The sequence below is a fragment of the Nansenia antarctica genome, assembly GCF_963989245.1.
Source record: "Nansenia antarctica genome assembly, chromosome: 15".
Taxonomy (NCBI): Eukaryota; Metazoa; Chordata; class Actinopteri; order Argentiniformes; family Microstomatidae; genus Nansenia; species Nansenia antarctica.
The window spans coordinates 11698010-11750041 of NC_137685.1; the positions used below are offsets into that span (position 1 = coordinate 11698010).

The 52032-nt window shown below is 44.5% G+C and overlaps 4 protein-coding genes across 5 annotated transcripts; 1 reads left to right on the top strand and 3 right to left on the bottom strand.

The window, feature by feature from the left end:
- Positions 1-3301: 3301 nt before the first annotated feature.
- Positions 3302-13737, bottom strand: LOC308170785 (serine/threonine-protein kinase 35-like). Of its 2 annotated transcripts, XM_080545625.1 has the most exons (3): positions 13137-13737; positions 10225-10980; positions 3302-3712 (listed from the first exon to the last, which is right to left on the bottom strand). In XM_080545625.1, exons 1-2 carry the CDS (start codon positions 13630-13632, stop codon positions 10259-10261), a joined length of 1218 nt encoding a protein of 405 aa, XP_080401751.1. In that variant the 5' UTR covers positions 13633-13737; the 3' UTR covers positions 3302-3712; positions 10225-10258. The 2 variants fall into 2 exon arrangements, with proteins under 2 accessions (XP_080401751.1, XP_080401750.1); XM_080545624.1 differs by lacking the exon at positions 3302-3712 and having other exon boundaries at positions 10020-10980.
- Positions 13738-27384: 13647 nt separating this feature from the next.
- LOC308171117 (tripartite motif-containing protein 16-like) lies at positions 27385-30309 on the bottom strand (the record flags this gene model as incomplete). The annotated part of the gene is made up of 6 exons (XM_080545988.1): positions 27385-27908; positions 28079-28132; positions 28303-28462; positions 28650-28883; positions 29083-29178; positions 29734-30309. The coding sequence occupies 6 exons, from the start codon at positions 30307-30309 to the stop codon at positions 27385-27387; spliced, it is 1644 nt and encodes a 547-aa protein (XP_080402114.1).
- A 3633-nt stretch (positions 30310-33942) lies between these two features.
- Positions 33943-34824, top strand: LOC308171118 (fibronectin type III domain-containing protein 11-like; the record flags this gene model as incomplete). The annotated part of the gene is made up of 1 exon (XM_080545989.1): positions 33943-34824. The coding sequence occupies one exon, from the start codon at positions 33943-33945 to the stop codon at positions 34822-34824; it is 882 nt and encodes a 293-aa protein (XP_080402115.1).
- A 770-nt stretch (positions 34825-35594) lies between these two features.
- LOC308171119 (3'-5' exoribonuclease HELZ2-like) lies at positions 35595-50475 on the bottom strand (the record flags this gene model as incomplete). The annotated part of the gene is given in 20 exon segments (XM_080545990.1): positions 35595-35761; positions 36135-36302; positions 36484-36640; positions 36741-36953; positions 37114-37248; positions 37470-37659; positions 37802-37918; positions 38135-38279; positions 38607-38768; positions 39240-39386; positions 39850-39929; positions 40051-43636; positions 43742-43817; positions 43985-44813; positions 45000-45644; positions 46666-47180; positions 48761-48858; positions 48861-48867; positions 48998-49181; positions 49463-50475. Coding segments are annotated over 20 exon segments (8634 nt in total).
- Positions 50476-52032: the final 1557 nt, after the last annotated feature.

A 52032-nucleotide genomic window follows, 5' to 3' on the forward strand; every position in this document is an offset into this window, starting at 1 on the left:
CTATTATGCACCGTCTTTGCCCGTGAATAACACCGGCTGTGGAGGTGGTACAAACACAATACTCCTTTGCTAACTTCACCATCGGTATACGGTCATTTTGAGCCCTTAACCACCGCGCTGACACCCCGAGAAGTTATGCTTTTAACCGTAAACTCAATGAACCGGGAGTTCACCCGCTGCTGCCTGCAGCACCGCGCCTGCTGGTTGAAACTCCTGTTGACAGCGGGGGGAGAGAAACGTTTTACCAGGGAATTCGCTCCGCGCTGTGTCGGCCGTGATAGGAGTGTAGGATCGACACCATTCAAATGGTTTTGGATTCCCTGTCCTCTCCCCTATCCGGACACGTTTGAATTGTTATCCTAACCCACGGTAAACCGAAGTTATTAACCCGCAAAGGGTGCCTCCGGGCACCGTGTTTGTCCGTGAATAACACGGCACACAATGATACTACAGTTCATAAAGCAGACAAGTGAAGGCAGTGGTTTTAAGGGTTCAAAAAACATGACTTTATTATGTGTACATAGCTTCCTCTCTCTCTTTCTCTTTCTCTCCAAAAAAACACGGTTAATAATATACCACATGCCGAGGGAAAGGCATACGACAGCTTCAAGTTCCTCCATGTCGCTGTTGTTGTGGCTGTGTTGTGTCTCGTGAAAATATACGTCACCACCATGGCGCGCTTTTATGACGCGTAACTCCGCCTACTAACGCCTACTCCTCCTACTAGTTCCTGGTCTGTTGTGTATAGTGGAAAACCAGAACTGTTCAAAAGCGTGCCGAAGCGAACCGAAGCGACCCGACGCGACCCGGGCCGATAATGGAAAAGCGCCATAAGTGGGCTTGACGGCTCTACTGATACTTTACAACATCTCTTTGAAATCCACAGATCTTATCCACCACTTTTGCAATGATTGGCTTCCCTCATGAGTGAGCTTTGAGCATAAATGTGAGCTCCTGAAAGCTCTTACAGTGTGCATTAAAACTACAATAGTGCAACGCGAGAGGTGCCAATGCATGACTCTTCACTGTGAGAGAGCTATTGACTCAACTTGGATGTTGTGTTTTGATAACTGTTTGGCCATTTCACATACCAGTTTTATAAAAGTAACTGTAACAAAACATGTTGTTCAATTTAAAACAATGAACCCTGAAGCAGAAGGCTTCTCTTTGTAACACAAAGGCATGGTGAGACAAGCACAGAACACAGCCAACAGTCATAAAAGCCAATGCCAACATGCTTTGGGAAGAACAGTGAGTTGGTTTATTGCATTCTCCCTCCAGACCCACTACACACTTCCTAATCTCCTGAAGAAAGAATCGGTGAAAGAAGGCCCAAAGCAACGTTTCTTTTTTTTGGGTTTCCATACTTTATTTAAAGAGAAAGCAAAGATGTACGATGTCAACAACACCAACACATTTCTTTACTGAAGTTAACAGCTCTAGTAAGCTAAGACCATGACAGTGACTTCCTTTTGAAAAAAAATAGGAAAAACAATTCCAACATCACAACAAGATTGAGTTTCCTCCTATAATCCCTTTGAGAATGATAAGAAGCAGAGAGGAGAAGACACTGCCCTAACCTGCTTCATTGCACAGTGTTACAGAGTGAGGGATGGTTGCATAGAAGATAGTGTTGTGTGTGAATGATCGAGGGAACTACAAAGACCTGACAGGGCTGCATCACCAGTGTTATCCACTGGAACATGGCATGATTGCAGAAGTAAAGGAACGTGAGATGAAAAGTGTGTCACTAAACCACAAGTTAACCATAACATTACTAAGATCAGATAACATCTGTGAGAAACCAAAGTCCAGCAGCAAGGAGGAGTCAGTTCTACTATACCAAACACAACTGAGACCAGTGGGATGTCTGGAGGCATTTACAATGTAACCCTGCCCACAGCACTTCTCCATGGTCCACTACAAGACTTTAGATAGTCTAATGATTGCATTTCAAATTGTTGTTTTTAAGGAACTGTTAGAATAAACTATTCTAAAAAAAAAATACTAAAACAAAATGGTAAATGATGTCAACATTGTCAAAACAAAGGACTTAAGGCCAGACATAAGTTGAACAGATGCTGCCCTCGCCTAAAACATCTGGCCATTTTACACAATGACTTTACTTTACCTCATTGACAGTTTGGTTTAGCGTGGTCCCTTTCCTTAGCTCAAACGATACAATTGGAACTTGAGCTAGCTTCCTTCCCTCACACCCCGCAAAAAGACCGGAAGAAGAAACACGAGGTATATTTCTGACTAACGCAAAACAGATAAACCATAGAAACCGATGACTACTGTATTAGAAAGAGTTGACTTTAATGTGCTGTAAGCTTAAGCCAAATGTAAACATAACTAGATGACAGGAACAAACAGCAAAAACACAAAATAAAATCCAGTTATTCTTTCATAATTTAGATTAATAATTAGAGGTGAGATTGACCCTTTCAAACTAATCTTCGCTAAAAGAAAAATGAAAAAAACAAACTCAAATACTGTTTGAATGGAACTCTTTTCAACAGCAACAAGATTAATAAGCTTCTATTCCAACCAGGGAACATCTGCAATACAACCTCTTGCCTTCACAAATAATCAGAAAATCAAAACATACACAATGGCTGAATTGATGGAAGTCTGCAGATGTGCAGGAAAACATGAGGTAGTAATACAAGGGATGACCAGGATCAAGTCCTTAGGCCAACTAGTGACTGTAAACCACAAGAGGGACTAGGGTAAGAAACCCTGAAGATGAGATTTGGAGATAAAGAGGATAAAAATGACCATGCTTTGCAAAGTTACAACTTTGGTTACAGATGTTAGTTTGTTCAATTGTAGCCATTTTGCATTTCAACTTCCCATAATGATGGTGTTCCAATTACATTAAAAGGAGCAACATTCCCAAAAATATTGGTATGCAACAATTAATATTGAGGCATATAAAACTAGTCATTATAGGGGCAACTTTAAAAAATAAAATTTAAAAATTTAAAATAAAATAAAATAAAGTAAAATACGAACAATTCCCCATAACATCTTTAAAACCCCCCAAAAATAAACACCCAACAATAGTACTGCAGTGTGATGAAAAAAAACATTTCACAAAATACATGAAAAAGTTGAAGTTTTTCTTCACTTTCCTTTATACTCTTACACATTATATTTCCACCAAATAATTACTGTCAACTCACTCTTTGAACCATTGGAGCAGTTGAAGGATAACTGATTTCCATTTCTCTTCACAATCCTCATAAATTCAGGAAGAAAAAAAATCATCAATACTCAGAATGGGTGATATCGTCGTATTCACTCCTCAGCATCAATCTTATCACATTTCAAAAGGGCACCCAATGGCTTTAAATGCACACATTTTCCAAGGCAAAACTAAATTAAAAAGGACAATCTGAACTGAATTGAAAAATTAAAGGGCAAAATTAAAGAGAATGAATAATCTCAATCACACTTTCAGCTGATTAGCAATTGTAAGGCACAGGGGCGTGACGAAAGAAAACTTTCTCAAATTGTAGCCTTTTCATTCGTATTCATATCGGTTGAAACCCATACTGTGAAGAAAAAAATACAAAACGCTTCCATTTGTGGTGAATTGCAGTTGAGCTGAATGCCTGTCCATTTATCATGATGCACGTTTCACAGTCTTCAGATGCTCTCGTCCTTTTCACCGATTCACTGAGTCCAGGAGAATTGAACGAGGTATCTGTAGAAATGAATAAATAAATAATTCAAGTCAAGAGTTCAGAGAATAAACTTTTTTTTTTTTAAAGTTTGTCATTGGTCTTAACTCAACCCCTACATCACCAGTTGTGGTGGTATTACAAATATTCTGTACGCATATGACAGCTTGACTGTGTGATCACTAGATGGTCTCTTGCCTTCTCTACCACAGCACAGCAAAACAATATATTGTGAAATATGTGTAAAGTTAAGCAATACAGTAAAGTAAAACATGTTTGAATAGGCTATACAGTATATATAATTATTTTTTGAGAGAGAGAGAGAGAGAGAGAGAGAGAGAGAGAGAGAGAGAGAGAGAGAGAGAGAGAGAGAGAGAGGGAATTCAAGCACCCATGTCTATCTTCTAAAACTTTTAAGACCTTGATTTTTCTCCCCCTCAAATTCACAAACTTTCAAGAATTTCAAGGACCCGTGGGAACTGGGAACCCTGTAATATGCTCTAGAAACCTAACTGGCATGGCTGCTTTTAGAAGGTCTAAATAGGCCTGGATGATTGAGATCCTGAGGCTCTCCCTCCCATGAGAACTGCTGAGTCAATGCAGCAAACGCTACATTCTGCTGCAGTCCATTAAGGAGGCTACGTAAAGTCAGAGTCATCTGCAGTAACCGCTGCAGGGGGGTGCCTGAGCCCAACCACCAGCTGACTGAACTCACTGACGTATTCCATATCAGCAATACTAATATAATCAGACACACTGTTCATCATCCTGTCATCCTCCCTCTTAGCATGGATATGACTTTAAACCAGGGATAAAGAGGGGGGATTGACTTTCCTGATATAACGGTATAGATTAAGGTAGTAGCAGCAGCACGTTATTGTGCACACAGACAATAATCCTGCTTCTTTGTGACTGTCCTTATATAGGAATTATCTATACAAGGAACAAGGGACTGGGAAAACCAGGACTGGACTTGGGCTTTGTAGAGACAGTAGCTTCATTGGGTCCCATTCAGAGGTTTCTACTGGGGGTCACAGACAGTCTTGGCTTCAATCAAACTGGGCAGACACAGTGGCTGAGACTAGGGTGTGACAGACAGAGAGCTCGGGGGTCCTGGAGTCCAATACACACAGGTCTAGTAGACTGACTCACATCCTCCTTTGTTGAGGATAAACGATGTTGCTTCGCAAACCATTGAGGCAACTGAGCAGATAATATGTTCTGTTATAGACTACCATGTTTCCTTTTTGGAATGTACTGCTGTCAACATTGGACTGTGTGAAGATGGCTGCTAGGCTGGTTGTGAGTTAAAAATCCCGCCCGAAAACACCACCACCACTAGTGTGCCCTTGAGTAAGGCCCTCGGTTACTCCGGGAGGAATGTCCCTGAAATTCGTAATTGTAAATCGCTTTGGATTAAAAGCCGCCTGCTAAATGGCAAATTCTAAGGCTGCCAAGGGGAGATATGTGCCTAGTAATGCTGTCATTATTTCCCACAAACCTGTTATGTAACTGGTTTAACAGAGGATTTGGGGGAGGCTGGGTTTATAAGCTCAACTCCCTGTTCATCAGGTTGACATGTTGTGATAGTCATCACTGTGTCACCATTGTTGAGACAGTGGGGAGTTTGTATTTAGGATCTTTCGTCTACCACATCAGTCTAGGCCCATTTCTTGCTACTGATAACAAGGCTCTTGTCCAGTAACAAACACAGCCGTTCATAGAGGATATAGCCTAGGTCTAGTTACACACTGTTGTACCAGTCAATGCCTTTCACAAGAGAAATGTTATCTCGCCTGCAGTTTACGCGTCTGTCCAAAAGTAAGTTCAGATAAGACTTTTCCAGACACAGCACTGTTAAACAGCAATGATGGTGCCTCTGGTTAGAACTAGCCCTACATGCATGTTGCAAGACGTGTGCTTTCATCATATAAAACATGTTATTAAATGATGTATTCATATTAGGGCTGTACAGTTCAATTGAAAAGAATCACACTTTAGTTGACTAATCCGGAGGAAAAACACTATCAGATTACTATATGAGATTTCTATAACTTCAGACCAAGGACAAGCTAGAGTACTAGCTCTAGATTAAGTGACACATAGCCAAGAAGAATAATAGTGTTGTTCTAAGGAAGCTCAGTTCAAGCAATTGGCACCCTGTGTCCTAATCTATGGGAATGGCAATTCGCACCGTTGATTTGGAGGCCATCAATCATTGTTTAGGCACCACTTCGGGTTTCTTGTGTCAAAAAACCCTCTGACCACAAGGCCCCCAGGTGAAAAATAAGGCGAGAACATTTCACATTTCCACATCAGATTATTCAACTACTAATAGGAAGAAAAAACAAAAAAAAACTCAATTGTTTAATTGACTGACAGGCCTGATTAATATCTATTGGCCGACTGGCACTACCGCCTCTACGTGGCGTCGCAGTCACGACTCTTCACCGTCCCTTTGCTGTAGCTCATGATGTATAATCGCCACACATCTCTACTGCAAGGTTTGAGTTAATATAAAAATCAATTTATACCACTGTAAAGACTGCTCAAAATCACACATTCATATTGGCTCAGTTCAGTGGCCTAATGGCCATTGCCATCACCTCTAATACCTTCGTTAAAGTCAACCACATGGGGATCATCAGCAGCGACAATGCTGTACATAGGCATGTTAAGCTCATTGTCGTTATTAGAAAGAGAGTGATTAATCCCTCACTAAGCCAATGTGTTTAAGTGCAGCAAGAGCAGCAGCCCACCATGGCAGACGTGCAGGGAGCGGAGCAGAGGACAGAGTTGTGAGGGTCGGGGCAGAGAGACTGGCTGCTACCAGAGGATGAAAGGAGAGGGTCACAAGGGGACTCTTATTGGGAGAAGCTCAACCAACTCTGGAGCTTTACCAGCATGGCGGCCCACCTAAGGCTTTTTTCGCCCTGCCCTTAGGGTTAATTTGTATGGACTGGAGCCCCTTACAGGACATAGGCAACGTTACCTTTCCAGTTTATTGGCCTCGAACCGTAGTTGGGAGTGCACTGGGTACTTTAGACTAATTTAGCCAGACTCGTAGCTGGTAACTAGGCTGTAGCAGTCGGGACCGCTCTGCTGCTGAAGGATGCTAGCATGCTGTGGTGACGTTCATAAACAGGCGCTTTATTTCCTCCGCAGCAACGAACATAATTCACAGCCTCATAACACTTATGCTGTAATCCTGAGCTTATCTGGACACTTTTACATTGACTGTCATCACTCAATATCTGTTGCATGAAACATGCAGCCAACTCTTCACTCACGCAAATGGCTGTGCCGGTAACAGTAAGGTAAAACATATTTATGGGAGATTTATGCAATTTGCCTCACCCACGCCCTCACAGTAACTGTGTGGAGAAACAAAACTTGCATTAACAACAAAAAAATACCACTCAGGTTTTTTTGAGAGATAACGCATTACACATTATTATCCTATGAAGGGAAAAAGATTCTCCCATCATTTTTTCTCCTCACCCATGTCCCCTAAGGGTCTCCGTACATTTGTACTGTACCTCCAGTTGTTCTTCCAAACAAGGCCATAAGACAACATTTTAACCCAAAAATCTGACGCCTTAACCCGGCGTTCGGTTAATCACATAGTGCCAGTTCTGCTTAGCTTGCTTCTTCATTTAAAGTTCGGGAATAGGTTGAGATCATTCGTCATTCGCTTTACTAGATAAAACTGCGAGACTTCCGAGTGCCAGCTTGGGAAACATTGGCGGGAACCAGCTACTAGATGGTTTAATTGGTCTTTCGCCCATACGCCCAGGTCGGACGACCGATTTGTATGTCAGGACCGCTACGGACCTGCTCCAGAGTTTCTGCCTCGGCATGGTTCACCATCTTTCGGGTCCAATCGCACACACTCCTCCTCCCCGACAGAGCTGCCACTTTAGTTGTTTATGAATCCTTCAATAAATATTTTATCATGCATTATTTCATGTTTTTATACATCTCAATAATGTCAGCACAATGACAAGCACCGGGTTTGTTTTGATTTTCTCAAAAAGAGAAATCACCTCTACTTCTACCACCTAAGCCATAAGCCATTTTTCACACATAGTTCCCTGTAATTTACATTGCTTTTGGACTGGTATAGCAGTCCAAAGCGAGGGAGTGACTGGAAATGCCGCTGGAGTTAAAACTGGCTATTTTTAAAAGTGCAGAAAATACCACACATATAACATTTAAGGGCTAAACAAAGAGAGCCTGTGATCATCCACCCGACTTCTTCTAAACACAGGCATTTGACGGATGATGGACTCTACCCTCAGGGCAAGGAAAGGGGAGGGCTTAGTTGCATAAGAGGTATCCCAGCATGCCTGGTGAGAAAAAAAGACAGCCCTCCACAGATTCAAACAGACAGCATGGGAGCAGCTGCAGCTGGAGAAAAGCTGGGGTCAGCCCCTGCGCGCCAGTTAAACGTGTGCCATTGACAGAGGGAGAAAAGGGTAGACACTACCTGAGAATGACCCCCAATTTGGCATCGGCAAATTGATTTCTAGAGCCTTAAACCTCACCATAGTGTTTCAAAGGCTAGTGAGACAAAATAATTGACAATGACCTGGCAGTCCAAAGTCTCCTTTTCTGTCATGTGTTATGTTTCTCTTGAACAGAACACAAAAATGCAAGCCTAATCAAAGCAATGCAGGCTGCCATGTCCTTTTTCTAGGGGAAGAAAAATGGGAAGAACTAGGGCTGGGTTCAAAAAACCGATTTCCCGATTCTGAATCGATCTTCATTGAATGAGCGATTATCGATTCATAAATCCCGAGATCGATCTTTCATGCATTTTCCTGCTTGCAGCTTCAACCCGCAACGAGATCTCGTGGCCAGATCTCGCGCTACAAGAATGTATCATATCTCATATCTCACGCAACGAGAGGTCTCAACACTAAAATCTAAAAACATGGCGATGGCAGGGACACTCCACCAGGCTTAAAGGCAGATGTCTGGGTGCATTTTGGATGTAAAAATTATGATGATAGAGATGAGCAGGACAAAAGCAAAGCCATATGCAAGCTGTGCGCACTGCGCAGTGGAGGTTACATTTTGTGGAAACACCACAAATCTACGGAACCACTTATTGATCACCCTGACGTGAAACATGGAAAAGCGGATCCGAAATAAGCCTCGCTGATAAAGACGTTTGGTTGCAAATTACAATCAAATTCTCCGCGTGCCCAACAAATTACAGAGGCTGTAGCAAATTTTATTTGCAAGGATATACGCCCGTACAGCGTTGTCGAAAATGCTGGCTTTTGAAGCCTCGTCAGTGTACTAGAACCACGCTACGTGTTACCGACACGCAAACAGTTGAGTGAAGTGATAGTCCCAGACATGTCCGCGCAACTTCACTTCAGCCAGCAGAGAGAGTTGCCATAACGTGTGACAGCTGGACATCCAGAGCAATGGACTCGTACCTGACAATCACTTGCCACTTTATCAGCGAGGCTTGTTTCGGATCCTCTTTTCCATGTTTCACGTCAGGGTGATGCCTTAATAAGTGGTTCCGTAGATTTGTGGTGTTTCCATGAACTTATTGTTACTGTATACTACAGTACTTTAATAATCATTGATTTTCCAATTATGTTTATTCCTGAATAAAATTTTCCAATCTCCAAAAAGTGAGAAAGCAGTAATGAAGGGCTTTAGTTTCATGGACATTATGGTTTACAATGTGTGTTTTTGTTCCCCAAAATACCCTAATCTATTGCACTATTTTCGTTTGAGTTTTGCACATTTTTATTTAGTGTATATATATATATATAGCCTATATTATGCAAATAAGCTATTTGAGACAGTCCTGAGGGATATGTGATGTCTTGTTTACCGATAGGCTATGTTTGTAGCCCCTTTATTTACACTGGCTGCAGTAAAGCACGTTAAAAAGCACTTTTTGTAGTGTCTGATTTATCAAAATGTTGGTCAATGATGTTCATTTATGTTCCAATAAGAAGTACCGTACATTCTGCTTTGGAGTCAATTCTTAATGTAAACATTGATATGTTTAACAATGCTACATGTTATAGGGTTCCTTGAACCATTTATAGCATTCGTTCTGAGAATCTCTCCATATTCAAGGAAAATTGATATTGTAACTAAATCGAATCGGAATCGAATCGAATCGTGAATCGAAAGCTGTGAATCGGAATCGAATCGTTTTGGGAAATCAGTGGCGATACCCAGCCCTAGGAAGAACACTGTCTACTGCTCAAAAAACACAGCTACAAATGCTGAAGATGGTGATTTAATTGGAAAGCAACTGAAGAGCAACATTTGGAATGCTATCTATGAGCCGGTGCTCGGATCAGAACATTCTGTCACCACCAATTCTGTGGTCTGATAAAGGTCAATCCCACGTGCCTCTACTGAGCCATTGAATGAATGCCTTGAATAATAAACAAAGTACATGCAGACAAAACAACAGTCATCATAACTCCTGACCAACTCAAACAGACCCACACATGGGAAAATAACATCAAAAAAGGTGAACAGAATAAAGCACCTGGAAAAAAAGGTCTGATTTCCACTCCCGAGGGTCAAGCAGCGCAGGTGACCTGGTCCATCCTGGTCTGCAGCTCCAAGGCGTCGGGCCGGTCCTGAGGGTTGACCGCCAGCATGTCCTGCAAAAGCTTCTTCACCCCGTCCGACATGGCGGACCTGCGCTTCTGAGGGATGTCCAGTACCATCTTTGGGTTCTCTAGCAGCGCCTCGCCGACGGGCACGATGTCCGTGCCTTGCCTCACGTACGTGCCGAGCAGCTCGCGCTTGGACTCGGCGTCGATGAAAGTTATCCTCTCCAGCATGGCCCATATGATGATGCCCAGAGCAAAGATGTCTGCCTTGGCCGTGTAGTGGCCCTCCCACACCTCCGGCGCCATGAAGAAATCTGAGCCGCAAGCCGACGACAGCCAGAACTTGTTGACGTTGACGGCGGTTTTGTTACGGTCTTGCCCGTCCTTGTCCTTCCCGGTGCCTCCCAAGCCGGCACAGACCTTACTGAGACCGAAGTCGGCCACTTTGAGAACGGGCGTGCCCGACTTTTCAGAGATGAGGATGTTGTCTGGCTTGAGGTCACGGTGGACAATGTTGTTTTCGTGCAGGAACGCAACAGCACTGGTGAGCTGGACCATGAAGCTGTTGTTGGTCTGGGGGTCGGGTCTTCGCGAGAGGATGAACTGGTTGAGGTCGCCGCCTTCACAGAACTCCATGACGAACCAGAGGTAACAGGGCTCCTCGGGGTGACTCAGCACTCTCTCACCTGCAACAGAAAGTGCACAGTGGTAAACACAATAAACACACCAGAGGCAAAACTATTTGAACAGAATCATTGACGTCATTAAAACATCTACTAGGGCCTATAAGCGATGGATCAAAATCCATTGTGAGGTTTAGGGTTGGACAGTTTTACGGATAAACCGAGAACCGTGGTTTGTAAAAATAGCAAAGATTTTTATCAAAGATTTTTTATCAAAACCTTAAGTGTTAGAATGTTTAGGTCAACACCAGATAAAAGGACAAACACCACTGTTACAATCAACTAAGTTTTGTAAAAAGCATTTAAGCCACTGCACCCTTGAATATTAGGGATAGGCCTACTTCAATCTAATCTTCATTCTAGTCTACGTCAATTACTAACATACTGGAGTAGCACAAAGCAAGCCATAGTAGATGCCGTAAGTTGTCAGTAAATTCCTGCAACATATCAATCTCCTGACTCATCTACAATCAAACTCAGTTTGTTTCCACTCTTAAAAACACTGGGATCGGAGCCATTATGCATCATGTGACGAGCTCTAACTATCTGGATTGCCAGAGGCAAGAACCAGTTTGAAGCAGCTTGAATGTTCCCTTACTTTGTATAGGCTAGTCATAGCAACACCTGCTGATTACAGGGCGAGAGGACTTGTTTGACTACAGTCAGTGATACACCAACCCCCCCAGGGACGCAGTGGTAAAGGGTATAGGCAAAAACATGTTCCAAAATATGACAAGGAGAACCTTGAGGGCATTCAAAGTTTAGTGTACAGCTTTTTGTACCTTGAATTGTAGTAACAGCACATCCAAGATGGAGATCAATAAATGTGTAAATCTGGTAATCGTACATTTCTAAGTAGGTTAAAAATGTTAGAGGCAATCATGTATGATTACATCACAGGTAGCCTACCCTTAGTAATCAGTTGAGACAATCAGTGACTCCTTCAAATGACTTGGTGGAATGTCAGAGCGTTTCCTAAAGTAGGCTATACCGCTATCTATCACAGGGCCAACTCAAGATTTGTAAACTCAAAAGCTCAAATAAATAACATTACATGGAACTGTTTGCAGTGCTGTTTACCATCATGACCGGAATCGGTCAAGGGCTATATTCTAATGCAACTCAGAATTGGGACCTCCTTGGACATACATTAATTATCCATAATGTGTTAGAAAACATTTAAAGAGAAACAAGCACCCAACGACTCAACTCAATTTATGGCATGAGACAAAACTAGGCCTACAACATGCAGATTACACGAGGACAACAGATCTTTGTTATTTTGAGGCATGATATGGCTTACATAACTGCTAAGGGCCAGCAATTGTGACAGGGCAATTAGGCAGTTTGGAGAAAAGAAATAGCCTAACCAGTAGAGGGGTCGATGAAACTGGGATCGATCCAATGAAGCATAGTTGCAACAATCAATATGTTCCAACGCATTCAGTAGACCTAAGGCCTCAATTCAGTTCCCAAACCCAACGTGAATGATCACGCCATCATGTCAGATAGCTGAACCACATTCATCAACATTGACTTGAGATCATGACAAAGGAGTCCTGCTTATACCTGATTACGTCATCCATATGTGTAACCACTGAAACTGAAAGCAACATTGTTTCAACTGCAAACACACCGTCACTTACTGACTTTCATTGCATGACCAACATCTTAAATAGGGGCTGTTATGACAATTCGTGATCTTAGCATGATAGGTTCTATCTCCGTTTAGGGCAGTTCAGAGATATTGAGCGTCAAGGTGACATTCCATTATGTTTTGTGAGATCATGAAACATTTGTTATTTTATGAATTACTAACTCAAAAATGTCAACATTTTAAAAATAACACCACACAGGCATTAATAAACACCTAATGGATCAGATTATGTAAAAAAAACTCAATTGTGACAAAAATGGAGATAGAACCTTATCATTCTAGTCACGATATGCAACCACCGAAAGCAACATTGTTTCAACTGCAAACACATTCACTTACTGACTTTCTTTCATTGCATGACCAACATCTTAAACAGGGGCTGTTATGACAATTGCATTGGTCTATAGATAAAGGGGTCAGAAACTGTGTTTTTTGCACTAGGTCATAGACCTGAATACCTCTTTTACTAAAATAACATAGGTCGTAAGAACTAACCATATACCTTTGAGTGAAGTCTCCACCAATCGCAGATACTGTTTGGATCGTTTGTTTCCATGACTCATTTTCTGAGCCATGCCGTTTCTCTGCAACACACACTCCTCCAACTGCACCACATTCTCATGGCGTTTCTCCAGGCTGGCCAGGGCCCAGAACTCAGCCAGGGCCAGCTCGATGTTCTCCGGCGCGTCGCAGCGGAGCTTCTTCACGGCCACTCTCAGACCCGACCTCCGGGCGTACGCCTCGTAGACCACCCCATAGCTGCCCCGACCCACCTCCCGGAGCAAACTGTACCGGGGAGCCATGACCCGTTTCTCCAAGCTCCCATTTTTTAGGAAATCACAGTCGTCATCCTCCATGACATCGTTGTCATCCGTGTTCCCCACACTCAGCGATCTCAGGACGTTTGTTGCATTGTCCCTTTTCACCGCAGCAACTCTCCTGCATGAAGCCCGGGCGCTCCTGGTGCGTCTCCGCCGGGGGTCGTCGCCTGTCTCCATGAGTGTCTTCACGTTAGGAACGGACGCTCGAGGAAATGGCAACTTATAACGTTCATAACTCACGACAACTCTGGTGTTCTTAGCTAACGTATTCGTAACGTATGTATGTATACGGAAACACACTTGGCGAACACACGACGAATTAGATAAGAACTGACCACCAACTGAACTGAAGAATTCAAGAGGGGAGGGCGGGACAGACTGTTCCATTTATTATATGCAGGGGTTCCACTCTGAAGAACCCGGTTGAAATTCCCCTGTGAAAGTCTTGTGAATATAATACAATGATATATATTATTATTATGTAAACAGTAGCCAATACAAATTATATAGCCTACGTTCCGTGTTAAAAAATAAATAAAATAAAACTACATTTAACAAACGGTCCCTGAAGTAGGAGTGAGTGGCCTAGAAACACTTAACCACTTAAGTGTTGATTTTGACATTTCGCTTAATATGCAATAAACAATACAAAAAGCAAATCTGACTGCCATCATATCAATATGTTTTCCAATTACAAATGTATTGAATTTGGATGGTCCCCCTTATGTTTCCCCAGAATGGTTTCTCCCGTCCAGCATGGTCCTTCACGTGCGCGCGATCCAACGCTGAGAACACGTGTGGAGGCACGCGCGAGGGGGGGGGGCAGCTGCACAGTGACGTCACTGTGTCCGGGACTGGATGAGGACAAGGGGAGAAGAGCGACAGACTGTTATGTTATGTAAAAAAAAAAATATAAAAAAAAAAAAAATACTATTATTACTGCTGTACTTATTTCACATAGTCTGCTCCCTCTTAAACGTTTTGGGACTGGGACTCCAAATAGCTTTTTAACACCTAACTTTCATATCACCACTATAAAAATCAACATTATTTGTACTCAAATCAATTATTTCAATTCCATGTGTAAAAGGATTGCATTGTTGCTGGTTGGTTAATATACATTTAAATGTGTTGTCTCTTGCTGTTCAATGACGACATTCCATTGGAACCGTACATCCACTATTCTGGTCAAATTAAATTCATTATCTACACTTGCTTATAACTGGAGAAGAGGGTAAGCTGTATTATCATCAGTAGATGTAAGTTAGAAATCACATATTAATTCCTGTTTCACAGCAAAAAGCAGAACTTACATGATATGAGTAAACTCATTTCCTTATTTACCATTGGTTGACTGGATTGCTTTATGTAAGGGGTCTCCTATGGTTGTCTAGTGGTGATGTTAGGATTGACTGTGTGTACCCTTGTCTAAATGTAAGGGGTCTCCTATGGTTGTCTAGTGGTGATGTTAGGATTGACTGTGTGTACCCTTGTCTAAATGTAAGGGGTATGGTTTGTGGACGGTGGGGGGGGGGGGGGGGGGATATCCCTTATTTTCCCTTATTTTGGGGGAAATATCCCTTATTTTCAAATCCCAATGTTGACAAGTATGACTAGGGGATATATTTTTGGACTACTCCATTCATAAGATTCATTATTTCCCATATGAACAACAAACAAAGGTTGACGGTTCAATATATGATTTCATTTAATGTTTAGTTTTTTTTACATTTAACCGAAGCCTTCACGCAAATCGATTTACAATATATACATCTGTCTAAGTAAGTGAATCATCTATCCATCAGTAATCATAAGAAAAAATTATCTATGCCAAATCCAGGGTCCAGTTAGAAGAACATAATTTACTAGTCAGAAAGGCTTCAAACACCATTGTAATCGTGTCAGTTCTCATAGATTAGCCTAACCCATCATTTTATACATACATTTTAAAATTAGATTCAACTTTATTGTTATAGAGTACAAGCATCAGACAACGAAATGCAGTAAAAAGTGTGTCAGAAAATGGATTTGAACCCCCGTCTCAAAACAACGATTTGATACTATGGCAGTGGTTAATACCACTATGCCATCATAATGATCTGACCATGTATAGCCTGCTGCTGATATCACCACAGTAGTGAATATTCATTTATTAAGATATGAACATAAAACAATAAGTAGGGTCTAGTATGACCTACGCATTTAATCGCTCAGCAATTTCTTGCCAAACCATTTCCCTCGCCTTGTTAATTGCAGCACTATTGCACTACTAATCACTTCACTGGCTCCCCGTCTCCCTCAGAATCGAATTCAAGGTCTCCCTCCTCACCCACCAGTGCATCCATGGAACTGCCCCCCCCCCCCTACCTCAAGGAACTCCTCCATACCCCTCAGACCTCCTCACGCACCCTCCGTTCTACTGCCACCAACCTCCTCAAGACCCCCAGGACCAAGCTCCGCACCATGGGAGAATGGGCCTTCTGCTCGGCTGCTCCCAGGCTGTGGAATGCTCTCCCTGACCACCTAAGGGCACCACAGTCTGTAGATGCTTTTAAACGAGGCCTTAAAACCCACCTTTTTAATAGAGCCTTTTTTTTGCCTTTTAATTGAAAATGTTTATTGTTTTATCTTGTTTTTAATTGTAGCACTCTGAGATTTTCTTATGTAAAGTGTTTTTATAAATAAAATTTATTATTATTATTATTATTATTATTATTATTTTACATCTTATTTTTCGTCTTCATAAAGATCAATAAGTAGGACCGTTGCGCTGTCACTTTCCAGTCTAGTATCTTCTTTAGTTCCAGTCTAGTATCTTCTTTTCGACAATCGGCTCTCCTGCGCTCCTTCTGCCTGTGAGCACGCACCCAAATAGAGAATTTCCAGTTCGGCCTTGTGTGAACATTGATGACACAAGCCTGATTCTCATTCGAGGAATCACTTGAGGCTTGAATCCCAATCAGGAGTTGCCTGAACGAGGCTTTCCTTTTAATCGCGAATATACTAATCCAACATACGTGGAATACCGCCCAGGTCTATTCCCGCAGGGGCACCAGAGTGGTTAGATCATTCACATGTAGTCCTCAGTCCTCCCACTCTTCTCAGCTGGGGGGCTCTGATGGAGGCTCTTATACTGGAGCAATCAAAACCAGGTGTTCCAACTGATGGTGATGTATGTACTGGATGAACATAAAAGACTAGACACACTGTAGGCCTACAGTAAGCCACTGACAAACAAGCCAAAACAAAAACGCACAGTACTGTAGCCTATACAGCACTGGGGCGGTGGGACACTTACCAGGAAGAGAATGTCTATGGTATGTGTTCCTCAGTGTGGGGGAGGGGTAGTGGCTGTGAAAATGAGAGGGTGAGGGGAGAAAGGCTATGTTGGGAAGGAGGGTTGTGACATCTTCTGCCCCTCAGCTCTACGTCTCCTAAAGACGTCCGCTTTCCCCTCTACTGTGTCCCTAATAACTTATATTGCCCCCCTTGTACTGTTTCTCTGTTCCTCCAGTATTTAAAACAATAAAATAACGTATTGATTGTAAGTCGCTTTGGAATAAGGGGTCTGCTAAATGCCAAAAAAGTAAATGTAAATGTTGTGAGTGTGTGTGTCTGTGTGTGTCTGTGTGTGTGTCTGCATGCACTCAAAGACCGGGTGGAGGTGGCATCTAGGTAATGGGGGATGGAGGAGGGGTTAACAGGCCTGTTTGAGGTCTGTTGGAGCGCTCAGTCAGAGAGGGTCACTGATACAACAAGGGCCCAAAGTTGAGTTTGGTCAAGAAAAAAGAACTCCTGGGCCTAAATATGGCTGGTTGCAGCGTTAGCGTTAAATGGCTCTTATTTAAGTGTACTGCATTGAACTGTATAATTTATTGTAGACACAAAAATACTGTATGTGAGAACACACACTCACATTTCTCTGTGAGTATAATACTTAACACCAACCTCCCAACATTCACACTTGAATGCTGCTTACCTTACACAAAAGGTATTTGATGCAACCAACGTGTATTATTGTGTAACCAAGTTAAGGCCACTTAAGAAATGCTCGAGTTAATCCCCATTTAAACTGTACTACTACCGACCTCCTGTGGATTTTCTCTTTCTGTGACGCAAACACAGCTGTGTTGCCTGAGCAAAAGGGTCATAGATAACATTAGATAACATTCTGTCAACCAAGGAAGAGAAGTGTGAATGGTCAATGCTGAAGGGGCACAAATACAAGTAAGCAAGTCTGAACTCTGCCTGTGAAACTAGTATTGAGGCCTAGGAAGTGTACGCTAATGTATATACTCAGATTCATGCCTTTGACAATATTTTTTAAAGGTATTTTTTAGGTTACAGTGGTCAGACGACAGCAAGCAAAAACAAGCTGTCCAATTCCATTCAGATGTTGAATTCCCACAGTCATTACCTATTAGGTCAGAGATGGAGAGTTTGTGATGGAGATGGAGAGTTTGCGCGTCAGACACAAAAAGGTCAGAGTTCATTTTCAATGATTTCAACATTATTCATTTATTAACAAGTAATGGAAAACAACTCCGCCTATGTCCAAGACAGTTGACCCCAGCTTAAACTTTATGACACATTCCTAAGGACGATATGATTGCCGTTTTGTTTTCTCATTAAAACAGAGGAAAGAAAGTTTAAGGAGGGATGGCATGAGTGATCTGGACTGTATGGGGCTATATGGGGCTGTATTCTATATGAATATAGAAAGCGGTTATGGATATATCCCATGTTTCCCTGCTTGTTGGTATTGATTCTAGTACTGTGATACTACTCACTTTCATTGAACGGCTGTGCAATGTTAGATAGGTTACCCGACAGAACACTTGCTTTGAATAATGTTTCACCATGACAATGAGGGACCATAACCTGACTTGAGGTTCACACTCTTCCCCGAGGGAGTATACCACCCCCCCTGTAAAGCTGTAACTTTTCTGGACATTTAATCTGACACTAGCCTGTTTTTGCAACCCAATGTTTCTGTTCATTATCACAGGCTAACAGCTAATGCTAACAGCTAATGCTAACAGCATCCACCGCTGGTCCCTCTGGCCACCTTCCCAGCATCCCTGCCTCCAGTTTAAAACTCCTAACAACCAAAACGCAAAAGTGCAATTTCTGCATTACAGAATGCGAATACAGAAATCGCGCTTCACTGAAAATTAGAACCTACATTTTGATCAGCTGCGAGCGTCAAACAAACTAGATTCATGATTTGGGCAGTTGTTTCAAGTCTTCACCCTCTGAATCAGAGAGACAGAGAGAGAGAGAGAGAGAGAGAGAGAGAGAGAGAGAGAGAGAGAGAGAGAGAGAGAGAGAGAGAGAGAGAGAGAGAGAGAGAGAGAGAGAGAGAGAGAGAGAGAGAGAGAGAGAGAGAGAGAGAGAGAGAGAGAGAGAGAGAGAGAGAGACAGAGAGAGAGAGAGAGACAGAGAGAGGGAGAGAGAGAGAGAGGAGGGGATTTTTTTTTAACCAATTTATTCTTTGTTCTAAAAAATGGGGGTGTCACCCAACGCCAACCAAGTTTGCACCAACATGGTTTAAATGAGCCTGATCCTGGTTTAGACTTAATCCAGGTTTAAAATAGGTTTAAACTTAACCAGAGACGTGTTGCACATCATCATTTTAATCCTGGATTAGTTCAACCTAGTTTAAACCAGGATTAAAGTAGAATTCATTTATTTTCAGTGTCCGCCATCTTGGATTCAGACAAAATGTAAACAAAACCATTAACAGTAATAAGTGACAACAGATTATGATTTGTTTGTTTATTTAATCATTTATTTTGGCTCCGTTAACAAAAAATAGTTCGGCAACTGGACTGTTGCCTTGTAACCTGAACACAAACATCTGCAGGCTAGCTACTTTGTATTAACGGTCATTTCGGAGTGATACCTATAGTTAAAAGTCCCAGTGCTGTTATACTGTGTATCAGCACTCACGGAATGCCTCTCATCCAATCAAATTACTTGGTCGGAACTAACTGTTGTATAATTCCAAATATAACATTTGAGTTAAATTATGAATGGTCATCAGAAGAGGACGAATGTGTTTTGCAGGTCTGAAAGCTAATAAGTTACTGGAGACCATCAGACCACCGAGAACAGGAAACGATGGAGCAATGTACTATCTGATGTCAACTCGTCTGAATCGCATTCACACATTCACCACCAAAGCGACTGTCAACAGAGTCTAAATGGAAACGTACAGATAAATGTACACAATACAAAGTAGCTAGGCTGCGGATGTTTGTGTTCAGATTACTAGGCAACAGTCCAGTTGTAGTTCACTTGCGGAACTATTTTTTTATAAATGATTAAATAAACAAACAAATCATAACCTGTTTAACCGCTTATTACTGTTAACGGCTGTGATTGTCTTCTGATATTCAGTATAACAGCACTCCCTCTCCCTAATTAAAACAGATGCTAGCATGCTAATTTCACGGTACACTAATGTTATGGCGTCGGCTAGTTAACTAGCCAAACAAGGTCACATCATCACATCAGCCGAAGTGGAGATAAATTCCACAACTGCATACTAATTCATTTTCTATCTAGCTTATCGTACTTATCAAATGTCAATGTCATCAAAAGACCTCTGCAGCTCCTCCAGGATGCTACCGACCTGGTGTTCAACCTCCCCTCTCCTGGTGTTCAACCTCCCCTCTCCTGGTGTTCAACCTCCCCTCTCCTGGTGTTCAACCTCCCCTCTCCTGGTGTTCAACCTCCTCTCTCCTGGTGTTCAACCTCCCCTCTCCTGGTGTTCAACCTCCTCTCTCCTGGTGTTCAACCTCCTCTCTCCTGGTGTTCAACCTCCTCTCTCCTGGTGTTCAACCTCCTCTCTCCTGGTGTTCAACCTCCCCTCTCCTGGTGTTCAACCTCCTCTCTCCTGGTGTTCAACCTCCTCTCTCCTGGTGTTCAACCTCCTCTCTCCTGGTGTTCAACCTCCTCTCTCCTGGTGTTCAACCTCCCCTCTCCTGGTGTTCAACCTCCCCTCTCCTGGTGTTCAACCTCCTCTCTCCTGGTGTTCAACCTCCCCTCTCCTGGTGTTCAACCTCCCCTCTCCTGGTGTTCAACCTCCCCTCTCCTGGTGTTCAACCTCCCCTCTCCTGGTATTCAACCTCCCCTCTCCTGGTGTTCAACCTCCCCTCTCCTGGTGTTCAACCTCCCCTCTCCTGGTGTTCAACCTCCTCTCTCCTGGTGTTCAACCTCCTCTCTCCTGGTGTTCAACCTCCTCTCTCCTCCGCGCCCTTCACCGGCAGGGTTGCCAGATGCGATTGACAATTTCCAGCCTAACCACAGTCTAAAAACCGCTAAATCCACCAAAAACCACCAGCCCAAAACCTATATTGTCAGAAAACCGCTAACTACTATTGGGCAGGTGCCCATCTCCTGCCGCTAAACGTCATGGCTGTTGCCAATGATGTTTGTAAAATAAAAAAAATAAAAAAATTAACTGCACATTGTATGGAGCTAATAGGGTGTGTGTTTTAACTTCACGCCGTTTGTAACTTTCAGGCACTGACATGTTGATACCGGCTAAATGCTATTTATCCAGCCCAACCCGCCCAAATGCTTTTTTTCCGGCGCAGTGTGATCAAAAGTAGCCCAGCCTCTCCTCCACCTCCATACACCTGCCCGTTCACTCCTCTCCTCCACCTCCATACACCTGCCCGTTCTCTCCTCTCCTCCACCTCCACACACCTGCCTGTTCCCTCCTCTCCTCCACCTCCATACACCTGCCCGTTCACTCCTCTCCTCCACCTCCATACACCTGCCCCTCCTCTCCTCCACCTCCATACACCTGCCTGTTCACTCCTCTCCTCCACCTCCATACACCTGCCCCTCCTCTCCTCCACCTCCACACACCTGCCTGTTCACTCCTCTCCTCCACCTCCATACACCTGCCTGTTCACTCCTCTCCTCCACCTCCATACACCGTCGGCTTTTCACCGTCCTGGTGTTTGCGCGAAATGTGGATGCGCGATGCGGATGCGGTAGATGGCATGGCATGGTATATTATTGTAATAACATGTGGATCCATCCAAATAGGTTGGCATGAACTTTATTGAATGTAGTGTAGTGCCGGAGGAAAAAGGAAAGACGTAGGCAACGTAATGATAACTGTTTAATCAAAATAACAACTTGTACTCTCAGTACAGGACCAGAAAATAGATCACCAAAACTGTTGTGTCTAAACAGGAAGTTGCAACGTTAATAATCCTCCCCTCTGCCCCTAGTGCCAGAACTGGTTCCCTCCCACTACACAACCAACAGTAAGAGGAGAACATGAACCCATAATGTAGTCACTACACCAGCCCCCCCAGTGTTCACCTCAATATTGGAAATCCTCACGGCGAGGAGGGCGTATGGCCCGGCCCCTACGATCGTAGGTAAAGTCAGGAGGTGCGGGAGGAGGTGTGACATCGCCCATCACGTCCTCCTGCAGGGAAGGACGGGGGGCAGTGACGACCGGGGGCTCGCGAGCTGCGGGGGGTTGTCGGGGTCGGAGGGGGGAATGGCCAGGGCGCGGCAGGGGAGGTAGGACTGGAGGCCGGCCTCTGCGCGGTGGCAGGGCCAAGTCCAGGGGCAGTTCAAGGTCCAAGTGGGCCGGTTTGAGGCGATCAACGGACACACACTCAGGCCTACCCCCCATCTCAACCATGAAGTTCTTGGCTCCGGCCTCGATGACACGGAAAGGCCCGTCATAAGGAGGACGTAGTGGAGTCCTGTGGCCATCATGACGAATGAAAACGAACCTCGCTGAGTGCAGCTCCGGGGGCACCCTCGAAGTAGGGACACCATGCTGCGTAGTCGGGACCGGGACGAAGGTCCTGGCGCTGTCCAGCAGGGAGGCGCGCTGAGCGGCGGCGGACCAGGGCTCCGTTGACTTGGGAATGAAGTCACCGGGGACCCGCAGCGGCTGTCCAAACACCAGCTCAGCGGACGACGACTGGAGGTCCTCCTTAGGCGCTGTCCTGAGCCCCAGCATGACCCACGGCAGCTTGTCAAGCCAGTTGCTGTCCGTGAGGCTGGCTCGAAGGGCGGCCTTCATGGATCGATGGAAACGCTCACAGAGCCCGTTCGCCTGTGGGTGATAGGCGGTTGTGCGGTGGAGCTTGACCCCCAGATTCTCCGCCACCGCTGCCCACAGCTCTGAAGTAAACTGTGAGCCACGGTCAGAGGAGAGATCAGCAGGGGTGCCGTAGCGGGAGACCCACACCGCGATGAACGCCCGGGCCAGGTCGGGGGCTGTCGTTGAGGAGAGCGGAACTGCCTCCGGCCAGCGAGTCGTCCTGTCCACCATGGTAAAGAGATAGGTGTATCCGTGCGAGGGGGGCAGCGGCCCTACCAGGTCCACGTTTACATGATCGAACCTCCGCTCAGGCACAGAGAACTGCTCCAGGGGGGCCTTGACGTGTCGATGCACCTTGGCGCGCTGGCAGGCGATGCACGTGTCTACCCAGGCCCTCACATCCCTCTTGAGCCCATGCCAGACGAATTTCTCTGACACCAGCCGTGAGGACGGTTTCCTACCAGGGTGAGACAAGCCGTGTATCGCCTCGAAGGCGGGGCGCCTCCAGTTGGCGGGGACCACCGGTCGTGGCTGACCCATGGAGACGTCGCACAGGAGCGTGGCCCCTGCGTCACCGAAAACCACCTCTTCTAGGCGCAGTCCTGTGTCCGACAACTTGAGAGCCTGGACGGCGGGGTCGGCGGCCTGGTCTGCAGCCATGCGCGCGTAGTCCAAACCCAGTTGGACCGCACCAACCACCGCCCTGGAGAGACAATCCGCGACCTGGTTGGACTTCCCAGCAACGTGCTGGATGTCTGTGGTGAACTCGGATATGTAGGCGAGCTGGCGCTGTTGGCGGTCGGACCACGGCTCCGCCACCTTGGACATGGCGTGCGTGAGTGGCTTGTGGTCCACGTAGGCCGTAAACTCGCGGCCCTCCAGTAAAAAACGGAAGTGTCTGACAGCAAGCCACAGCCCGAGGAGCTCCCTGTCGAATGTGCTGTACCTTTGCTCTCTGGGAGACAGCTGGCGGCTGAAGAATGCAAGAGGCTGCCAGGCGTCCCCAACCCACTGTTCGTACACCGCTCCCACAGCAAAGTCAGAGGCGTCCGTGGTGAGAGCAGTGGGTGCCGAGGGCGAGGGGTGGGCCAACATGGCAGCGCGGGCCAGGGCCGCCTTGGTGTCCTGAAAGGCTTTGACACGCTCCGCCGTCCAGTCCACCGGCTGCTTCAGAGTCTTGCCCTTCTGGGCATCGTACAGAGGCCGCAGGATGTGAGCGATGTGGTGGAGGAAGCGATAGTAGAAGGTTACCATCCCGATGAACCCCTTGAGCTCGCTGATTGTGCTGGGGCGCGGGAAAGCAGCGACAGCTTCCACCTTCGAGGGGAGGGGGGTCACCCCCTCTGCGGAGACCCGGTGCCCGAGAAAGTCGATGGTGTTCCGTCCGAACTCACACTTCGCCGGATTGACAATCAGCCCATGTTGGCTGAGCCGTGTGAAAAGGGCCCGGAGGTGGGACAGGTGCTCCTCCTCCGTGGTGCTTGCGACGAGGATGTCATCCAAGTAGACGAAGAGGAATGGTAGGTCCCGGAGCACCGAGTGCATGAGGCGTTGGAAGGTCTGCGCCGCGTTCTTCAGGCCGAACGGCATCCGCAGAAACTCGAAGAGTCCAAATGGCGTGATTACGGCCGTCTTAGGGACGTCCTCGGGGTGCACCGGCACCTGATGGTACCCCCGTACCAGGTCCACTTTGGAGAAGAAGCGTTTGCCTGCCAGGTTCGCTGAAAAGTCCTGGACATGTGGGACCGGGTAGCGGTCAGGCTTGGACGCGTCGTTGAGGCGGCGGTAGTCCCCACATGGGCGCCACCCGCCGTCTGACTTAGGGACGATGTGCAGGGGAGACGCCCAGGGGCTGCTCGAGCGCCGAACGATGCCCACCTGCTCCATATGCGCAAACTCCGCCCTGGCGATGGCCAGCTTCTCCGGGTTGAGGCGCCTGGCCCTGGCGTGGAGGGGAGGCCCCTCGGTCTCGATGTGGTGCTCCACTCCGTGTTTCACCGTGGGCGCGGAGAAGGTGGGCTTGGTAAGGTCGGGGAATTCGGCGAGCAGCCGAAGGTACTGGTCACTTTCGGCGAGCGTATTGGACCACCCGCTGTAGACCGCCTCCCCCTGCGTACAGGCGAAGGAAGCGAAAGTCTGTGAGTTGACCAGGCGCCTGTTCCCCACGTCCACCAACAGGTTGTGGGCGCACAGAAAATCCGCACCAAGGAGGGGAAATGTGACAGCCGCTATGACAAAATCCCACGAAAAGCATTGCCCTCCGAAGCACACGTCCACCGCCCTAGTGCCATAAGAGCAGATAGGTGTGCCGTCCGCGCCTGCCAACTGCGGACCACGCTCCTCCTTCGCCACATCCGATCTCTCTGCCGGAATGATGCTCCACTGGGCACCTGTGTCACAAAGGAAACTGCGACCAGAGGCGGTGTCTTGTATGAAGAGCAGCCTGTTGGTGACGCCAGCGCTCAGGGCCACTACTGAGTGCCGGCCCCGCCGTTTCCCGTCGGTCCGAAGGTGCAGGGTGAGCGGCACCGTTTGGCCTTGGCGCCAAAAGTGGCGTGGTAGAAACAATGGCCCGCAGCGTTACCCTGCTGGCCAGAAGGTCTGGCGTCATCCTTCGCTCTCCTGCGACGGTCGGGTGGCGGGGCGGCCGCGGGAGCGAGCAGGTCGGGGGACCGTTGAGGCATGGCCAAGACGAACCGGTCCGCCTCCCTGGCCAGGGCGCGGGGCTCCATGATGGCGGTGTTGGCCAGCGCCATCCTAACTTGAGCTGGCAATGTGCGCATGAACAGCTCTGTGAAGAGGATCATGGGGTCTTCTGTACCGAGCAGGTTTAGCATCCTCTCCATGCGCGCAGAAGGCCTCTCGTCACCCAAGTCCGACATGGCAAATAGGCGACGCACCCTCTCCGCAGTGGACAGTTCAAATGTCTCTAGAAGCAGGGCCTTGAGGCGCTCATATTTGTTCGTCGTCGGGGGAGCAGACAAAAAACCTACCACTCGAGCTGCGGTGGAGCTGCCCAACATTGCCACAGCATGGTTGTACCGGTCGTCGTCGTCATCGATGTCACTTTTGTTGAAATGTGCCTCTACAATAGCAAACCATGCAGCAGGCGTTGAGTCCCAGAACTCTGGTAGCTTGAGAGTGGGAGTGTGCGCACCACGCGTTACCCTGACAGGGGATGGTGATGGCTGCCGCTGGTTTGAACGTCTTCCTCGCCCGGACATTTTGCAGGATTGTAATGTTCGTTCGCTGGTTTTTGTACACAATTACGTTAACAAAAATCCACGTCGGGGTCACCAGTGTAGTGCCGGAGGAAAAAGGAAAGACGTAGGCAACGTAATGATAACTGTTTAATCAAAATAACAACTTGTACTCTCAGTACAGGACCAGAAAATAGATCACCAAAACTGTTGTGTCTAAACAGGAAGTTGCAACGTTAATAATCCTCCCCTCTGCCCCTAGTGCCAGAACTGGTTCCCTCCCACTACACAACCAACAGTAAGAGGAGAACATGAACCCATAATGTAGTCACTACACCAGCACTTTAAAATTCATTGGGGGGGGGGGTTAGGGTTAGGTTCGGGGAATAATGTTGCGTCTCTGCAGCGCCCAGCTTGGTTATTCTTCTGCCGTAGGGTGAGTCACTGCAATAAAACCCGTATTCTCCACTCTCACAACTGCCAAGGTGTAGCCTATAAGCTACTGCTACACGGCATTCCACAAATATCAAAAAAGTCTACACAATAAAACAGGTGGAAGCACAGCACTACAATCCCATATTATACAATATATCATATATCATATTATACATATTATATACATACATATTATACAATATATCATATTATACAATATATCATATTATACAATATCATATACATTTAAGCACGCTCAAACGGATGAGGGCAGTATCACGAGCTCCCCAACAGTGTAGTTGCGCAAGGCAGCCCAAAAACCGTCCCGGTGTTCCCAAATGATAAAAACCAAATGACGACGGACAAGGGTAGGAAGTAACTCACATAACACACAAACATCAATTCATTGATTTCAAAAAGACCTAGCTAAAGGATGTGTTTCACATCGGATGTTCATGATGAGGCGTCTGAACAGTCAAACTGATCCCAGCACTGAGATGCGTTGTGAACACAGACACTCAGTAGTAGATATAGCCCCTCATGTGGTCGAGCACCGAATGTGTTGAGCGTTTATCGCTGGAACCAAGAATGACAGTAGATGGGAGCCGCAATGATCAGAATGCACCGTTCTATAATTATAATCGATAACCTAATTCAGAGTAATTATGTTACTGTTAATATTCAAGTTTATTATAGTTTTATCTTACACATCACAATAAAAGAGTGTCAACAGCGTGTTCACTCCCTCTGAACGATAAATAATTTAAGGAGTTTGTGTTTAGTTATCATACAAAGTTACAGTTACAGCTTGTGATAATTTAATTTAAAAAAATAAAACAATTTATTCATAATAAGGCACTGAAAATGAAAAATCTAACAAAAACACACATTTTATTAATCTGTTTATGAGTTTCTGTTCATACATAAAGTAAGTATTAACAACTATGACGTTTAGCATAGAATTTATGCAACAACTGTGTTGTATTATGTCAATCAGAACATATGCATAATGTAATTCACTATCAGATCTGTGCATGAGGACATTCTACACATGAGACTGCTTAAGGAAGTTAAAGCTGAGTTGAAGCTGAAGGCAAAAGAGGTGGTCCAACCCAGTACCACCAAGGTGTGCCTAATAAAGTGGCCGGTGAATGTATCTCCAAATCACAGGTTAGTTGATAATAAAGCATCACTCTTATGGGACCTCTACTCCAGCTCACACAGCTCAACTCTGGCCCCACTACTTAACCAAAGCCCAGGATAGAGGGGCTGAGTGAAGGTGGTCTGGACTCTGTGGAGGAGGGTCATTGTGTCAGAGGAGACGCTGTAGAAGGACAGAGTACCTGCCCTGTGATCCAGGTACACTCCTACTCTGGAGGACTGAGGGCCTGATACTGCAGTATTTACATTATTGTGTATGAATTTATAACCACCTCTCTGGCATTCTAAACTCCAGGACTTGTCATAACATCCAAAATAAGAGTCATGACCTGACCTGTTTATGTCTTTATATGACACTGCTGTTTCCAGCGATCCACCTCTCCTCTCAACCTCCCAGTAACAGCGTCCTGACAGACCCTCTCTGCACAGCACCTGAGCACAGTCAGTGAATCTCTCTGGATGATGAGGATATGACTGGGCTGGGCTCATACGTGTCACCTTCCTGTTCCCCTCAGACAGAGAGAGGTCGCTGTATGCTGTGTTTGGATCCAGTGTGAGCCGACAGGAATCTGGGAGAAGAGCAGAGCAGAGACCAAATCAGAGGAATAAGGAGAGTCAGATATCTAGTCTGTCTTTGATGATGTTCTGCCTCTCCTAGACCTCCCTAGTTATATCTCAGTGTGTGTGGAGAGGATCAACGGAGAGAGAATGTCAGCTACTTCAGGATAAAGAGACTCACATTGAAAGAACTGGGCTCTTGGGTGGGTCTTGGGCTCTGGTGGCAGTAATACATCTACCAAATTCATTACGGACACATTAACACACACACACACACACACACACACATACACACACACACATAAAGAGAGAGAGAAAGCATTCAGATTATAACCATGTTTATGTTAATGTCATTGAATTGGTCTAAAAATGGTTCTGTGAAGAGAATTTTTGTTTTTAGCCCACCTGTAGTTGAGATCTTGGGCCATCCCTCTTTTAGGATGTGGTCTAGTTTCTCTCTCAGCTCAGACACAGCTTCACTCACATCTCCAAAGTACTGAAGAGGACGGACAATGATGCTGGGTATGTCTGAAGATACACTGGGACTGGAGAGAGACTGATAACTCTGGAGAGAGAGAGAGAGAGAGAGAGAGAGAGAGAGAGAGAGAGAGAGAGAGAGAGAGAGAGAGAGAGAGAGAAAACAAGAGGATTAATTACATGAACAGGAAGCAGCTTTCAGTATTCCAGATGGAGTGGTAGTTGCAGTGTAGTGACCTGGAGGATACATGCAGTGGTAGTTGCAGTGTCGTTACCTGGAGGAAATGGATGTGATCCTCTGTGTGTGAAAGCTGCTCCAGCTCAGCGTCTCTCCTCCTCAGCTCAGCGATCTCCTGCTCCAGTCGCTCCACGAGTACATGAGCCTGACTCACTGCTGCCTTCTGCTGGGCTCTGATAAGATCCTTCACCTCAGAGAGCCTTCTCTCAATGGAGCGGATCAGCTCAGTAAAGATCCTCTCACTGTCCTCCACTGCTGCTTGTGCAGAGCGCTGTTAGGATACACACAGAGAGAGTGAGTGAGAGACAGACAGACAGACACACAGACACACAGACACACACACACAGACACACACACACACACACACACACACACACACACACACAGAGACAGAGAGTGTGTGATTGGAGTGTGACCTGCTGACTAGAAGAGAGTAGTGAAATGGTGCGTCTCCTCTGGTCAATACTCACAGTGAGAGACTCCACACCCTGTTGGAGCTCCCTCAGGTCCTTCTCTCTCTCCTGGACTCTCTGCTGGACTTTCTGCTGACTCATCCCCAGCTGCTTCTGTAGACAAACACACTTTATTACAGCAGGCTATTGCACGTGGTGTGTGGCTGATATCACACAAACCCAAACAACCCCTGAACTTTCAATTGTTTCAAATAAATATAAGCCATGTTGAGAACAGTGATGATAGAGTCATCATTCATATTGAAAGAAAACATTTGTTTCCATTAAACATGTTATAATCTGTTGATGAAGTAAAAGGGTAAAAGCTGGACAATGGAAGCAGACATCATGAGTTTTACAGACAGAGAGAATAGGAGTCTAGACAGGACATGTAGAGTGTCTTTACTTAATCATTCTACCTGTGACAACCTGTGTGACAAGAACTAGATTGTAAAACAATAACAACATCAACCTTTACCCTCTCCAATACACCAACATAGTAGTGTGGAAGAGACTATGGATCTTTTGTTGTGCAATACTTTAAAATGGTCCCATATCAGTTCAAATCAGTCATCGTCCTATGTTTTTATATTTAATCAAGATTGAATAGCCTTACTAACTTCAGTTCCACATTTATCAGAGTCACCAGTGAGAAGCTCTGGTTCTTACCTGCTTCTCAGTCCTTTCTGCTGCAGCTGAGACTGTATCATGGCCTTTATGCTCATCCTTGTAACACAGCACACAGATACACTGCTGATCAGTACGGCAGTAAACATTCAACACTTCTTCATGACGAGAGCAGAGCTTCTCCTCCAGCTGTGTGGAGGCTTTGACCAGCTTGTGCTTCTTAAAGGCAGGAGATTCATAGTGAGGCTGGAGGTGAGTCTCACAGTAAGAGGCCCGACAAACCAGACAGGACATGAGGGCTTTCTGCTTTCTCCCAGTGCAGACATCACACACCACATCTCCAGGTCCAGCATCACAGTGAGCAGGAGGTGCAGCTTGGAGTCCTGACTTCTTAAGTATATTCACTAATTCAGCCAACAGAATGTTTTTCCTCAGAACAGGCCTGGAGACATAGCTTTCCTTGCACAGGGGGCAGCTGTATGCGCCCTTCTGGTTGTCTTGATTCCAGTAGCCCTTAATACAGCCCATACAGTAGCTGTGTCCACAGGGAATAGTCACCGGATCCTTCAGTAGATCCAGACAGATTGGACAACTCACTGTGTCCGTGCTCTCTGCCATGTTGCTGCACACACTAGACTGAACAGCAGAGAAAGAACGAGAAGTTTAGTTTCTCTAGAAGTGTTTGTGTTCGTGGGTGGGAACACTTCCTGGTTAGCTGTAGAGGGCGTGGTGTGGGACAGAGGCCAGGAGGAGAGCATGGCTGTTCAAACATTCCACACTGCTGACTGCTCATGTTGATTCAATATAAGATGTCCTCTCCTGCCATCTAGAGGACATTCCATGTAATTGCAATGAGAAGCATTATCTACGGAAGCCCTGAAGGGTGAAATAAAACAACAAAAGAAAGTGTAGCTCCAAAAACAGTATTTATTCACTATCACCTGAATATAGTAGAGCACATGAAAATAAGGTTTTCCCCCCCTTTTTTTTAAAATAATCAAAATCACACCTCTCATGGATCTGATTATAAATGATAAAGTTGTTATGTATCATTTTCAACGTATGCATAATTCACTATCAGATCTGTGCATGAGGACATTCTATACATGAGACCCCTGATCTGGGAACAGCACCACTGGCTGAGGGTGAGATACTCAACACAACACCCTGTATTAACAACTGGTCTGGGTACAGCATTACTGACACTCAACACAACACCCTGTATTAACAACTGGTCTGGGTACAGCATTACACAGCAAGCAGGAGATACTGGTGACCTTCTACCGCGGCGCAGTGGAGAGCATCCTCACCTACGGCATCTGCAACTGGTTCTCCAGCTGCACAACAGTGGAGAGAAATGCGCTACAGAGAGTCGTGAGAACAGCACAGAAGATCACCGGCGCCCCCCTCCCCTCTCTGGAAGAGCTGTACAACACACGCTGTCTCAGGAAGGCCTCCAAGATCTCCAGGGACCCGACCCACCCTGGGTACGAACACTTTACCAGGCTGCCCTCGAAAAGGCGGTTCAGGACCTTGGGCGCAAGGACAAACAGACTGAAGAACAGCTTCTACCACAGGGCCGTCCAGGCCCGGAACACAGCAAAGACCTAGGTTCTGGGCCCTGGACAGTCTGGACGGATTGATGGCAGCTGCTGGACTGAAAAAATCAGGTGTAGTGCTGAGGCACAAACATGTACATTCCAAGCCTGCAAACTGCGACACTTTAAATAAATGTGAAATAACACTACTGTGCAATATGACAACCCTAGTCGTCTATCTGTACAGTATAGTTTAGTGGATAGTGTACATAGCCTTTATTTATGTAAACCAGCTCCTTCCCTTCTTGTGATTTTTCCCCCCCCTTTCCTAACACCAGGGGAGCCACCCCTCCTAAATGTCGTTGTTTGGTACCTGTACTGTAGCAATGACAATAAAGACCATTCATTCATTCATTCATTCATTACTGACACTCAACACAACACCCTGTATTAACAACTGGTCTGGGTACAGCATTACTGACACTCAACATAATACACTTTACTTGATTATATCTCTGAAAACCAAATCACAGGTTAGTTGATAATAAAGCATCACTCTTATGGGACCTCTACTCCAGGTCACACAGCTCAACACTGGACCCTCTACCAATATAAAGCCCAGCATAGAGGGGCTGAGTGAAGGTGGTCTGGACTCTGTGGAGGAGGGTCATGGTGTCAGAGGAGACGCTGTAGAAGGACAGAGTACCTGCCCTGTGATCCAGGTACACTCCTACTCTGGAGGACTGAGGGCCTGACACTGCAGTATTTACGCTATTGTGTCTGTATGTATAACCATCACTCAGGCAGTCTAAACTCCAGGACTTGTCATTCCTTCCAAATAAAGAGTCTTCACCTGACCTGTTTATGTCTTTATATGACACTGCTGTTTCAACCCCCCCACCTCACATAATGGCAGATAACACCATGAGTGAGTGTGATGCAGTTAATTGTAATGACCATATGTGGCTCTCCTGCTCTCGGGTGAACAGTTGATCTCAGATACTGGTTTTCTTGCAGTTCTGTAAAAACATTGAATGGTTTTAGTGATCCTTCTCATTATGAAAGTACAGTACATATTACTGTACCAGTAAGACTAAAATTACTTGATGATACCTGCAACAGTATAGAGGTATAGAGGATGATACAACAGTATAGAGGCTCAGGTTTGGTTGAACCCCGTTGCCCAGTCTCCCTCATGCTCATCTCAAGGTTGACAACACGGTCGATCACAATTGCTCTCATTTCACTAATTTCTATTGTGTTCCTGACACTTCTTCTTCCTCTTCCCCGTCCTCTCCTCCTCCTTCTTCACCTCCTTGTCCTTGTCCTCCTCCTTGTCCTGTTAATTTCAAATGCAGTTAACCTTTTAATTTAGGACCATCTTGATTTAAGGCCATTCCTTGAAATGAGGATTTAAGTCATTAGTTTGTCATAAATTGAATCAAATGAGTGAATAATGGACTCACATGGTCTGACTCTGGAAAGTCATTTTTTTTCATAGATATGGTTTACCTAACCATATTTATTTGGTCATGCAATAATGAACAGATGCTTAAAACGAATAGCTGGGGCTCAAATTTGTAGATTAAGCAATTCTAGCTGTTGTTGTTCAAATAGAGGGTCAGATTGATAGTGGTTTCATACTGCCTCCTGGTGGATCTCCATAGATGGTGCAGTCACTGTCCACCTGGCGACTATTTCATTTCTTCACCGTCAAAATAACACACCTGCTATTATACACACCATTTGACTATGCGCTATATTTTCGAATGCCGTATATTGTCCCCATGAGATTGTTGAATGAATTCCCATTTCGAGTTTCTATGCTGAATCCTTGCGGAATGTGTTCCAGAAAGAGAGACATAATATTATAAGAGAGTCAGTCATAATATTCTCAAGAACTTAGGGTATTATTTGATGGACTTCAGGCGCAAGTGTTTGGGACTCTGGAAAGGCCAGTCGAATTGATAACTGTTGAACATTTTATTAAAATCGCACACATTTTCTATTAACTGCACACATTTTACAACATCTTTAAAAATATTTTAAGGCACAGTGAAGTATGTAAATACATCCGATATGATGTCGAATGTTTATGCCCAGTTATGAGACCTTTTTGTCCTCGTTCACCATGCATCATCAGTAGAATGCGATTATGACGTCACCCCTTCAGCTCGTAGCCATGGTGAATCTGACAACAGATCAAAACAAAACATGTGGATACTGTCAGATGTTTATACTTAAAATATACGTCAAATGTTTACGTGACGCAGACGGGACTAGAAAGCGCAGGTAACAAGCTATGCATGCATGTTAAACAATGTTGATCAAATTTAGGGGGAATATAATGTTGGGGGGCATTGATGACTGCGTATGTGTCAGTGTGGGCATGTGAGAACAGGGCAGTACAACGTTTATTGAGATTTTATGAGTTTATTATTTTATAGAGTTGGTCTGTTTGATCTGGCTTGTGATCTCAGTATGTCTGACATTTCACTCATTCAACATTCCACACCTAGCACAATGTTTTATTAATGAAACATGCCAACACACGTGATGCCACTGATGATTAACAAAAAAAATAAAAAAAAAATAATAATAAGAATAATCTATAATTATATTAAATGCAGGCTTATCTGAGAGGAGAAAGTTAGCTTGAAAAATGGATGCAGAGGTTTTCAACATAGTGTATCTGCGTTACTTTGCAGTTAACATGAGAAGAAGAAAGGTGACCCACCCAAGCCAGATCCTGCAGCTACTCTCCACCCAGTTGTCCCCCTGCGCCCTCAAGGCCCGTATCAGCCACCTGGACCACCTTCAGAAGTGCTCCTTCTACCTGGAGGTGGCTCAGGACCGGCAGCAACAGCAGCTACTGCAGCAGCAGCAGCGGCTGAGATCCATGCCCCCCGCCACCTTCTTTCAACTCATAGACCCTGGGAAGCTTGCACGCATGAAGAAGCTTGCAACCAGCCAGGTGAAGATCCAGCTGAGCCTCTTGGAGGAGCTCTGCGAGCTGATCTGTAAAGGCAAGGAGGAGCTGGATGCCATGCTGGAGTCCACGGGCGACCAGTCGGACGTGTTCTCCCTCTTCCGACTGTTCTCCCTCGCTCCGGAGGACGCTCCCTTGCGACGAAAGGTGGCCCAGCTCAACGAGGCCCTGCTGGACTTTGACTCCCGGCTGGGGCCTGGCAAGCTGCACCCCAAGCACCGGCTCATTCCCGGCTTTAGCACTAGCACCGTGCAGCTGTATCAGCTGTTGCTGACCGTCAAAGAGCCCGTGGTGTTTGACAAGATCCAGTCAGAGGCGTTGAGCACCAGCGCCAAGCTGTATTGGTTCGTCGTCGGGCAAGCGCCACAGGACCCGCGGGAGCAGTTTGAGATCGGCTACAAGCTCTTGCAGCCGGCCAATGCAGAGGAAGGGAGCCCACAGGGAATGGTCACCTGTACCGCCTACTCTGTTCTGATCGGCAACCTGATGCCTGAGAGGTGCTATGAGTTCACGGTCAAGAGGGCAGACGGCCTCGGCCATGTCTACGGTCACTGGAAGGAGACCCTTACCCTCAAAACCACGCCGTGGTCCATGGAGAGCCGGTAGAGGAAGAGGAGGCTGTTTCTCTGGTAGTGTGTTGTTGCCGTTAATGCCCAGCTATATGAAATGAAAGACATTTTTAAAAATATATGATTTTAATAAAAAATAAAACATGATTTTTACATTTGAGTGCAGTAGTGGTTTGAATGGTTTTGAGAATAAGGTCTGATTTATGCATGGTGTTTGTTGTTTGTTGCGTATCCTTGGTAGATACAATCACAGTATTGGAAGACATGTGGTATTGCATCTGTGTGCTTGGGATTGTTAGTCACAAACCCAGCAGTCTGATGTTTAACTTAACAAACTGTGTTTACAGCATCAGATGGGGATCGTGTGTGTGTGTGTGTGTGTGTGTGTGTGTGTGTGTGTGTGTGTGTGTGTGTGTGTGTGATGAGGATGATTCTAAGCCCATATTTCACTTGACAGCAGCAGTAATGATGTCCTGAAATTAACAAATCAATGATTCAGAGAGGCAACAGTATAACCAAAGATAAGGCATGAGTAGGTTGTACGCACATCACTCTGAATGTACCTAACAAGCCCAATTGCTGATCAAAACCAGCAAGTATAAAAGGCTTTCTTTTTCAACCCGGGGAATAAATCTTCTTACATTTTTAGAACCACTCTGATACTAGTGCATAGTGACTCTCACATTATTCAAATGTTTCCCAGAAATGTTTCCCAGTGGTTTCTTTTCAACAGACAGTCTCATGTCATGTCAAAATAATAACTGATAATCTCGGGCAATAATCTCAGGCATATCACCTCACACATCTTCATTTCCGGTTTTGAAATTTTGAGGCTCGCCTCTTTGGTGATTTGTGTTTGACTTGTGGTTTTTGAACTTGAATGTCCTTAGCAGGATCGACCACACAGCCGTGTTCCTCATAGTGACTCAGCAAACGGCCCCACAGAGAGCTGCGCTTCAGTAACTTCCGGTTTCCTATAAAAGAACACAGAGAGTAAAACACTAAAACCAACAGAAATATAACTCATTCACAAAACTGACAGTAAATGCCTACAGTTAAGATAGGGTGTCACGAAAGGGGAATTAATTTCCCTGGAAAATTAAACTGGTTTGTCCTGATCCTCTTTCTTTGATGTGGTTTTCTACGTACGCCACGGGTAAGATCAAATTTGATCCAAAGCACTTTCTATAAATGAGGCCCCAGAGCTCAATCCACTGTTTGGATTTGTTTATGTGTAGCCACTGCCAAAGTCTGGTAATATTAGCATTTTCTAGGTATAGTAAGTTATGTCATTTTCATAATTTGGGTGAACTGCGCTTTTAAGTTGTGTGATATTACATATCTTACCAATGATGCAGAGCCCTTCCTGAGCTCGGGTTAGGCCCACATTGACTTGGTGGGGGTCCATGATGAAACCAAGGTTCTTGATGAGCCACGCTTTGGTTGGCGCCGGGTCGATGTCTGACTCAGGACATGAACGCACGGTGGACAGGATGACATAACGCCATTCACTCCCTAGATTGAAAAGAGTATAAATGCTTCATGTCCAGTTTTCCTTCTATCTCTCCTCTTAGGGCTAGAATTAAATCAAACCCGCAAAATCCCGAGTGACAACATGTAACGGAGTCTGCTAAAAATATAAATGTCTTGACATAGAAAATAGAATGTTTGTGCTTTCTAGATAAAACAGCTTTACCTTGACTTTTTGTGATGGTGCTCACGTTGACATTGACGATACGCTGCTTTAAGAGGATACTGTTGATCTTCGACACCTGGGCGTTGTAAGGCGTCAAAATGGCGACATCTTTCCCTTCCACCCCAGCATGCTCGATCAACAGTGAAGCGATGCGAACCTGTTCATGAGAAAATATTTTAGCCACACTGTGGCTAATGTGAAGGAATGTACTCTGATTGAGATTTATTTGCACAACAGTCTCAGTGTTTTCATCTCACCACTTGCTCAGCCTCCTCCACGTTGGCCTTGGAGTTCTCGTTCCCCCGCTCTGTGGAGACCACCAGACTGATCTCCTTTCCTTCAACATGCCCAAAGAGGATGGGGGTCGGATAGCGAGATGGAGAGAGCATGACGCTGGCTCTCCGCTGTGCTCCCGACCTGAGAAGGCCCTCGTAGAACTCCTTAGAGGGGAACTCACATATGCGCTCATGCTGAGAAGACGAATCAGAGTTAGTTTGTTTTAAGAGTTATGGGAGTATACACAAACAACTCTGATGTGACAAGAGTAACACTTCATATCATCCACCACAGGTTTCGATGTTACGCAAGTGTCTTATCATATCATATCTTTATAATTGGACATCCACATACCATTCTGTACTGCGTATCAAGCATCATGGCCTTCTCGATGTAACGCTCAAAGAGAGATTTCTTCATACCCAATCTCGACACCAGATCACAATGGATAATTGGCTGTAATTGCTTGTGATCCCCCAGCAAAACAATCTGGAAGGTGGATTTCATCAGTAAAAATATCAGAACATTTAGTTTTTTGACTAGTGATAATCCTCTTTGGGTATTGCTTCTTGTAATCTAAATCACACTTCACACCACAGTGCTCTCAGTACTGTGTTAAAACAATTATAATTAAGAGAATTAACATATGATTTTACAATGATCAATTTATTATCCTAGTTAATATCTATGAATTAGCCACTGTCAGTTACCTGTTCAGGCGTATGGGTCACAAGAGGAATGAAGGCTTCAGGCTCAGTTGCCATGGCGCACTCATCAATGATGATCTGTTGCACGTCCAGCTTGGAGAAGTTTGGATTTGATGCCGCAGTGCAAGTGCAAAGAATGACATCATGCCTCACCAACTCATGATGCCGGGCTTTGTATAGGAGGCTTTTGTAGCTAATAATAGAGGGAAAATACATTTAGGGCAAAGCACAAAATTAAATGAATAATAACATCCTAATGTACTGTATATCTCAGAATTATACATGATATCAACGTGGTGCACTTCAATTAAGTTTTATTTATTTAGTTGAAATACCTTTTAATCTCCTTGTCTGTGATGCTTTCTCCCATTCGAATTCTTGCATCAAAGGAACGTATTTGAGAAGAGAATGGGTTCTCCTGCATTCGCATAAGATGATGCAATGTGATGGAACTGAAATCAAATTAAAAACGGCCATAAATTAAAATGTTTTAATGGTAAATGAAAGTCATGCTATGAAGTAAAGACACGTTATGAGATAACCAAAAATGTATAAATGTTAACAGTGGGTATTGCAAACTGCAAAACCTATGGAATCTCAATGCCAAATTGGATGTTCTGACACTCAAAGTGGTGCCGTTTCACTGTACATTTAATAAAAAATAGTACCTGAGCTCTCTGTTGGGTTTCTCCTCCCTGACAGATCTCCGTGACAGCTTCATGCTACTGCCTGGATACGGAAACTCCAACATCTCCATCTGATCACTGTAAATGCGGAGTGGCTTCAGTACCTCCTTCAGTTTCAGAAGTTGACCTTTGGCATACAGAGAGACAGGTTTATGACACATGCCATGTGTGATGATCTGTCTCACTGAGACACCAAGGCACTGATGCACAGATCTTTGTATGTAGAGCAATTGAAGTCCATAGATCTTTTATTCTGTCATTACTTTGGGCTGTCACACACCACTTGGGCATTCCAGCCCTACAGACACATAACATCAACACTGGATAGGCCTATTAACATCATGTCAGGTGTACAATGTTATTGAAAGTCAACTATTCCATAAACAAATACTTCCAAATAACTGTAGTATCATCTAGATACTACCATCACATCATACAAGGAAAGGGCACATACCAGCTACAACATCCACAGATTTATTGGAGGGGCCGCAATACAGAATGCACATCTTCTTTGGAGAGCCATCAACAGCTTTTGGCCTTTGGGTGGTTTGGACATTTTGGTTTTGCACGAAGAACCAGTAAACCAAGTGAACTCCAACCACTGTTTTCCCAGTCCCTGCAAAATATTATTTGAGATCATATTTACATACACATACCATATTGTTCTTCACATTGCACATACCTCCTTAGATATAGCCACCACTTATGCATCCGTACATTACATACTGTACATAGGTACCGTAAGTGTACATAGCTCATAACTGTATATACCTCTAACTACCGTACTTGCCATACTGTACCTCTCTATCTCTATCATGTTTTATATCACTATTTGCCCTTCTGGTTAGATGCTGAACTGCACCCCTGAAGTAATGACACAACAGCCATCTATTAACCATCTATTAACCATCTATTAACTATCCATAAACAATTCCTATACTCTTCACAAACCCTCTATATTTGATACCATAATGTAAAGTGTTATCCAATAAACATAGCAACAGGAAATGTAAAAGAAAAACCAGACCAAACTAAATAAACAGTATAACAACATCATATGGCAACAGTATATGGACAATGTGCCTACCTGGAGGGCCCTGAATGAGAGTGAATCGGTTCTGGAGGGCCTCTCTTATGGCATTGACTTGGCTATTGTTCAGATCTGGAAACTGGACTGAGGAACTGAGATCTTTAATCTCAAATCTGACTGGCGTCAGTCCTTTAGTTACAGGTACTATGTGAAACAAAACCACAAACAATGTAAAGGACCATTTATTGTGATAACATCCTCACAACCATGCAGAGCTTAAGTGGCATTATTTAAAACATTAAAAAATATGACGGCAGCTGGTGAAAGGCAACCGACCAAATCTTCAGACTTTTATTCTGAAAAATGTAAACAAATTGGAATTGAAGCTCATTTGTGGGCGGTGACTTAATTTATTTCAAATCACCTTTAAAAGAGCATTGATTAAAAACACATTGTTTTACTGAAAAGTTGTTGAAAATCAATGACGCACTCGCTAGTCAAGCCAAAATATTGCAATGCAATGGATTCTGTGAGTTCCATTTTTCGGAATAAAAGTCAGAACATTTGGTCGGTTGCCGACTTGTTCCCCCTTTCACCGGCTGCCGTCACAAGGATTATCTATGGTTGCTTCAGTCATCTACTCTTTGATTGTGCGAGGTGTTTCTACCTTTTGGTTTCGTGCCAAGAGCAATATCCTTCACAAGTTGATTTGCCTTGGTTATGTTGGTGATGGCATCCTCTTTACGTCTGCAAATTATACAGAAACATTCATTTTATGGCACGTTATTTCCTGGATTACAACTTCAAACATGTGGTGCCTACTGACTTGGGTAAATAAATAAAGTGGTTAAAACATCAAAAAACCTACACATCAGGTAGCAATTTGGGGATCAGTTCCACTGTGTATCTTGCATCTGTCCTGTAGACCCTTTCTGGAATCTCGGCCATAGACATGTGGTTAATCCGGAAGTCAATCTGAATGTAGGAGAGCTCTTTAGCTTCCTCCTCATCAGTGACTTTAGTAGTTATTCCATGAGCAACCCAAATAGGAGATTGGATGTCAGTGAGATCAACATGGTGTTCATTCACAGCAGTGTCAAAGTTTGGCACATTTGCCCTGACACTGGTCTGGTCCCTCATGCGAATGCACAAGAATGTGTGTTTAAGATCACACTCGATGGCCCACTGCTTTATCTTCTCAAGTGGCAACTGGAAGAATCCACAGAGTTGTCTGTCTTTATGTGTCTGTTTCCATGTCAAGTGCACATCTTCAATGACAATGCTATCGTTTTCTGAAACAGCATTGGAGGCTGATTCCATCTCACACAATGGTTTCCATATCTTCTGATATTCCATATAAGTGGAATATGTTTGCTTGGATGCATGAAGTGCATATTTGGAGAAACACTGAATGGTGTTTTTGGAGTGCTCCAAGCAAATCTCAAACTTGGCACTTACAATCAGCATGTGAACTACAGGCACTAACAGTCCTCGCGTGGTGTCTGCACCCAGTTGTACCTGGACTGTCATGCCAGGCTTTACCCTCAAGGTCAATTCAGCGTAGTGATGTGGATGGGGATTGGTCCTTGCCATCTTTAATGTATCTGCATGCAAACATTGGTCTGATCTTTCCTGTTGGTTGACACTTGTGCTGATGGTCTGCAGGGATTGAAGCATGCTGTCCCAGTTTTCTTCCTTGAGAGCTGACAGCATAGCTTTCCACGAGTCAGTAGGCACTGATGACACCGATGGATCAGGGCCCTGTTGTTGCAGTTCAACAATGATGTGCTCATTAGTGAAGGAGTATACTCTTCTCATCCATTTCAGAACCACAGAGTTGTCATGCTCGTTCCACTCTGGCTGGTCTGTTAACTGCATGTCCCTGTACAACATTGGCAACACGTCTGGTATGGATCTTCGATTCAATGGAAAAGATACCATTAAACCTCTTCCAATTTGGGACGCGTCAATGACAAAGGCTACCTTTCTTGCACTTTCGTTGTTCAGCTGTGATGCAAGACTCAAACTGTGGGCTTGCCTATCATACATTGATTGCCTGTTAGCTTTTTGAGAAAAGCTCAGACAGGACATGTCAATCTCAAGAGAAGTGTACCCAACTTCATTCTTTTTTAGAACTGAGTGCAGGACCCTCTGTACAATAACGTCCACATATCGCCGAATGGGTGAGGAGGCCCAAGTGTAGCTCTCAAGCTGAAGGTCGTAATGGCCAATTCTAGACAGGTGAGTTGAGTTAGAGCGCAGCACGTGTGACTTACGCATGGTCTTCCTTAATTCAATGACTAAAGGCTGAAGTTGGGGATGAATATCGTCAGTTGCTACAAGGTCCACAATTCCGTGGATATCCTTGTTTTTCCGTGCAGACTCCAGGCACCTCATGATGGAGGTTAAAACTGAAAATGTCTCTGGGGGCTGGGACACTTGCCCCTGATGGATTTCATTGACTGTTCCAATTGGACGCATCTGGTTAGAGGAACCCTGGTAAAGCGTAGAAACCACACCATTCCCCCCTCCTCTTCCATCCCTCGTCTTATCTTCAGCATTGCTACTCTGATCTGTACAGTGCGTCAAATGAATGGATATGGGAATCAACGCGCTGAATTTTTCTTTCAGTTGGCGAAGCTTCTCAGCGTTCGGCCGATCTTGGCATCGAACAGGGGTGCAGCTCACCGTCTTTGCATCGTTCAGCAAGTGGTTAGTGACAGCATGGTTGAACATGACCATGAGCTCCTCTACCATCTGATGAGAGCGTCTTCTACCGATGACCACATCTTCATCCGGAGACTTGTAGCACCAGTCTTCCTGTTTCCTGTCCTTCCTGTGTGTCTCAGAGAAGTGGCATGCTATGGCGAGGCAGCCTTCCAGAGTGTCATAAGTTGGGCTGTCATCAGCAGAGTTTTGGAGGATGTTTTCAGCCTCCTCATATGATAACTTCCTGTCTGAGCATATGACAGAGAGGAAAAATGCACTTGCCTTGATGTGGTCCGTTTTCTTGTCAATTTTCAATGTCAAAGATATGGCATTTCGTTCACACCCAGGGAGTAGACTGAAATTGTTTGTGCTCAGACTATTCGGGAACATAAAAACAGGCTCTCTTCCGGGGGGGTAGAACGCTGTTCCAATCTGCTGTGCGTATTTGTCTAGTGGACTGCCCTTGGTCACAAAACTTGCAACGTCAGCAATGTGAACTCCAATTTCATAGTCCTGATCTAAATCTCTCACACTGATTGCATCATCAAGATCCTTGGAATGTGCAGGGTCAATCGTAAAGGTAGTAAATTCTCGATAATCCCGCCGACTTTTTACATCTGCATTCAGATCCTTGATAATTTCAAGGTGTTTTTCAACAGATGGTGGGGGTGCCCTTGCCAATTGATACTCTATGTCCAATACTTCCAGTCCAGCATTTAGAGATGTCACTTTGGGGAGGACTTTTACTACAACTCCTAAGGGGTATCGAGATTTCTCTCGCCACTTCAAGACTTTGACAACAAAGAGATTGTTTCTTTTGGATTCCTCATTTATCTTCACAAACCTCTCGACTCTTAAATGTTCATCCTGTTTTCGCACTGCAATGTAGTTTGGCTTATCCTTCCAAAATGGTGTGTAGATTTTGGAGATGCAGTTGTTGATAGGTGTCATTACCTGGGTATCATGGGTATCAAGGGTACAGACGAACACCTTGGAGTTACTTTCACTGTTGAGCACGCTTTGCACTTTCCCATCTGGAGGATGGCACTCAATGTTCAATATCTGCACAGCAACCTGATCTCCAGGGAAAGAACGACCAATGTTCTTTCTACCTTTGATATTGATGCGGAGAGAAGGATCGTCAAGAGGTATGGCATAACCTGAGTAAAACCTCTCCATAATCAAGGTGCAGTGTTTGTAATCATTTAGACCTCTCTGTATCGGTGTGTTTAGACATGTAGGGGATATATCTTGGCTTGTTTCCATTTCCTGTCCATCAAGTTTGTTGACATTTTGCTCCCCCCGGACGATATCTAACAGACCCTCTGATGTTACATCCACTTGTACATTTGTACTCTCATCAAGAAGCTCCTTCAGTATCGGGTCTTCTATGTCAGGTATCTCCGATGTGGATGATTCACTATCACTGTCGTCCTCTGTATCCTGTTTGATGAATCTTAACATTTCTCTCACTTCTTGTTTCAGGATGTCTTCAGTAAAGGTTTGTGGATGTGTACTTTGTTTACTGATGCAGTGCTCGACGTAGCTCTTCCAGATTCTTGAACTTTTCCCAAAGTAGCAGAGAGCAGCAGCATCTCCAACAACAACAACCTGGGATTGAGCCCTGGTCATGGCTGTGTTCAGCACACGTGCATCATTGAAGACTTCCAGACAAGTCGAGTCAGAGAGGAGGAGGCTGTCACGGGTTTGAACGGTTGTCATTACTATTACCCTGAACTGTTTGCCTGTCAAGAAACCAAAACAGGTGTCAATGTTTTATGGGAAACTATCTGTTATGTTTGGAGAATAAAGAAATGGCATCAAATACATTAGGTCTTCATTATAAATACCTTGAACATTGGCTATATTTTCCACAGTCACTTGGCCAAGATGTATCATTCGAAGTGCTTTCCTGATCAGTGAAACCTATGTATGAAGAAGCATAGTATTAATATCACAAAACTATCTACACATTTGAAAGTGTAGCCCATTTCACCTCTACATAATAGTATGAAAATAAACACTGATATTCCCTTCATATAATTGATCATTACTGTTTGCCAATACCTTCAGATGACAAATAGCCATTTTACCTGGCATCCTTCAGATAGAACACAAATAGAGCTTTGATCCTGATCTTCCCATGTGAGTGGCCAGTCTTTGAGAAGATTCTGCACTATTTTGACCACGGTTGCAGCCTCCTCACGATTAAACCATGACATAGATAAGGGGTCCAGGTGGCATTCTCCTCTGACATGGTGGAACCTCAGTGGATATTCTTTAGGATGAGCTGGAACATTTCCAACAGCCTTAATGGCATCACACTTGCGAACATAAAAGGTCTTGGACACAAATTCCACTATCTCTTTGGTGGAGCGATAGTTCTCGTTGAAAATGATCCTGCTCTTCAGTGCAGCACTACTCTTCTGGCCTTGATAGTAGATGAAAAGGCGGTTCAGTAGAGTGTGATTGGAGCGTTGGTCATCTTCCACTGAGAAGAGCTTTGGCGACATCTGCATGTGATCTCCAGCTAAAACCACTCTGGTGTCTCGCCCTGCCAGACCAAAGGGCATCAGTGCCTCACATTCCAGCATTTGTGAGGCTTCGTCGATCAGGATGTGGGTGAAGTAGCCATCAGGGAGCTTCAGGTCGTGGAAGTACCTTGCCATTGCAGTGGTTGTTATGACTATTCTGTGGCAATCTAAGGCAGACTTTGTAGGAGGGAGGAAAAACTGGCCATCTTGGGCTAGCAGGCAGTAACTTTGTGTGATCTTATGTGTGGCACTGACAGGAACCCCTGGTTTATTTTCCTTTAACCTCAGTGGTTTAATCTCAGGGTGTCCAGAGCTGATGTATGGATGGAAGTGATCTTTGACATACAAATCTGCAGAATTGACAAAAGAGAGAGTTCGAGAGTTTAGCCTTTCTTGTTTCTTTTAGCAGTAAAACCATTTAATTGTTAACAACCATAACAACCATACAGAGGGAACCAGTCTATTCATTACAGTGTTTATAATACACAGGTTTTGTATCATAACAAATAGTAGTAAAAGAAATTAAAAATTCAAGTTATACAATTGGTGTTGAAGATGTTTATGGGTAATTTACCTGTCTGTATGAGTGCAAATCAGAACTCTGGTGTTTGGCTGCCGTACCAACTCTTTGGCTGCTGTCGCAAGAGTGGAGGTTTTCCCGGTTCCAAATGGTCCATATATAAGGAGGGGTGCTACAACCTCTGTACCATCCGAGTCCCCTATGATAAAATCAATGGCTGCCTGTTGCTTTGCATTGAGTCTCACTGCTTTGCACGGCATTTCATTAAGAGGGACACTACAGATTCCAAGTTCCGGTAGCACTCTCTCTGTGTTTGGAAGGAGATCTATGGCTTTGTGCATCTCACAGAACCTAAGACGACTCAGCTGGAACTGAACTTCCATGTCACATGTTTCATTGCTTTGTAGCTTAAGATCAGAGCAGCATCTTTTAGAGAGCTGCAAGTGCATTTTATTTTCACTTGTTGTGTCTCGAAGGATAATGGCTTCATAGACCTTGCGACTTTGATTCGCTTGGGATACAGGTGCTATGAGAGCTGACTGAACACCTCTTTTAAGTACCAAGCCCTCTAGGGTGTCTGGGGTAAGAGTGAAAGGGACCGAGACAGCACCAAACAGTTCTCCCTGAGGAGCAATCTTCATCCCAAACTGAGGGTCACACAGGGTGTCAGACAAGGCGATGGTCCCTTGAACATTGAGTCTGAAATTCATAAGAAAATGGAGAGACTTAGGTGGTTGGTCCTTCTTAATACAGACTTAAAATACAATTTTATTTATGGGAATCGTTTTTTTTTTTAACAATTGTTATTGGCTGAGAAGGTGATATTTGTGAACCATGTGAATAACTCAATATTTTCACAATATCGTTTGACAGCCCTAATTTCTATGGTTATCATCTAGTTGCCAAATCAGATTACCAAATTACAACAAGGTTAAGACACCTTAAAACTATGTAATAGTTGTCATATTTTGGTTATCATTTTGTTGTTTGACCTACATAGAAAGTGGTGGTCATAGTTCAGTTATAATTAAACACAACACAACCAGATTAAGGTTATTTTGCATATTTGCAATGATTCCCTCTTTGGGCAGCTCAGTATTTCCGACCATTAGAGCGACTGCGTCAATTCAGTTGGTCTGTGGTTATTCTAAAATCTATAATATCGTGACGTTTGTGTTTTGTCAAAATTGAGTGTTTTACATAATCTGATCCATTAGGTGTTTATTAATGCCTATGTGGTGTTATTTTTTTAAATGTTTACATTTTTGAGTTAGTAATTCATAAAATACAAAGGTTCCAACTCATAAAACATAATGGAATGTAAAAACGTTGACGCTCAATATCTCTGAACTACCCTAGACGGAGATAGAACCTTATAATTCTAAACTCACGTATTCTAAAATCTATAATATGCTGTCCTGGAGTAAGAGAGGTGGATGTGAAATGTACGATAATCGCTAAGAACCTTTTCACTTACAATCAGTCATTAACCAGAAAGTAACAGCCACATTGTACGTTTATAACAAAACAAACAACGGTGCACAACCACAATATGATGTCATACAAGACGCCATTCTCATCCCTGCAGGAAGTAGCGTTGCTGGAGGTGCTGCAGTATGTATGTATGTATTTGGGAGGAGTGCCTCGCACACATAAAAATGGCACCATGGTTTGGACACACACTCTGCTTTCATATTAAAAAAAATGTTACTTTAATTACCTTGAAATCACCTGATCTTCTGCCATCTCCTCTCTGTAGAGGAAACCGTGCATTCTCTCCTTGTAGTTCTGGTGATTCATGGGTGCACTGCTGTCATCAAGTGGTTTATACCGCAAGCTAATCTGAGGAGGCTTGTACTCCTGTAGTAGCTCTTCATGTACTTCGGTTTTGTCCAAACATGGGATGATGACCCTGTTCCCACAATGCCAACGTTCCAGATCCTGAGAGGGATGTCTGTCGCTCTCTGGTGGCTCCACTAGCTGAAGGTCTGACTGATTTCCTACTTTAACCTTGAGTTTCTGTAGGAGCACTGGTCTCATGTCAAAGTCAAACACCAGCCACTGTTCGTACAGGCCTGGATTGGGGGACTTGAATGAGACTGTGATGTCGTAGGTCATGTCTGTGTTACAGAACTGTTCACCTGTAGAGTAGGTGCAGGGCTCAGGACTGTTTTCACCCAGGGAGAAAGAGGCTCCAGGTTCCTGTTTCAACAAGGCAACCTCTACAAGGGTTCTCTGTAATAAGACATGACACTATATTATTTCAGAGGGATTCAACTTACAGGTCCAGAACCTGCCTCTCTATCATGCACTTCCACATTTTCCAATATCATGGAAGTGGATGGAGCCCACTTTCTGGCCAGGAGGTGAACCCCATTCATTTCTATTGTATTGGAAGACTTTGAAGTGCTAAATAACTGGACTTAAAAATGTCACTTGGTGTATTGACTGGAGTGAAGGTATGTGGTTCATTGTAGTGTGAATTGTCCCTTTAAGGTTGTGGCAAACCCCGGGGTAGAGTACTTTCCCCTTCCCAACCGGCCGTGATAACCGCAATGCCAAAGGAGCTGGAAGAGGACCGTTTCCATTGTCTTAAGTTTACCATCCCCCAGAAGGGAAATGCGAGCCATGAGCTCTGTGGAATGTGTTGAGGTGTCAAAGCTGTGATGTCATCAGTTCAGATTCGATAAGATGAATGATGGTTGGTGGTTTTTAGGATGATATAAAAGGAGACATCAGGGATTAGTCCTTTCTTTTGTTCCTGTTTCCTGTGGTGAGGTTCTCATCCATGACTCATGACTCTATCTCTGGGGCAATTCCCCACCAGCCCACAAGGTGGTGCTGTGGTGCAAGATGCTCGTTACATCTGAATGTTGTGGCAACATGTCTTTTATATTTAATACAAAATAGTGATTCAATGGTGAAAATGGTGTAAATATAATAAACTTGACTTACAATCATTAGTGCTGTTTTGGAGTAATTTCCCTAATGTGTGTGTGTGTGTGTTCTTGTGCTGAGGAATGCACAGTGGAGCACTCTGCCCTCTCGTTGCCAGGGGAACGTGAGTGTGATTGACGTAAGCAGGGGGAAATTACATTGGCTGAATTCTACCTGGCGGAAAAAGATTAAACGCTAATGACGTTAACATGGCCTGACGTGACAGGAAATAATTACAAAGCAATTCAGTTGATCTCAATGAATCGTGTAGATTATTTGTTGATTACTGTGGTTTATTACATTGAGTTTGGAAGAGAAGTTGGAGATAAAACGTTTAGGGCCACACAGACCGGAAGACTTGGTCCTGCTTCAGGCTGGGGATAAAGTGACCCGTACGTTCAAACACGAATGGCTTGCCAAGAAGGGATGGCTAACTGCTAGCACCTCCAAACATGCGCTGTTCTGTTTCCCATGCACGCTTTTTGGTGGGGGTGAGTTACTCTACCCTGGGGTGAGTCACATTCACCCCCAGCGAGGTGAATTTGCAGGGCCCCGAAATGGGGCACCGAGGGGAAAATGGGATGGTGACTGGGATGGTACCATCGGAGAGGCGTGTCCACGTTAGGAACTTGGTATAGTGAAGTGTCTGGCCATGCTCTCCCGAACGGAGGGGTAGTGTAATGCCCAGTCTGAGGGCACGGTCTCCCTAAGGAAAAGGGGATGGTGTAATGTCCTTGGGTATGGCTGGTTAACTGCTCCGCCAGTTAGCTCCTTTGGCATTGCGGTCAGCGCGGCCGGTTAGGAAGTAGGAGTTCGAGACCCCCTGGGGGTGAGTTACTCTACCCTGGGGGTTCGTCACAAAGGTATTTCAGCCTTACCTCTGACTGTATTTTAAACTTCCATGTCAGTGGCACATTTTCCTTCTGACCAGAGATCATCAAGTCCTGGTTACAGTGGACATCAACGCAGGCAATGTCTCCGACAACTAAAAAAAAAAAAAAATAGTATGTTAGTGTATGTAAAATCATTTGACATACACTGACCATGATGTTCCAGTTTGTGTCATAAAAGCCTGTTACTTTAGTGTATACGTTTTCAACAAAGGCCATACTTACAATAAGAGCCTTATTGACACTATCTTTGTACTCTCTCAGTAAAAGGTCCTGGTATGAAAGTAAGCCCTGCTCTCCAGCGGCAGTCACTTTCTTTCGAGCAGTCTTGTCTCTCGTCCGCCACTCTCGCAGTTCCTCCTCTGAGTGGGCGTCTACGCACCTGGTCCCAAGCACACATGTAGAGGCACTATGGACAAATAACATCATTGAGAAGTTTAATGAGTAGTTTGCTGAGACAACATTTCCTTGCTGCGTGAAGTGGTAAAAAAGAATGATGTCAGTTAATCATTTCTGTCAATCATTATTGTTTTTGATATTGGTATCAAATGACAATATGACTGTTGGGATAGAAATGGTGTCATTGTGATCTGATGTGTTGTGTTTAATTTTTTATTTAATTTTGCCATTTAGCAGACGCTTTTATCCAAAGCGACTTACAATGTTGATATGTTATGTGTACATAAACACTGACAAGAGTACCTTTCACATAGTTTGTAGGCTTGGTTTGTTTGTGGTGGGTCTCGATACTTCCCCTTTGTTGGCATACTGTCATACATGACCCGTGTACTGTGATCGAACGTGTTGCAGTGGTTCATGTAACATCCCCGTGAGGAAAACCCTACTTTACAGACTTTGCAAAAGTGCTGCTGTCTCAGGGATGGCAAAGGTACTGCTTTGGGCTGTTGTCTCTGGACCGGATGAAGCAGCTTAGAACGATCAAACCCCTGGCTCTCAGCTGTCCACACGGCCATCTCCACCTCATTGTGTGCAAACCAGCATCGGTCAGCACCGTGCTGGCATTGGTTCCCTCTCTCAGCATACCAACAGTACCTGAGATTCTGTTGATGCATCAACCTGACTTCCTCATACACAATCTTCGTTGGTTTTTCACATTGACGAAGAATCAAAGTCGGCCTCCAATGGTGCTTGTGTCTAGAACTGCATGTCGCTGTGTTTCCCTTACTGGAGAACAGCTGAGGAATACTATGGAAGCATGTTTTGCAGAGCTCCCTGAACTGGCCAGGAAACTGGCGCCGGATCGTCTCCCCCAGGCTGAGGTGGTTCATCCGGACTTCCTGTTGGGATTGGACCCCCGTCTCTTTTAACCAGTTGATAAGCTCAACATGACGATGCCCTGATTGCTTCAGAAGGGTCCACACCGTCGCCTCCTCTGAGCTTCTGGCATAGGAGCAGCGGTCTCCATGCCTGCTACAGCCCTGCCCTTCTTTAAAGTATCCGCACACCGCGTACCTCTCAGGTTTGGGAAACAATGGTAGCTGAGATACATGCTTCCATTTAGTTGTGGCTCCTTTCTGTTTGGCCAAGAGGAGAGGACTGGTGCAGCCATGCCTCTGGTTAATTACAGAATAGGTGATCTCCGATTCCTGTTTGCAGCATATGTCACATCCGACATGCAGATCATGAGTTGATAGTAATTGATGGAAGTCTGTGTTGTGTTCATCAGGTTGATGCTCAGTCATGGTTGGATGAGACTTTTTTTCTCTCTGAAAGACAAAGATGGTTTTAGATTTTTAATTTAAGATGACGGTGCATTTTGCTGTTTTACATGGTTCATTTACACAATCAATATAGAAAGAAAGGCCTTGAAATCGGAGCATAGCCGACACCTGAGATGCGAAGGGACGTGGATTGAGGTACATTGCAACTCGCAGTCATAACCCACTTGTGAGAACACAACCCCTCGCCTCATATGTGACATGTATGTACACTGTACATACTTTGTGTTTTGTCCCCCGCCCCCACCTGTGGTGTATGTCCCCACCTGTCCTACCCGCTGTACATACCTGATGTTTTGTTGTATTGTTCTTCCCATGATGGATGTATTTTTATCTTGTAGATAGTAATAGTTATTTGTCTGTATTATCTTGTAGATAGTACTAGTTTGTTTTGTCGGTCTTACATGTAACGATGAATTGAGAATCAAGGACCCCAATTGAAATAAGCCAGTGGCTTTCTTGGGTTTTTATCCTGTTAGTTGACCTTGTATGTAATATGTACTTTCATGTACCTACTTCTGCAAATCTTCTAATAAAGTTTTTCAATCAATCAATTCTAGTGTTTTGGTTCGCATGTCAGCATCCGATTTAATGTTCCGACTTTTCTTTAAAAAAATGTGAATAAATTTCGGCATTGTGGTGATGCTGGTGATGCTGACCGTATCATCTGTGTGAATGACCTGTACGATGGAGCGTACTCAACGAAAGATGACGAGCGAGACCTGCGGGTACAGGGTAAGGCACATGTCCCCACTACCTACGTGAAATTGGGCGACCCCTTCCCCTCTGCCAGAGTGTTCAAAACCCTGCTGTGTAGCGTCAGCAACCAGGGGCGGCTGCAACAACTAATATGAAGCTACCTGACCGACCTTGCACATTTTGTGCATATTTAATTAATGCTAATGCTAATTATTGTCTTAATGTAAGTGATTACCTGAGGAAGTTAATCTATTAGTTAAAAATGTTACCCTATTCACCTGCCATGTCTCGCCTTAAACTGTTACAGGTATTTTGGATTTGGCCCTCAAAAAAACGGTAACTTTGGGAGGGACCTGGAGGCTAAATTTTTTATAAAAGGTCCCTAGAAGTCAAATCAATCATCAAAACATGTTAGCCAGAGAGTAGTCACAGAATTTTGGTTTTGGACCCTACTATAGTTACATAGCACTATAACTACATACAGTGGAGCCCCTAGACTTTTGGGGGCCCTAAGCAAACAACATTATGGAGGCCCCTGGTAAGGGTCTTAGGCGGGTGACGATGTGGACATTTTAAAATGTATTTATTTCCCTGACACTAAAATATAATACGGTTTTACAAAGTTCGCGCATATGCGCGCGCTCGTGTGTGTGTAAGTAAAAAAAACAGTCTGAAAGACTAGCGTCTCTTTTACAAAGGAGCCCTGGCCAAGACAGCCACAATACAACAATTACATTTGACATAATAAAAGCACATAAAAACATGCAAAGCACATTACATAAAAACAGTAAAAACAGTACATGACCACAGGTACAGTAGCAC

Coding starts and splice junctions, on each gene's coding strand:
- LOC308170785 (XM_080545625.1), bottom strand. CDS start 13,632: ATGGAGACAGGCGACGACCCCCGGCGGAGACGCACCAGGAGCGCCCGG. Junction 10,981..13,136: donor GGTGGAGACTTCACTCAAAG/GTATATGGTTAG, acceptor TTTCTGTTGCAG/GTGAGAGAGTGCTGAGTCAC.